The sequence below is a fragment of the Idiotropiscis lumnitzeri genome, unplaced genomic scaffold, assembly GCF_059441095.1.
Source record: "Idiotropiscis lumnitzeri isolate Australia: NSW breed Sydney's pygmy pipehorse unplaced genomic scaffold, RoL_Ilum_1.0 HiC_scaffold_183, whole genome shotgun sequence".
Lineage (NCBI taxonomy): Eukaryota > Metazoa > Chordata > Actinopteri > Syngnathiformes > Syngnathidae > Idiotropiscis > Idiotropiscis lumnitzeri.
This window is the reverse complement of record NW_028283721.1, coordinates 84,147-156,235: the sequence shown is the minus strand read 5'-3', so window position 1 is coordinate 156,235 and position 72,089 is coordinate 84,147. Positions and strand designations below refer to the sequence as shown.

The 72,089-nt window shown below is 40.8% G+C and overlaps 2 long non-coding RNA genes across 2 annotated transcripts in view; both read left to right on the top strand.

The window, feature by feature from the left end:
- Positions 1 to 6,696, top strand: part of LOC148314950 (uncharacterized) — a 7,413-nt gene extending 717 nt beyond the window's left edge. Inside the window, exons 3-5 of the long non-coding RNA XR_015841393.1 lie at positions 651 to 788; positions 904 to 994; positions 6,594 to 6,696. This is a non-coding gene — a long non-coding RNA (uncharacterized LOC148314950). The remainder of the gene's footprint in view (positions 1 to 650; positions 789 to 903; positions 995 to 6,593) is intronic.
- A 36,128-nt stretch (positions 6,697 to 42,824) lies between these two features.
- On the top strand, positions 42,825 to 44,037 carry LOC148314949 (uncharacterized). The gene is made up of 3 exons (XR_015841392.1): positions 42,825 to 43,129; positions 43,696 to 43,749; positions 43,839 to 44,037. It is a non-coding gene; the product is annotated as an uncharacterized LOC148314949 (long non-coding RNA).
- Positions 44,038 to 72,089: the final 28,052 nt, after the last annotated feature.

The window sequence follows — 72,089 nt, the reverse complement described above, 5'->3', positions numbered from 1 at the left end:
CTACTGTATCACTAAATAGCCCCACCTCTAAAACCCTGATTCGGAAGGCCGAGTTGAAAGACTTCAGAGTTCAAGATGGTCAACTGCAACTATGATAAGCCGAATGTGTTCACCCCAAGTCGGAAACTGAGAAAAAGACTCAATTTTCACATGATTTCAGTCCCTTCTATATTTAAAAGAATGTATTGGGGCTCTAAAAATGTGAAATATTTTTACAAGTATTTCTTTTACTACTCATAGGCAGTTTCATAATAATAGTACAATTTGGCATCGTGTATTGTTTTTTGGTTCCATTCAAAATGCACAAGACGTATAGACATATTTTGTTTGTGGATCGCTGCAGCATCACACGAGCGCACAGAGACAAACGTGGCAGCAACTTAAAACAATTAAAATATCGAATCGAAATCGGGAACTGAAAATCAAAAATCGAATCGGGGCTTGAGTGAATCGTTACCTCCCTAATCATAATCATTTTGGTAGAATGTTGGGCTCTTGCCCTTTGAGTGTATATGGCGTTACCGAAGCTGTTCACTTAATCGACAATTCCTTTCCTGTGACGTTTATCATAACCAGTTTAACTGCCAAAATATTTTTAAGTGTGTGATGATTATCTGGATCGAGTGACACCCATGTTATAATGGTTGCAGGTATTGGTGGATTGGACGATAGTGTCAGAACAATGATGGCGTTCATCATGACAAATCCTCTGTCTCTGAAGTACAATCTCTTTGGACATCGTAGCAAGAACAAGCGCCGAGACCTGCCTTTTTCTGATGTTCTATACGGTAATATATTTTTTTTTTAAGGGATTGTGGTGTGAAGACATTTCAGCATGTCCCATAAGGTTTCACAATCATTAAATAGCTTTACTAAGTTGGCTTCTTGTCTTTTTTGTTTTAGGAGCACTGAAAAGGAATGGAGCCACAAAGGACATCAACGAGAAGGACACAGGCAACCCTGTCCAAGTGGTTCATGGGAGCTTGTGATCAAGGTGGGAATAGGGCAGTTCGAGCTCGGAGATCTCAAGGCAACTGTCAGGTTTAAAACGTCCTGACGCCATTTTTAGACTGAAGGTGGCATAAATCCAGACCAAACCAGTTAGAGTTTTGTTTTTGACCATTCGCGAATGGGAGAGGAAGTCAGGAGGTGAAGCAGGCGTCTTGCCAGTTCAATCTCGCGCACTCTCTCTCACTCTCTACCACCCGTTCGGTCTTTTATCAGCAACCTAAGCAGACAATGGAGGTCTGTCTGAAATTCTAGCAGGCAGGCAGGAAGCAATCAACCACAGTAGTCAGTCAGGAATTCGAAACTAAAGTGTGTGCGTGTGTTCCAGTTGTGCGCGTGTGTGCTAAAGCAATAATGTGAGTGTCTGTGTGTGTGCGCAATTATAACTGATACAAATAGTGTATAAAAACATGATTAGAAATACACAAACTATTTACATATCCTCATCCCATCTCACATTCACCCGTTTGTGGGTTTAAATCATGTCCTTACGGCTTTAAGACAGATCATCATAATGAAATCATACAACAGTGTGGTCATCCGTGGAGGGGCGAAAACCCTCAGTAGGGACAAAATTCCCCTCCTCCCTTCCGGCGTGGAACGAGATTCTCATGGTATGTTGGTCACTTGGGAATAAAACATAAAAAAACTTCAATATACCTAGTGAAAAATAACAAAACTGTCTCCACGCAGAGTTTGTCTCCACGCAGAGCTTGTCTCTGCGGCGACTTGATGGAGGCCCTTGCCTCGTTGTAGGAGGGGACAGCCGTCTTTACCTCCCGGATCTTCGTGTGTGGTGTATGTGTGTGCATGTGTGGGGGCAGGGGCAAAAGGGTCCATGTGTTATTTAGGTTTCAGTGTCCAGTTCGAGTTTGTCATTGTCCAGTTCGAATTCGTCATTCTCAACATCAATCAGGTTGTAATGGTACATTTGGGCAACAAACATGCAGTTAATAATCATCTTTGTCATAAGAATAATGCAACATGAACAGACTACACATAACAAAAATGAAAACCATAATTATCCCGATATATTGTCTTTCAAATTCTTCGTAGTGGTCATAACATCAATAATTGTTTCATTTTATTAAAAATGTAAATGCAGTAATGTTCTCCAATCAAGGCTAAAATTCTTTATGTACGTCATTAATTTCCAAACAATATCTAATCTTTTTGTTCTGTGGCTTCAACATTCGTATCTGTGGCTGGTTGTGCGGTTCCGATGTGCGTGTGGTCCGATATTGTGACTCAGGTGGGCTCCTGTTCGAGGGATTCGCGTTGCTCGGCCTTTAGCTGGAAACCGGAGAAGCTTGTACTGCAACTGGTGGATCCAGCTGCCACGCCCCGCGACCTTTGCTGCCGTCGGGGTCACTGCAATCATCTGGCGAGGGCCATCTCAGCATTCACTTGTCCCAACGAAGTCGTTTCAGCACCTTGAAGAAGAGTTGGTCTCCCACACGGACGTGATTTCTCTGTGGATCAGAACACACTGACCAGTAATTGCGTCTTTTTTTTTTTTTTCTTTTTGGTCAAAACATGTTTCCCATGTGGACTGGGACTGATGTGCCAGTCGCTGGTGGTTCTGATGAACCTGAGAGTCGATAGGGGATAGTGTCCTAACTTCGGCTGGCACTATCCTCATTGTTGTGATTGAAACACAGTCTGGTCATTGTCTCCTTTTTTTCCCTCATTGTCTTGATAAGTCTGCCCTTAACAGTCCCATTAGTGCGTTCCACAAGTCCTGCAGACTGTATGCACAATGACGCTTTGAGTCAATTTTGCAACAACTGTCCCACTTGTTACAACATCATTCACAAAATGCATAATTTTCACTTCAAATCACTTCTTGAAATTCCAAATGTCAGGATAATTTGTGTTAGGTTGAAGATGTATTTTATCCCATATTTTACTCTATTAGTATTGCAAAAGAATTGTTCCACAGCGTGACCCATGTTTGACCATATGGATGAGAAGACTTCACAGAGAAGCGGATGCCTGAAGACTGGATCAACGTCTGCAACATCAAAGGAGGTGTGCTGAGACACACCTCTGAAACAAAAGGACTGAGACTTTAGTACCAGAGCACTAAAAGGGCATATCTGCCTTTTCAATCAGTGGATGACTGCCATTGATGTCTGTCTTTCCTCTTGTGTCTGAGATGTTTACATGTTCCTGCTGGTGCTCCCCCCTTCATCCCTTAGTGCAAATACATTGTATTGTTAGGGACTTCCCTAATAAAATAGAGGGCTCGGCGGAGTGTGCTCCAGAACGAATTTGGAGATGTAACTGAGCACACCTCCGTTCGTTCTCCTCGCGAGTAAAAGATCAACTCTTGTCTTCCTTCCATTCATTTAGCCTATGTTCAGTGAATGCTTAGGTGATTGAACCTGACAATTTGATTACACAACACTTTTTCCAACTGTTTTAGCATCAACATATGTTGTCGGAAACAACTTAATCCATTTTGAAAACATATGAATTACAACCAAACAATATTGCATCTCAAACAAATAACACTGTCTAAAAAAAAGTTTTTTGTTGAAAAGTCTGTATGTGGGAACAATTTCATATCATACTACCCCTCTCTTGACACATAGTTATGCTCTTGTGTCACTCTTATTACTTTTCCAATCAATGAATTAGGCAGCCAGGATTTGCCATCTGCCAATTTGCTGATCCTGTCCTCAGCAATGTTTGCACCTTTGTTCTCCCAATGTGTGCGTTCAATTACTGGTACCTTTTTCCCTGGCGTGGGATCAAATTGTCAAGTTGATTTTCTGCGTGTGTGTGCGTGTGGGGGTGTGTTCATTTTCCCTTTTAGCTGCGCTGTGTCGATATAAAGGCGAGGCAGTTTCCAATTGTAATTGTGTCATTTTCTGTTAAGTGAATTTTGCGTTCACAAATAACTATTTTAGACGTGCTTTATGCACAACTTTTCTTTTCCTGTTGTGGTTTTTAAAGCCCAATGTCGACAGAACGCATGAACATTTATCTTGACTGTCAGTCCACATTGTAACCATACAACTCATACAAGATGGGAAACCCCAAATTTTAATTAGCTCACACCCGCCTACGCTCTTCCTGCTTATCCTAACAATCTCTTATCCGTTGGTATCACAATGTTAGTACTCCCATCGCATAAAAGTCAGTTTGATTTCAGGCTGCGACCTTGGTTCTCAAACACTTTTACTTCTTATCAGTCTGGAATGCGCACCTGGTCTGTGTTACAAGTCTGAGTTCCTCCAGTCGGGAGGAAGGTCAAGTCGCGGTTTGGTGATAATTTGGACGGCTCCACAGTCGTGTGGCGCCTCCTAGATGATGCGGGGAAAAAATGACGCTGGGCTGAAATGCACCGCAACTTATCAGTATAATGTGTCCCTGTGACAATTAGGCCGGCGTGCAATGTGAATGTGGTGGGAAAAGAATGTAATTTTTTGATTCCTTAAAGCAGCAGTGAAAGCTCTTAATCACACTCTAAGTGGTTCTCTGCCACGAAATCCAAATTGTTGTGACTAAATATGCAAATGAATTCATTTTGCCCTGGTTCCTGCAGTAACCCAGGCTAATGAAGTCATTTTTTGCAGTCACTGTTTTGCTCAAATGGCTTATAATAATTTGGTAGTGCGTTAAGATGCTTTGTCGATACAATCTTGTAGTGTATCTTCACAAGTTCCAACATACACAACCCATTCCATGGCCATGACGATACTGTTTTAAAGATTACCAAGGCTTGTTGGACCTTTCTCTGCCACATAAATTACAGCCCTGAGAGGCACTGGGCCTCAACTTTATCTATGAAGGGTCAGGGATTTAATGGGGGTCACCGAGGCGTCCCAAGGAAAGTTTTTACAGAAAAGTGGTCTGGCAATATCTTTTCTCTTTCTTATCACTGACAATGCGCCCCTTTAAAGTTTTGACGTTTGTTTGAATTCGCCCGTGCTTATTAATTCTATTGAAGTCCAATTTTGCCAGTGTATCACGGCCTAATGAGTAAAACGCATGTTGATGTAGAACTCCTTCTACACACACTTTTATGTTTGACTTTTTACGTCACGTGATCCTCCATTGCTACCACATCTCGTCCTGAAAAGTTAATGTTTTGTAACAAGACTTACTGCTTCCTCCTTTCTTTCTTTTCTTTTTCCTTCCTTCTGCCCAACACGTTCATGCTTTCTGTGCATAATTTAGAATTTTCTTTTCCATTTTACAAGTTGGCCAATTTAAATTAGGTTGTTTTATTTGAAAAGCCTGTAATTCTCTTTTTTTTCCCCTTTTCACCTAATCACAAATTTCTTATCACAAAAATGAACATGTTAATTCTATTTTATTTCCTATTTTTCCAATCTTGTGACTCATTTCACTTCAACCAGTTCTACCTTAAAGTGGACAAGTACACATCAATGTTTTTTGTAGTTTCTATTTTCTTCTCTGCTTTAATGAAAATTATAGCCCTTCTAGCCAAATTTTTCCTGTGTCATTTCTATCTCTGCATTTCATTCCATTTCTGGCCTACCTTAATACTAAAACAAAAATGCTCTTTCAAAAATTAAAACTATCTAAAACTAGTGATGGCAAAATGAAGCCCCATAAAGCAGCCAAGCCCTGCAGGGAAATACTTCACACACGAATGGGCTTCGAGATGCTTCATTTTTCTTGACTACGCCATCCCATGGACAGAAAAATGTATAACATGCTTGGTGCATGCAATAAAATGGTGAGCTGTAAATCATGCTCTGCCCACCAAACAATATGTATTTGAAGAGTGATTTTAATTGTTCTGTTTTACTTTGTCTTCTAACTTCTCCAATATTCAGACAGCTCCGCCGAGACCAACGTTTCACCCCCACACTGATATAAAATGGACCCAACCGTTTGGGTCTCTTTCCAAATTTGGTACCAAAGCCTCCCCCACAGTGCGGCAGCTATCTTGAATTGGCCCGTTCCCAGAAAGTTTTACTTCATTCAGTGTCATTCAGTATTATTCAAAATCTTTCAGTGTCATTCCAAATCATTCAATGTCATTCACAATCTTTCCACATCCTTCCACCTTCCATCGTTCAGTGTCATTTCACATTCTCTTTCATATATAACATAACATAACAATAACATAATCCTGGGTCAGCAGACACCTAATTAATGTGTTAATACATGATACATTTTTCTATAAGCAACCCTTATGATTGTAACGTATTTTTAATTCTTTCTAGGCGGGAACTGTCCGAACAAAAAATTCATGCAATTTGTAATTAGACACTTTGTCATACAAAAAGTCACTCAGGGCAAGAGAAAAAAAATTGTCACTTGCCCAAGTTGGGCAAGTAATTTGGCCACTCGGGCAAGGCAAATTTTAGTGGCACTTGCCCTATGGGCAAGCAGTTTTTAAAGTTAACTTCGAACCCTGTGATGGTGTCTTGTGACCTGTCTTTATCAGCTGATGTTCCATGAAGGCGTGCCTTACCTGTCACAAGAATGAAGGCAAGTCACGCCCCCCGCTGTCCATTCACTCCGCCAAGACGCTGCTCCAGGTGGTAGAGAGGATGAAGGCTCCCTTGTCTCTGTTCATGGTTTTTATGCCTCGCTTGCAGATCTCAATGGCCTCTCTGATCCAGCGCTGTAGTTTGTTCTCTTCTGTGCGGATGACCCTGCCCTTCTCCCGGTCCATGATGTGGTTTTCCCTTTTGCAGTGGTCAGTGATTGCTGATTTGTAATGTTCATGTTGTGCTTGTTCTTTTACTGCTCTGATTTTTTAATTTTTTTGACAGGTAAGTCACACCCTCATGGAACATCAGCTGATAAAGACTGGTCTCAAGACACCATCATGCGACACTCTGAAGAAGGCGAAAGACTCGCTGAAACATGTCAGGTAAAAAATTAACCTAAAACATAAATGTCTGCTTTTAATGAATCAGTCAAATATCAATAATAAGAAGACAAAATGAACCTAATACAAATAAATGAATGCTTAATAACTCCCCTGCACATGCTCCTAAAAATCCAAACCTTCACCTGTAAATAAAACGTCCCGACCTGAAGACATCTTAATGTTATTATTTTGTTTTACACACAGCGCCGCCAAGTGGAATCAAAAATTTGTTTTTATTTAAATTTTCACGTACTGCACGGTGCCCTTCTGACGAATCCGACTGAAAATTAGTCAGAAAAGACTCAAGACAATGATCTTACTCTCTGCCGAATTTTGTGACGTTTTGGCAAAAGGCGTGGCTATTACGGTGCTGAAAAGTCCGATTGTACTTTGTGACAACAAAAGCTCCGGCAACATGACTCAGATGATCCTATCTTCTCGAAGTTGTACACATTTGAGGATACTTCAGCTCTGAAGACTTCTACCAACTTATTTTTCATCGTAGTAGTAGCGCCACCAACTGGTAAAAGCTAATACAAGTTATTTTCTTGGATGTTTTTCTCCGTGCAACTCAACAAGGTCGCCCTCATATATGCTCGGATTACTGTTTCGGCCATGAGGATGTCACAATACGAAATTCGTCCTTTTTCGTGAAAGGTTGTGGGAGTGGCATTGCACTGTTCGGCAATAAAACAACGCTGATTATGAGGTTGTAAATATGAACGACAACTCGTGAAACTTTACACACACATCAGGCCGAGCAAATTTATCAATATTTTATACGTTAGTTGTGCAGCTTTTTTGAAATGGCTCGCCATGGCCCTCGAGAAATGTTCAAAAAAGCAACCCTGGTTGAGTGTTTCACCTCGCCTTTTGTAAATTTTATGGAGTACAGTGAACCCTCGGTTATCGCGGTTAATGGGGACCGAGACCACCCGCGAAAACTGAAAATCCGCGAAGTAGCGGCACACCTTCAAAAATGCTTAAAAAAAATACAATATATATAATAAATATATAATATATATATATATATATATATATATATATATATATATATATATATATACGGGGAGAGAGAGAGTGAAATTCATGTTATAACAAAAAAAACAAATTATTATTAAAACATATTATTTTTTAATTCCCCAGCCATTCTTTTTGTATTTATTTAATTACTCCGACTTTTACCTGCTGGTACGCCGTCCGGTGTACCCTGTGAAATGAAAGGTGGCATTCTTTATTTATTTATTCATTTATTCATTCATAACTGACAGCCTCGCGCTCCGCTCGTGCCCGGGCGGAAGAGGTGCTCCAATTCGGCTTAACTGTGACACACGCCCGCCCTCCTCCCCCGGAACTTCCATTCGGTTAAACTTAGGGGCCGCTTGGCACCGCCCGTGCCCGGGGAAGGTGCTCCTCTTCGGCTTACTGTGACGCGAGCATGCCCTCCTCCTCCGGAGCTTCCATTCAGTTAAACTTAGGGGCCGCTTGAAACCGCCCGTGCCCGGGGAAGGTGCTCCTCTTCGGCTTACTGTGACGCGAGCATCCCCTCCTCCTCCGGAGCTTCCATTCGGTTAAACTTAGGGGCCGCTTGGAACCGCCCGTGCCCGTGGAAGGTGCTCCTCTTCGGCTTACTGTGACGCGAGCATGCCCTCCTCCTCCGGAGCTTCCATTCGGTTAAACTTAGGGGCCGCTTGGCACCGCCCGTGCCCGGGGAAGGTGTTCCTCTACGGCTTAACTGCCACGCACGCCGGCCGGAGCTCTGGTACGGTCCAAACCGCGCGAAACGTCGCCACCGATCGTGTCCGGGGGAACGTGCTCTTCTTCGTCCACTCTCCTCTTCGCCCACGCTCTTCTTCGGCGCACGCCGGCCGTCTAACCGCTCCAGCGCCCCGTCGTGCCGCTCGGCGAAACTACAATGCCCCCGAATATTTTTTAGACCCGCGAAGCACTGAACCCGCGAAAGGTGAACCGCGAAGTAGCGAGGGTTCACTGTATGTATAAGACCAAGACCTACAAAAAAGTCTCTTGGAGCAATGAGCTAGGTTTTACAGGAAGTCGGCCATTTTTAATTTCCTTAAAAGGGGGCGGGTCACCACAATGGACTTTGTGTAGAAATTATTATTGGGGCCCGAGCAGCGACGGCGGCGAGGTCCCTATTGTTTTTGTAGAAATTATTATTAGGGCCCGAGCAGCGACCGCTACGAGGTCCCCATTGTTTTTGTGGAAATTATTATTATTTTTATTATTATTATTAGGGCCCGAGCAGTGACCGCTGCGAGGTCCCTATTGTTTTTCTAGAAATTGTTATTAGGGCCCGAGCTGCGACGGCTGCGAGGTCCCTATTGTTTTTGTAGAAAATATTATTACTTTTATTATTAATAATATTATTATTATTATTATTAGGGCCTGAGCAGCGACCGCTGCGAAGTCCCTATTGTTTTTGTAGAAATTATTATTATTATTATTTTTCCGATTGTTCGATCGCATTTTTGACCCCCGAAACATGCACAAAAACTCACCAAACTTGGCAGTCTCATCGGGCATGGCGAAAAATTTGATATTTTAACGTCTAATATGAACAGGAAGTGAGTTATGAATTTTTGAAAGTCCGACTTTTGCCCTTTTTTGCATGTTTACAGGGGTCATTCTTTTGCACCCTGATCCTAAAGGCTTCATCTGATTGCCTTAAAGTTCTGTCTGGAGCATCTTAAGACCTGGGACAAACACTGGGGCTAAAATTTTTTGTTTCCGAAATACTATATGACGGGGGCGGGGCTTCAAAGTTTTCACTTAAGATTTCCTTCGCCGCAATGGACAAAATGCTTAATAACTCTCCTGCACGTGCTGCTAAAAATCCAAAACTTCACATGTACATAAAGAGTCGGTACCTGAAGACATCTATATGTTTATATTCAGTTATACACCTTGCGCCAATCAATATAAATTTTTACATTTTGACGTACTGCACGGTGCCCTTTTAACGAATCCGATTGAAAATTGGCTAGAAAAGACTCAAGACATTGATCTTACTCTATCCCTATTTTTATGACTTTCCTTCAAAGGGCGTGGCTATTACGGTGCCGCAGAGTCTGATTATTCTCCGTGGCAACAAAAGTTCCTGCAAAATGATTCAGATGATCCATCTTCTGGAAATCTTTCACATTTGAGGATATTCAGGCCCTGAAGACGGCTGCCAACTTATTTTTGATCGCAGTGGTAGCGCCACCAACTGGTTAAAACAAATACAAATTATTTTCGTTGATGTTTTTCTCCGGGCAGGTTAACAAAATCTACCTTATATTTGCTCGGATGAGTGTTTAGGCCTTGAGCATGTCACAATACGAAAGTCTTTCGCCTTCTTCAGAGTGTCACATGATGGTGTCTTGTGACCCGTCTTTATCAGTTGATGTTCCATGAGGGCGTGACTTACCTGTCACAAGAATGAAGGCAAGTCACGCCCCCCGCTGTCCGTTCACTCCGCCAAGATGCTGGTCCAGGTGGTAGAGAGGATGAAGGCTCCCTTGTCTCTGTTCATGGTTTTTATGCCTCGCTTGCAGATCTCAATGGCCTCTCTGATCCAGCGCTGTTGTTTGTTCTCTTCTGTGCGGATGACCCTGCCCTTCTCCCGGTCCATGATGTGGTTTTCCCTTTTGCAGTGGTCAGTGATTGCTGATTTGTAATGTTCATGTTGTGCTTGTTCTTTTACTGCTCTGATTTTTTCATTTTTTTGACAGGTAAGTCACACCCTCATGGAACATCAGCTCAAGACACCATCATGCGACACTCTGAAGAAGGCGAAAGACTCGCCGAAACATGTCAGGTAAAAAATTAACCTAAAACATAATTGTCTGCTTTTAATGAATCAGTCAAATATCAATAATAAGAAGACAAAATGAACCTAATACAAATAAATGAATGCTTAATAACTCCCCTGCACATGCTCCTAAAAATCCAAACCTTCACCTGTAAATAAAACGTCCCGACCTGAAGACATCTTAATGTTATTATTTTGTTATACACACAGTGCCGCCAAGTGGAATCAAAAATGTGTTTTTATTTTAATTTTCACGTACTGCACGGTGCCCTTTTGACGAATCCGACTGAAAATTAGTCAGAAAAGACTCAAGACAATGATCTTACTCTCTGCCGAATTTTGTGACGTTTTGGCAAAAGGCGTGGCTATTAAGGTGCTGAAAAGTCCGATTGTACTCTGTGGCAACAAAAGCTCCGGCAACATGACTCAGATGATCCTATCTTCTCGAAGTTGTACACATTTGAGGATACTTCAGCCCTGAAGACATCTACCAACTTATTTTACATCGTAGTAGTAGCGCCACCAACTGGTAAAAGCTAATACAAGTTATTTTCTTGGATGTTTTTCTCCGTGCAACTCAACAAGGTCGCCCTCATATATGCTCGGATGACTGTTTCGGCCATGAGGATGTCACAATACGAAATTCGTCCTTTTTCGTGAAAAGTTGTGGGAGTGGCATTGCACTGTTCGGCAATAAAACAAAGCTGATTATGAGGTTCTAAATATGAACGACAACTCGTAAAACTTTACACACACATCAGGCCGAGCAAATTTATCAATATTTTATACGTTAGTTGTGCAGCTTTTTTTAAATGGCTCGCCATGGCCCTCGAGAAATGTTAAAAAAAAGCAGCTCTGGTTGAGTGTTTCACCTCGCTTTTTGTAAATTTTATGGAGTACAGTGAACCCTCGGTTATCGCGGTTAATGGGGACCGAGACCACCCGCGAAAACTGAAAATCCGCGAAGTAGCGGCGCACCTTCAAAAATGCTTAAAAAAAATATACAATATATATAATAAATATATATATATATATATATATATATATATATATATATATATATATATATATATATATATATATATATATATATATATATATATATATATATATATATACGGGGAGAGAGAGAGTGAAATTCATGTTATAACAAAAAAAACAAATTATTATTAAAACGTATTATTTTTTTATTCCCCAGCCATTCTTTTTGTATTTATTTAATTACTCCGACTTTTACCTGCTGGTACGCCGTCCGGTGTGCCCTGTGAAATGAAAGGTAGCATTCTTTATTTATTTATTCATTTATTCATTCATAACTGACAGCCTCGCGCTCCGCTCGTGCCCGGGCAGAAGAGGTGCTCCAATTCGGCTTAACTGTGACACACGCCCGCCCTCCTCCCCCGGAGCTTCCATTCGGTTAAACTTAGGGGCCGCTTGGCACCGCCGTGCCCGGGGAAGGTGCTCCTCTTCGGCTTACTGTGACGCGAGCATGCCCTCCTCCTCCGGAGCTTCCATTCGGTTAAACTTAGGGCCGCTTGGAACCGCCCGTGCCCGGGGAAGGTTGCTCCTCTTCGGCTTACTGTGACGCGAGCATGCCCTCCTCCTCCGGAGCTTCCATTCGGTTAAACTTAGGGGCCGCTTGGAACCGCCCGTGCCCGAGGAAGGTGCTCCTCTTCGGCTTACTGTGACGCGAACATGCCCTCCTCCTCCGGAGCTTCCATTCGGTTAAACTTCGGGGCCGCTTGGCACCGCCCGTGCCCGGGGAAGGTGCTCCTCTACGGCTTAACTGCCACACACGACCGGCCGGAGCTCTGGTACGGTCCGAACCCGCGCGAAACGTCGCCACCGATCGTGTCCGGGGGAACGTGCTCTTCTTCGTCCACTCTCCTCTTCGCCCACGTTCTTCTTCGGCGCACGCCGGCCGTCTAACCGCTCAGCGCCCCGTCGTGCCGACTTGGCGAAACTACAATGCCCCCGAATATTTTTTAGACCCGCGAAGCACTGAACCCGCGAAAGGTGAACCGCGAAGTAGCGAGGGTTCACTGTATGTATAAGACCAAGACCTACAAAAAAGTCTCTTGGAGCAATGAGCTAGGTTTTACAGGAAGTCGGCCATTTTGAATTTACTTAAAAGGGGGCGGGTCACCACAATGGACTTTGTGTAGAAATTATTATTGGGGCCCGAGCAGCGACCGCGGCGAGGTCCCTATTGTTTTTGTAGAAAATATTATTACTTTTATTATTATTATTATTATTATTATTATTATTAGGGCCTGAGCAGCGACCGCTGCGAAGTCCCTATTGTTTTTGTAGAAATTAGTATTATTATTATTTTTCCGATTGTTCGATCGCATTTTTGACCCCCGAAACATGCACAAAAACTCACCAAACTTGGCAGTCTCATCGGGCATGGCGAAAAATTTTATATTTTTTAACGTCTAATATGAACCAGGAAGTGAGTTATGAATTTTTGAAAGTCCGACTTTTGCCCTTTTTTTGCATGTTTACAGGGGTCATTCTTTTGCACCCTGATCCTAAAGGCTTCATCTGATTGCCTTAAAGTTCTGTCTGGAGCATCTTAAGACCTGGGACAAACACTGGGGCTAAAATTTTTGTTTCCGAAATACTATATGACGGGGGCGGGGCTTCAAAGTTTTCACTTAAGATTTCCTTCGCCGCAATGGACAAAATGCTTAATAACTCTCCTGCACATGCTGCTAAAAATCCAAAACTTCACATGTACATAAAGAGTCGGTACCTGAAGACATCTATATGTTTATATTCAGTTATACACCTTGCGCCAATCAATATCAATTTTTACATTTTGACGTACTGCACGGTGCCCTTTTAACGAATCCGATTGAAAATTGGCTAGAAAAGACTCAAGACATTGATCTTACTCTATCCCTATTTTTATGACTTTCCCTCAAAGGGCGTGGCTATTACGGTGCCGCAGATTCTGATTATTCTCCGTGGCAACAAAAGTTCCTGCAAAATGATTCAGATGATCCATCTTCTGGAAATCTTTCACATTTGAGGATATTCAGGCCCTGAAGACGGCTGCCAACTTATTTTGATCGCAGTGGTAGTGCCACCAACTGGTTAAAACAATACAAATTATTTTTGTTGATGTTTTTCTCCGGGCAAGTGAACAAAATCTACCTTATATTTGCTCGGATGAGTGTTTAGGCCTTGAGCATGTCACAATACGAAAGTCTTTCGCCTTCTTCAGAGTGTCACATGATGCTGTCTTGTGACCCGTCTTTATCAGCTGATGTTCCATGAGGGCGTGACTTACCTGTCACAAGAATGAAGGCAAGTCACGCCCCCCGCTGTCCGTTCACTCCGCCAAGATGCTGGTCCAGGTGGTAGAGAGGATGAAGGCTCCCTTGTCTCTGTTCATGGTTTTTATGCCTCGCTTGCAGATCTCAATGGCCTCTCTGATCCAGCGCTGTTGTTTGTTCTCTTCTGTGCGGATGACCCTGCCCTTCTCCAGGTCCATGATGTGGTTTTCCCTTTTGCAGTGGTCAGTGATTGCTGATTTGTAATGTTCATGTTGTGCTTGTTCTTTTACTGCTCTGATTTTTTCATTTTTTTGACAGGTAAGTCACACCCTCATGGAACATCAGCTCAAGACACCATCATGCGACACTCTGAAGAAGGCGAAAGACTCGCCGAAACATGTCAGGTAAAAAATTAACCTAAAACATAATTGTCTGCTTTTAATGAATCAGTCAAATATCAATAATAAGAAGACAAAATGAACCTAATACAAATAAATGAATGCTTAATAACTCCCCTGCACATGCTCCTAAAAATCCAAACCTTCACCTGTAAATAAAACGTCCCGACCTGAAGACATCTTAATGTTATTATTTTGTTATACACACAGTGCCGCCAAGTGGAATCAAAAATTTGTTTTTATTTTAATTTTCACGTACTGCACGGTGCCCTTTTGACGAATCCGACTGAAAATGAGTCAGAAAAGACTCAAGACAATGATCTTACTCTCTGCCGAATTTTGTGACGTTTGGCAAAAGGCGTGGCTATTAAGGTGCTGAAAAGTCCGATTGTACTCTGTGGCAACAAAAGCTCCGGCAACATGACTCAGATGATCCTATCTTCTCGAAGTTGTACACATTGAGGATACTTCAGCCCTGAAGACATCTACCAACTTATTTTACATCGTAGTAGTAGCGACACCAACTGGTAAAAGCTAATACAAGTTATTTTCTTGGATGTTTTTCTCCGTGCAACTCAACAAGGTCGCCCTCATATATGCTCGGATGACTGTTTCGGCCATGAGGATGTCACAATACGAAATTCGTCCTTTTTCATGAAAAGTTGTGGGAGTGGCATTGCACTGTTCGTCAATAAAACAAAGCTGATTATGAGGTTCTAAATATGAACGACAACTCGTAAAACTTTACACACACATCAGGCCGAGCAAATTTATCAATATTTTATACGTTAGTTGTGCAGCTTTTTTGAAATGGCTCGCCATGGCCCTCGAGAAATGTTAAAAAAAGCAGCTCTGGTTGAGTGTTTCACCTCGCTTTTTGTAAATTTTATGGAGTACAGTGAACCCTCGGTTATCGCGGTTAACGGGGACCGAGACCACCCGCGAAAACTGAAAATCCGCGAAGTAGCGGCGCACCTTCAAAAATGCTTAAAAAAATATACAATATATATAATAAATATATATATATATATATATAATATACGGGGAGAGAGAGAGTGAAATTCATGTTATAACAAAAAAACCAAATTATTATTAAAACGTATTATTTTTTTATTCCCCAGCCATTCTTTTTGTATTTATTTAATTACTCCGACTTTTACCTGCTGGTACGCCGTCCGGTGTGCCCTGTGAAATGAAAGGTGGCATTCTTTATTTATTTATTCATTTATTCATTCATAACTGACAGCCTCGCGCTCCGCTCGTGCCCGGGCAGAAGAGGTGCTCCAATTTGGCTTAACTGTGACACACGCCCGCCCTCCTCCCCCGGAGCTTCCATTCGGTTAAACTTAGGGGCCGCTTGGCACCGCCCGTGCCCGGGGAAGGTGCTCCTCTTCGGCTTACTGTGACGCGAGCATGCCCTCCTCCTGCGGAGCTTCCATTCGGTTAAACTTAGGGGCCGCTTGGAACCGCCCGTGCCCGGGGAAGGTGCTCCTCTTCGGCTTACTGTGACGCGAGCATGCCCTCCTCCTCCGGAGCTTCCATTCGGTTAAACTTAGGGGCCGCTTGGCACCGCCCGTGCCCGGGGAAGGTGCTCCTCTACGGCTTAACTGCCACGCACGCCGGCCGGAGCTCTGGTACGGTCCGAACCGCGCGAAACGTCGCCACCGATCGTGTCCGGGGGAACGTGCTCTTCTTCGTCCACTCTCCTCTTCGCCCACGCTCTTCTTCGGCGCACGCCGGCCGTCTAACCGCTCCAGCGCCCCGTCGTGCCGCTCGGCGAAACTACAATGCCCCCGAATATTTTTTAGACCCGCGAAGCACTGAACCCGCGAAAGGTGAACCGCGAAGTAGCGAGGGTTCACTGTATGTATAAGACCAAGACCTACAAAAAAGTCTCTTGGAGCAATGAGCTAGGTTTTACAGGAAGTCGGCCATTTTGAATTTACTTAAAAGGGGGCGGGTCACCACAATGGACTTTGTGTAGAAATTATTATTGGGGCCCGAGCAGCGACCGCGGCGAGGTCCCTATTGTTTTTGTAGAAAATATTATTACTTTTATTATTATTATTATTAGGGCCTGAGCAGCGACCGCTGCGAAGTCCCTATTGTTTTTGTAGAAATTATTATTATTATTATTTTTCCGATTGTTCGATCGCATTTTTGACCCCCGAAACATGCACAAAAACTCACCAAACTTGGCAGTCTCATCGGGCATGGCGAAAAATTTGTTATTTTAACGTCTAATATGAACAGGAAGTGAGTTATGAATTTTTGAAAGTCCGACTTTTGCCCTTTTTTGCATGTTTACAGGGGTCATTCTTTTGCACCCTGATCCTAAAGGCTTCATCTGATTGCCTTAAAATTCTGTCTGTAGCATCTGAAGACCTGGGACAAACACTGGGGCTAAAATTTTTTGTTTCCGAAATACTATATGACGGGGGCGGGGCTTCAAAGTTTTCACTTAAGATTTCCTTCGCCGCAATGGACAAAATGCTTAATAACTCTCCTGCACATGCTGCTAAAAATCCAAAACTTCACATGTACATAAAAAGTCTGTACCTGAAGACATCTATATGTTTATATTCAGTTATACACCTTGCGCCAATCAATATCATTTTTTACATTTTGACTTACTGCACGGTGCCCTTTTAACGAATCTGATTGAAAATTGGCTAGAAAAGACTCAAGACATTGATCTTACTCTATCCCTATTTTTGTGACTTTCCTTCGAAGGGCGTGGCTATTACGGTGCCGCAGAGTCTGATTATTCTCCGTGGCAACAAAAGTTCCTGCAAAATGATTCAGATGATCCATCTTCTCGAAATTTTTCACATTTGAGGATATTCAGGCCCTGAAGACGGCTGCCAACTTATTTTTGATCGCAGTGGTAGCGCCACCAACTGGTTAAAACAAATACAAATTATTTTCGTTGATGTTTTTCTCCGGGCAGGTGAACAAAATCTACCTTATATTTGCTCGGATGAGTGTTTAGGCCTTGAGCATGTCACAATACGAAAGTCTTTCGCCTTCTTCAGAGTGTCACATGATGCTGTCTTGTGACCCGTCTTTATCAGCTGATGTTCCATGAGGGCGTGACTTACCTGTCACAAGAATGAAGGCAAGTCACGCCCCCGCTGTCCGTTCACTCCGCCAAGATGCTGGTCCAGGTGGTAGAGAGGATGAAGGCTCCCTTGTCTCTGTTCATGGTTTTTATGCCTCGCTTGCAGATCTCAATGGCCTCTCTGATCCAGCGCTGTTGTTTGTTCTCTTCTGTGCGGATGACCCTGCCCTTCTCCCGGTCCATGATGTAGTTTTCCCTTTTGCAGTGGTCAGTGATTGCTGATTTGTAATGTTCATGTTGTGCTTGTTCTTTTACTGCTCTGATTTTTTTCATTTTTTTGACAGGTAAGTCACACCCTCATGGAACATCAGCTCAAGACACCATCATGCGACACTCTGAAGAAGGCGAAAGACTCGCCGAAAGATGTCAGGTAAAAAATTAACCTAAAACATAATTGTCTGCTTTTAATGAATCAGTCAAATATCAATAATAAGAAGACAAAATGAACCTAATACAAATAAATGAATGCTTAATAACTCCCCTGCACATGCTCCTAAAAATCCAAACCTTCACCTGTAAATAAAACGTCCCGACCTGAAGACATCGTAATGTTATTATTTTGTTATACACACAGTGCCGCCAAGTGGAATCAAAAATTTGTTTTTATTTTAATTTTCACGTACTGCACGGTGCCCTTTTGACGAATCCGACTGAAAATTAGTCAGAAAAGACTCAAGACAATGATCTTACTCTCTGCCGAATTTTGTGACGTTTTGGCAAAAGGCGTGGCTATTAAGGTGCTGAAAAGTCCGATTGTACTCTGTGGCAACAAAAGCTCCGGCAACATGACTCAGATGATCCTATCTTCTCGAAGTTGTACACATTTGAGGATACTTCAGCCCTGAAGACATCTACCAACTTATTTTACATCGTAGTAGTAGCGCCACCAACTGGTAAAAGCTAATACAAGTTATTTTCTTGGATGTTTTTCTCCGTGCAACTCAACAAGGTCGCCCTCATATATGCTCGGATGACTGTTTCGGCCATGAGGATGTCACAATACGAAATTCGTCCTTTTTCGTGAAAAGTTGTGGGAGTGGCATTGCACTGTTCGGCAATAAAACAAAGCTGATTATGAGGTTCTAAATATGAACGACAACTCGTAAAACTTTACACACACATCAGGCCGAGCAAATTTATCAATATTTTATACGTTAGTTGTGCAGCTTTTTTGAAATGGCTCGCCATGGCCCTCGAGAAATGTTAAAAAAAGCAGCTCTGGTTGAGTGTTTCACCTCGCTTTTTGTAAATTTTATGGAGTACAGTGAACCCTCGGTTATCGCGGTTAATGGGGACCGAGACCACCCGCGAAAACTGAAAATCCGCGAAGTAGCGGCGCACCTTCAAAAATGCTTAAAAAAAATATACAATATATATAATAATATATATATATATATATATATATATATATATATATATATATATATATATATATATATATATATATATATATATACGGGGAGAGAGAGAGTGAAATTCATGTTATAACAAAAAAACCAAATTATTATTAAAACGTATTATTTTTTTATTCCCCAGCCATTCTTTTTGTATTTATTTAATTACTCCGACTTTTACCTGCTGGTACGCCGTCCGGTGTGCCCTGTGAAATGAAAGGTGGCATTCTTTATTTATTTATTCATTTATTCATTCATAACTGACAGCCTCGCGCTCCGCTCGTGCCCGGGCAGAAGAGGTGCTCCAATTTGGCTTAACTGTGACACACGCCCGCCCTCCTCCCCCGGAGCTTCCATTCGGTTAAACTTAGGGGCCGCTTGGCACCGCCCGTGCCCGGGGAAGGTGCTCCTCTTCGGCTTACTGTGACGCGAGCATGCCCTCCTCCTCCGGAGCTTCCATTCGGTTAAACTTAGGGGCCGCTTGGAACCGCCCGTGCCCGGGGAAGGTGCTCCTCTACGGCTTAACTGCCACGCACGCTGGCCGGAGCTCTGGTACGGTCCGAACCGCGCGAAACGTCGCCACCGATCGTGTCCGGGGGAACGTGCTCTTCTTCGTCCACTCTCCTCTTCGCCCACGCTCTTCTTCGGCGCACGCCGGCCGTCTAACCGCTCCAGCGCCCCGTTGTGTCGCTCGGCGAAACTACAATGCCCCCGAATATTTTTTAGACCCGCGAAGCACTGAACCCGCGAAAGGTGAACCGCGAAGTAGCGAGGGTTCACTGTATGTATAAGACCAAGACCTACAAAATAGTCTCTTGGAGCAATGAGCTAGGTTTTACAGGAAGTCGGCCATTTTGAATTTACTTAAAAGGGGGCGGGTCACCACAATGGACTTTGTGTAGAAATTATTATTGGGGCCCGAGCAGCGACCGCGGCGAGGTCCCTATTGTTTTTGTAGAAATTGTTATTAGGGCCCGAGCTGCGACGGCTGCGAGGTCCCTATTGTTTTTGTAGAAAATATTATTACTTTTATTATTATTATTATTATTATTATTATTAGGGCCTGAGCAGCGACCACCTTGCACCACCCAGTGGTGACAAAAATTATAATTTTTTACATTTTGACGTACTGCACGGTGCCCTTTTAACGAATCTGATTGAAAATTGGCCAAAAATGACTTTAGACATTGATCTTGTTGAATCCTTTTGGGCAATTTATCGATACTCATAGTGGTGTCTTTGAAAAAGGTACCGATGACGCGCTGGTCCAATGATCAGCATCTCGGTTTTATCTGAGTTAAGACGCAAAAAATTGAAAGACATTCATAGTTTAATTTCGGCAAGGCATGCCTCTAATTTATAGCAATCACACGGATTCGTTATATCCAACGGCATGTATAATTGCGTATCATCAGCATAACAATGAAAACTAATGTTATATTTCCGTATAATATCACCAAGCGGTAGCATCTAGTACCAATCCCTGCGGAACTCCGCGTGTGATCTTACAAAGATCAGAAGTCGCATTGCCATGAATTACACGGTGCCTCCTCTCCGACAGATACGAATTAAACCAAGAAAGCGCTGAACCTGAAATGCCAACACAAGTTTCAAGGCGTTTTAATAATATGTTATGATCAAGTGTCAAAAGCGGCGCCAAGATCGAGTAAGAGTAATACAGTGAACCCTCGGTTATCGCGGTTAATGGGGACCGAGACCACCCGCGAAAACTGAAAATCCGCGAAGTAGCGGCGCACCTTCAAAAATGCTTAAATTATATATATATATATATATATATATATATATATACGGGTAGAGAGAGAGAGAGTGAAATTCATGTTATAACAAAAAAAAATTATTATTAAAACTTCTTATTTTTTTATTCCCCAGCCATTATTTTTGTATTTATTCAATTACTTATTTTTGTATTTATTTAATTACTTCGACTTTTAACTTCTGGTACGCCGTCCGGTGTGCCCTGTGAATGTTATGATCCTCCAGCAGAGCTGGAGGATTGAGCAGGACTCTCCAAACGCAGACACAAGTAGGATAACAATCCGACGCCAGGTAGTCAGTGTAGGTGGTAGTGAGTGTAATCAGTGAGTGAATGGGAATCCGGTGCGGGGCTGGTGGGCGCGTCTCGCAGCAGCTGACCGCATGGCGCGAGACGATCGCTGGAGGAACGCCCACACAGCTGAAAAAACAAAAACACACGCGGCATGACAGGCACGGATCATGCCAGTGAAATGAAAGGTGGCATTCTTCATTTATTTATTTATTCATTTATTCATTCATAACTGACAGCCTCGCGCTCCGCTCGTGCCCGGGGGGAAGAGGTGCTCCTCTTCGGCTTAACTGTGACGCGAGCATGCCCTCCTCCTCCGGAGCTTCCATTCGGTTAAACTTAGGGGCCGCTTGACACCGCCCGTGCCCGGGGAAGGTGCTCCTCTTCGGCTTAACTGTGACGCGAGCATGCCCTCCTCCTCCGTAGCTTCCATTCGGTAAAACCTGATTGGAAAGGTTCAAATTGATTATTACTAGTCATATATTCATTAAGTTTTTCAAGATTTTTGCAATAAACGGAAGATTTGAAACCGGTCTATAGTTGTTGAGACTCTCTGGGTCGAGGTTTGGTTGCTTAAGTAGCGGTCGCATAATGGCGGTCCTAAAGCTGCTGGTACTATACCCGTGGTAAGTGATAGATTAATAATATTTAAGACAGACGGTCCTAGGGTCATAAACAGTTCTTTAATTAGTTTGCCAGGAAGCGGATCGAGCACACAAGTTGTCGGTTTTGCCCCACTAACCAATTTTGTTTGGCTTTCAAGAGATACTTTTTTAAATTGAGATAAGGTTATCGGACAGTTATCAGCCCTAATGTCCCTATTAACACCATTTATGACGGAATTCAACGGAATTGTAAGAACAGTGTCTTTAATCTCATCACGAATACACTCAATCTTCTGAGTAAAGAATTGCATGAAATCGTGAGCTGAATAGGAAGAGCTATCCGAGGTTGGTTGCTGTTGCGTTAGCATTGCTACAGTAGCAAATAAATATTTAGGGTTGTTTTTATGTAAAACAATTAATCTAGAGTAATAATTAGTTTTGGCTAGATTGAGCGCTTCCTTGTATAAACTAGCGCACCATGCCTGACGGAAGACCTCCAGTTTGGTCGCACGCCATTTGCGCTCAAGCTTCCTACAAGAATCGTTTCAGTATGCGTGTTTCCTCATAAAACCACGGAGTCAGCCTCTTTGGACAAGTTTTAGTTTTTAAAGGTGCGACGGAGTCAGGCGCATTTAACAGAGCGACATTAAAGTTGTTTGTAAGATCATCAATCGTACCAATATAATTAGGAAACGAATCGGTTACTAAAGGGAGTAGCTCAGAGAGCGCAGCGGTGGTTAAGGAGCTAATGTTGCGGCTGCTATAGCTTTGATCATGGTCAGAACGATGGCAATGCGCCAAGACTTCAAATTTGATTAAGTAATGGTCAGCTATAGCACTAGTATATGGTAATACAATTATTTTTGAGGATGCTAAGCCCCGGGTTAATACCAAATCTAACGTGTTACCATTTATATGCGTTGCTTCATCTATTATTTGCATGAAACCAAACATATCAATTATTGTCCGAAACGCCACGGTAAGTGGTTCCGACGGGAGATTCATATGAATGTTGAAGTCGCCCATGATATATTATCCGCATGAGTTACCAAATCAGCCACAAATTCAGAAAATTCATCTAAAAAGCCTGAGTAAGAGCCAGGGGGACGGTAAAAAACGGCAAGATAAAACGGCAGTGCGGCCGTGGATCGCATAATGAGAACTTCAAATGTTTTGAAGGAATTGCTAGGACGAGGACTAAGTTTTAGATTAAATTCGGAAATGAGGGCTACACCCCCATCTTTCTCATCATTGCCTCTCGCAGGCAAGGGGCCAGAGACAATTACTCGACTCAGACTCATCTTTCTGGCGAGATCACAAGTCCTTGCTATGTTTTTTCTTTGTGATCTCTGATTGCTTCATCCTAGTTGTTGGAGCAGTTTTCTTTTGAGTAATGCAGTATGGCAACACCACCACTAGGGCAATTGATGACGTCAGCACTGGTTGCGTTCATCCATAAATAACAAATGCAGGACAGGTGGGGGAACGCTGGTCGGATACCGTTTTTCAACCGCACTTACTCAAGACGCATTATTTATGTACAAACTGGAAGATAGAAGATAGTATATTGTATTGATTACCGCATATGCGCGGATGTTTTTGATTTGAAGTTTGGAAGACCGTAGCCATTGATTTATTTATTTGATTTACTTGACTTCACGGCATGACATCTGGACTGAAATGACTACGATTAAGACTAACCCTTGACTGTTTGACGTGACATACATAACTACACATCAACATCAAGACCAGTGAAGCCGAGCGAACGTCATCGCAACTTCAACCCATGGTGAGTGAGTGCGCGTTAAAACTTTCTTTAGCCAGCGTATCATTGAAACGGCAGTAACACTAGTGTCATTGGAGCCGACGTGTATTACTATATCTGAATAGCTAGCGTTGTTTGCACTGCGCTGGTGTCTAGGTCTCTTGCGTGCTAGCTCCATAAGATTAGCTTCAATGTCGGGTGCTCTGGCCCCAGCAATACACATTCTGTGGTTGGATTTTCAAGCTTAATGTATCGAGTAATGGAGTCACCTTTCACTAAAGTGCGGGAGCCAGGAGACCGAGGTGGAATGGAACTGCTCTGTGTCTTAACAGGCTCAACGCGATTAGCAAGCCGTTTACGGCCAATGCTAACCGGTGCTGTCCGCCACATTTACGCTTACCACATTACTCTGCTCTAGCTGGCGGACACGTCCCTCCAGCAGGGAGAGTCTTTCCATGAGAATGGTGCAAGTGTTGCATGTGGTGGTGCACGAAACCCCATAGTTGCGTTTTCACTTACTTTTGATACATTGTATCTGATAGTCCCTTGCAGACTAACCATGTGTTGCACGTCATCGCCCAAACAGACTCTATTGTGAGCTACTTCTAATAATTTATTGACGTCCTATTTTGTTCTTCCAAATGTAGCAACCGATAATAATGTGCCCTTTTAAAGTTTTGACGTTTGTTTGAATTCGCCCTTGCTTATTGACTCTGATATTAAGGTCCAATTGTGTCAGTGTATCACGGCCTAATAAGTAAAACGCACGTTCATGTAGAACTGCTTCTCCACTTGCTTTTTTTGTTTGTTTTTTACGTCACGTGATCCTCCGTTGCTTTCACGACTGGTCCTGACAAATCACAAATTTCTTATCAAACTTGATTCTGTCTGTGTAAATTGTAATCGGTTTTCCTGGGTGGTTGACGGCAGTTTCGAGCAAAGTGGCCATGTTTCCTACAGTTGTAGCAGACGTCGTCTTTTGTTGGCAGGTGTCCTCTTCCTCTTCCACGTCCTTGGTAGAAGATCGGTGCTGACGGGGTGGTCGTGAGGCCCGCAGCCCATTTACGCATATTATCTTGGATTGGTGTGATTGTTTGGCAGGCCGCTTTGCATTCATCTCTTGTGGCAGGCTTCCCAGGGCGCTGTTGTCCACTTGTTGAGGCAATCCCGGCTCCTTTTCTCGCTGGCCCTCCTCCTCAGCTCTCTCACCCTGACTTCCTTTTTCACTGTCACTGTCTCTTTGATCCTCGGCTGGTGCATTTCCTCCTTTTTTTCTCGCTCCTGTTTCTTCGTCTTTCTTTATCTCCATATTAAGTACTTTCTGCTTCTTCTCTTAAACGTCTTTCACTCTCTTTCTAAATCAGCACACATCTTTCTTGGAGATGATAACCACCGGACTGCACCACTCCGACTTGGAAGGCTCAATGACTCCAAGCTTCAGCATTTCCTGGAGCTCCTTGGTTAGTCTCTCCACCAAGTGTTGCGGAACTCGGTAGGGGCGCTGACGAATTGGTAATCCTTCTTTGAGACGAATGACGTGTTCTACCACCGTCGTCTTCCCTGGGCTGGCGGAAAAAAGAGAAGGCACCGTCTTGAAAATTAAGCACATCTCTGTGACTTGCTTGGGTTTCCGACGTGCCAGTGCAGGCGCATCTGTCGTCGTCGAGGACTCCAGCTCTGCCTCGTCATCATCATCATCATCATCATCATTGTCGTCGTCCTCGTCCTTGTCGTCGTCGTCGTCCTCCTCCACCTTCCGCGCGAGTATGACCTCCTTTGGAGCCTGGTTTGAACGCTCCTTCCACTCTTTGAGGAGGTTCACATGATAAGTTTGTTTATTTTTTTTCTTCTCCGGATGGAAAATCTCATAGGTCACTGGACCCATCTTCCGGGTGACCTCATATGGCCCCTGCCACTTTACTAAAAGCTTGTTGTTGCATGTGGGGAGAAGCCGCAATACTTTTTGGCCGGGTTTAAACTCCCGGTGGCGAGCTTGCTGGTCATACCAGGTCTTCTGGCTTTTCTGGGCCTCCCGCAGGTTGACCTCTGCCTCCTACTGGTACCTGGCCAGTCTCTCCCTCATTTCCAGCACAAATTTCACCACCCCCCGATCACTTCACGTGGTGGAAGGTGCCTCCTAGGCCTTTCGGAGCAAGTCCAATGGCCCCTGAACCTCCCAAGCATGCAAGAGTTCAAAGGGAGAGAAACCTGTTGACGCCTGAGGAACTTCGCGATAGGCAAACAGCAAAAAGGGCAGCCACCGGTCCCAGTCTTTTCCAGTATCATCCACAAATTTCTGGAGCATCTTCTTTAAGGTCTGATTGAACCTTTCCACTAGTCCATCAGTCTATGGGTGGTATGGAGTGGTTTTGATGGCGGAGATGCCCAGTTGTTTGTTGAACAGTTGCATTAACCTTGAAGTGAAATTGGTTCCCTGGTCTGTTAGAATCTCATCTGGTATGCCAACTCTGGAAAGGAGTTGCACCAAGGCACAAAGTACTGCCGGAGCAGTGATTGTGCGCAATGGAAATGCCTCTGGGAAACGTGTGGCGTTGTCACACACTACACCACTGCTTTTTGTCAAAGGACCCACAATGTCCATAGCAATCCTGCGGAATGGAATGTGCAGCTTTTTTAAAATGGCTTGCCATGGCCCTCTAGAAATATTCAAAAACTTCAGCCCTGGTTGAGTGATTCACCTACTTTTTGTAAATTCGATGGAGTATGTATAAGGCCAAGACCTACAAAAAAGTCTCTTGGAGCCATGCGCTAGGTTTTACAGGAAGTCGGCCATTTTGAATTTACTTAAATGGGGGCGGTTCACCACAATGGACTAAATGCTTAAAAACTCCCCTGCTCATGCTCTAAAAAAATCCCAAACTTACCCTGTACATAAGGTGCTAACTTTGATAGGTAAGCTAAACTTTAGCCACAGTAGACGCGTCAGCGACTATGCAATCGGTGGGTGGCATTCATGAGAATCGGGATCGCTCAACATACAGATAATAAATAAAATCACTGTAACTGGAGGGATTGTAAACTGCTAAAGCAGGTACAACAAGCGGATCCAAAAAATTTCTGAGAGTTACCGGTGAGCAGTGGCAGCCAAACGTGCCAGCGTCCACCCAACCGGGAGTTGATTCAATATTCACAATATTTTATTATTTTGTCGTACAGTTGTTTAAAAATGGCTCGCTATCGCCCCCTAGAAAAAAAAAACAACAAAAAAAAACAGCCCCATATCTCTGTTTCACCAAACTGAAAATTTGATGAAGTGTGTACAAAGCCAAGACCTAATAAAAAGTCTCATGGAGCCGTATGCTAAATTGAACAGGAAGTCGGCCATTCTAAATTTATCAGAATCCGAAATCCTTTTATTGTCATTGTACAGTGTGCAACAAGATTAGGGAGCTCCCCTCTCCAGTGCAATACAACAATAATTTAATCAAATATATAAATTAGATAAATAAGAGAATAAATATTGTGATGGAAAATAGTATGAAATTGGAGAAATACAACACAATACGTCGCTGTTCAGCAAGGTAAGGGTGGTCGTGTGTGTGTGCATGTGTGTGAGAGTTCAGAATGGTGATGGCGCTCGGAAAGAAAATGTTTTTCAGTCTATTAGTCTTTGATTTGATGCACCTGTAGTGCCTGCCAACAAATTTACTTCAAACATTGACGAGGCTTTGAAAACAAAAGCTGCTCTAACTTTAACTACAAGCAAATTCCTCTTGAAGATTCCTCACGTTATTTCTCGGAAATATTTCACATTTCCAACGTGCCAGTACCCCAACGTTGTCCGGGTGGCGAGGGCCCTTTATAGCTGCTCGCAGCTCTAGTTTTTAATTAATTTTTTAAAATCAATGGTGATGACAGTGAAATATGTCTGGTCTGGTATCATGATAGCTGGAGGATATTTTGTCATGATATTTTAGTCAGGCCTGATAACAGTGATGTATGCTGATTTCAGGCTACTTTTATTTTGAAATGCCGTATCACATTTTGGTGGGACCGCAATTGATGGACAACTGGGGTTGTCTAGTGTCCCCCAAAATGGGTCTGATATCACGATAGCTCGAGGGTATTTTGAAATGATTATTTTAAAATCAGTGTTGATGACAATGAAATGTGCATATTTCAGGTGTTTTTTTTTTTATTGTGAAATTACACCAGATTTTGATGGGACCACTTTTGATGAACAGCTGGGGTCGTCGAGTGTCCAACAAAACTAGTCTGGTATTACGACAGCTCCAGCTCTTTTATTTTAAAATGCCTCCTTACATTTTGATGGGACTACTTTTGGTGGAAAGCTGTGTTGTCTAGTGTCCTCCAAACCTGGTTTGGTATTACCATAGCTAGAGGATATTTTTTAATGAAATTTTAAAGTCAGGCATGATGACAGTGAAATGTGCAGATTTCAGGCAACTTTTAGTTTGAAATTACAAATTAGATTTCAATGGGACCACTTTTTATGGACAGCTGGGGTAGTCTCGTGTCCCACAAAACTGGTCTGGTATCACGAAAGCTCGAGCTATGTTTTTTTTTAACTCAGTGGTGATGACCGTGAAATAAGCGAATTTCAGGCTACTTTTATTTTGAAGTGCCACATCACATTTTGATGTGACCACTTTTGGTGGACAGCTGGTGTGGTCTAGTATCCCCAGTCCTGGTTTGGTATCACGATAGTTTGAGGATATTTTTTAAAGATTTTTCTTTTAAATCAGTGTTGATCACAGTGCATATTTCAGGTGATTTTTTTATTTTGAAATGCCACATCAAATTTTGAAGTGACCACTTTTTGTGGACAACTGGGGTGGTCTGGTGTCCCGCAGAACTCGTCTGGTATCACGATAGCTTGAGGATTTTGTAATGATTTTAATTTTTTTAATCATTGGTGACGACAGACAAATAAGCAAATTTTCACGCTTTTATTTTTAAATATCCAATCAGATTTTGATGGGACCACATTTGTTTTTCCGGTTCCGTCGCCACGCGAGTGGCTACCTGCTAGAGCAGCACGGCTCACTATTTGAGCCTTTTTCGCGTGTTTTTCCCTTTACCCAGTTTTATTTATTTTACCTCATCGCAGCAATGGACATCCAAATTGCGGTGGTTTTATTGCTGCTGAGGGCTGTTTTTTGCGTGATCGTGTCCGGAGATGTCACTGGGAGCTACGGATCAATCGTTTACACAAGAGATCAGCTGTTAGCACTTCGTGCTAACCCCGTGCCGACTCCCGGAGCGAGACCCGATATCCCCCACGAGTTGAGGAGGAAGAGACGGGGGATGTCGCGCGGGGGCGAAACGCCAGGCAAAGAGGAGGCGTGACCACCCCGTCCTCCCGTCCGTTTTTATGGGAAATGTTAGATACCTTCCCAAGAAAATGGACGAGCTAACAGCGCTAACGCGGCACGAGAGGAACTTCCAATGAGCTAGCTTGCTGATGTTCACGGATTCATGGCTAACAGAGCTAACGCCGGACACCGTTGTGGAATTTGACGGCTTCCAAATACTACTTGCGGACAGGACACTGGAAAGCGGTAAGAGGAAAGAGGAGGGCTGGCTGTGTTTGTTAATGATAGATAGTGTAACCCGAGGCACATCACAGCTAAGGAGCAACTTTCCAGTCGGGACAATGAGCTGCTAGCTGTTAGCATGCGTCCATACTTGACAAGCATCGCGAGTTAACAAGGACGCGCACGTAACAGGTGCGTGAGTAAACTGCTTAAAACTTTGATCGTCATTCGGCTGACCTACAAATTGAGACGCTACAGTCAGTTTGACGTTTTTGTTTGCTTCATTGTGGATTGACATGGAGGAACAAGACAGTGGAAAGCGGACATTAAAAATGACGGAGAAAAGCTGTAGAAGATCACAAGCCTAAACGGATGCAGGCACGCAGCTGCAAATTTGCTCAATTGACCTCCATGCAACGTCAAATTGAACAATTGATGGAGGATGATGCAAATGTTGACGCTGTAAAAAACTGAGGTTCGTGTTTGCTTTAGCGGCATGGAGCAAGAATTTGTGGACCTCAATTCCGGTCTGCAAAATTTAAAGACTGAAGAGGATTTTGCCGATGACCAAAATAACTGGTTTGATCCAAAAAATGTAATTAATGGAAATGTGAGCAATGGAAGAAGGACGTTTTGAAACGTGCAGAGGAAGGATGCAATAAACAAATATCACCTGCTGATAGTAGATCTGCATCAACTAACTACACCCATAGAAGTAGAAGTAAAGAATCTAACAGACAGAAGCTCACTTCTGTCAACGTCTTCAATTAAATTAAAGGCTCAAATGGAACGAGCATGTTTAAAGGCAAAGGCTGCTGATTTACAACAAAGGTTGGCACTTGAGCAAGAAGAAGCTGCAATTAAAGCAAAGAAGGAAATGCATGCAATGCAAACGGCACTCCCTGAGTCTGATGCTAAATTGGATGTCTTGAGAAGATATGAAAATACCCAGGAGGATGGTATCCACATTCCTGATGAGTGTGTTACAATTTAAACAAGGAAAAACATTCAATTACCATCACAGCCTATCAGAGCAACAAGCAGTGTTGACCTGAAATGCTCCCACTTCGACTATTCCAATGGCTAGATTTCCACATCAGACAGAAAGTAGAGAACAACAGGGACATGTGCTTGATGGCCTTTGCCACGCAATCTCACAGCAAGCCAGTGTCGCAGAATACTTAGCAAAGAGTCAAAAAGCATCGCTTCTTCCCGAACTTTCCATTCCTACGTTTTACAGGCGACCCTCTGCATTATAAAACCTGTATAGGTGCCATTGAACATGGGATTGAAGGCCGTACAAGTGATAACCGTGATCATCTTCAATTTTAGCTGCAGTATACTAGTGAACAACCACATGAGTTGGTGAAGAGCTGCATCCATATGGAACCTCTGACAGGATATACCAAAGCAAAACAAATCTTGAAGGAGTTTTATGGTGATGACTTCATGATAGCAGAAGCATATTTAAAGGAAGCCATGGATTGGCCAACAATCAAGTCTGAAGATGGTGTTGCACTTCAGTCTTTCACATTATTCCTTATGGGCTGTTCGAACATAATGGCAGATGTTAATTACATGGAGGACTTGGACAACATGGCTAATATAAAGGCATTGGCAAACAAACTTCCATACAGACTTATAGAATCTTGGAGAAAATTTGCCTGCAATCTCCAAGAAAGAACAAATAGAAGAGTGAAGTTTAAGGATTTTGTTGACAAGCACGAAAGATTTCTATAAAACAGAAAACAAAATCACAACACACAGAAACAACAAAATCAAAGAAAGTCTTCACAACAGTCATTGTGCCCGCCAAGATGGAAAACAACAAAACCACCACGCCAAAGGCAGAACCTGTTTCAGTGGATGCTATTGCCAAACCATGTGCTAATTGTAATGGAGAGCAACACAGTCTCACAATTGGTAAGGAATTTAGGAGAAAGCATCACAAGGATAAGATTGACTTCTTGAGGAGCAAGGGTCTGTGTTTTGCATGTTTGATGCACGGTCGCATTAGCAGTTGCTGGAAACAAAAGCTTCAATGTCAAGAATGCTCTAGACTGCATCCTACAGCACTACACATTGTCCATAAACTTCTGCAAAGAAACAGCCTAAGACGATTGTGAATAGCAGTACCTATTAAGCGCCCTCGTACAAACAACAGAAACCTGGGGTGTCACTGGGGCCTGTAAATAGGACTGCATCCTTTCAATAATTCCGGTATGGGTCAAGGCACAAAAAGGAACCAAGACAGTGGCGACTTACTGTCCGGTTTAAAAATGCCCTGACGCCTTTTTTAGACTGAAATAACTTACTAAAGTTTTCGTTTTGTGCCATTCAGAATGGGAGAGGGAGCCAGGAGGTGAAACAGCCGTCTTGCCAGTTCAATCCCGCACACCCTCTGACTCTCACCCTCCGTTCTGCCTTTTTATTGAAACTAACTCATCAATAACTAATCACCAGAAGACAGAAAAGCATCAACAACTAATCACCAAGAGACAGAAAACATCAATAACTCACGGTATAAAGGTCAGTTTAACTAAAGCATCAATAACTAATCACCAGGGACTCCAGCAGGCAGAAAATCATAACCCAAGGTCAGTTTAACTAAACACATCTTCAGGATACAGTGTCTGTGTGTGTGTGTGTTAAAATAACAAGTAAGTGTCTCTGTGTGTGTTCAACATTAATGAGTGTATAAAAACATGATTATGAATACACAAACTGATTACCTATCCTCAGCCCATCTTACATTTCCCCCCTGTTGTGGATTTAAAAATCATGTCCTTACGGCTTTAAGACAGATCATCATAATGAAATCATACAACAGTGTGATCATCAGTGGAGGAGCGAAAACCTCACATTAGGGAAAAATTCCCCTCCTCCCTTCCGGCGTAGAATGAGATCCTCATAATTTGATGACCATCAGGGAATAAAACTTGTCCCTGGGGTGACTTGGTGGAGGCCCTTGCCTCGTTGTAGGAGAGATAAGATAAGATAAGATAAGATAAGATGTCCTTTATTAGTCCCACAATGGGGAAATTTGAGGTGTTACAGCAGCAAAGATATAGATCACACAGAGTCGGCGGCGTAATGTAGCCGTTAATGTATAACATTAGCAGCAGACATTCAGAAAAAGCATGCAAATATACACAGTATAAACGTATCTAAGTGTAAGGAAACACTCCTAATGTTTGTCCATTATACGGAGGGGGAAACGCTGTAATGATAAAAACTACTGAATGATTGAAAATACTGCAATCATAAAAATATTCCAATGATAAAAGTACTGTAATGGTAAGAGTACTGAAATGATAGAAAAGTACTGCATGATAGAAAATACTGCAATGGTAAAAGTACTGTAATAGTAAAAGTATTGCAACGATAGAAAAATACTGCAATGATGAAAGTACTGCAATGGTAAAAGTACTGCAATGGTAAAAGTACTGTAATAGTAAAAGTACCGCAATGATAGAAAAATACTGCAATGATAAAAGTACTGCAATGATAAAAGTACTGTAATAGTGAACATCCTGCAGTGGTAGAAATACTACAGTGATAGAAGTATTGTAATAAGAATACTGTAATGGTAAACAAAATACATCATTGGTCAATATTTAAGTACACCCTTGGCTGAAAGTACAGTAGTAGTTAATATTGCATCCTAGGACTGCACAATTGCACTAATGCCCTCCCGTTTGTAGGCCTGACCCAATGTTCTTGTTAAAAAGTCTGACAGCAGTTGGCAGGAAGGAGCGGCGAAATCTCTCTTTGGTACAGCGAGGGTGTAAAAGTCTGTCACTGAAGGAGCTGTAAAGTGTTCTCAGAGTGTCATTGAATGGGTGGGCTGGTTTGTCCAGCATTGATGACAGTTTTGCCGTCATCCTTCTGCCCCCCACTGAGTCCACAGAGTCCAGGGAGCAGCCCAGGACAGAGCTGGCCCTCCTCACCAGTTTGTCCAGTCTCTTTTTGTCTCGGCCCGAGATGCCTCCTGCCCAGGAGACCACTCCATAGAAGATGACTGATGAAACCACCGAGTCATAGAAGTTCCTGAGGAGTGTTCCCCGAACGCCAAAGGACCTCAGCCGCCTGAGTAGGAAGAGTCTGCTCTGACCCTTCCTATAGAGAGCGTCTGTGTTGTCGCTCCAGTCCAGTTTATTGTTCAGATGAACACCCAGGTACTTGTAAGTTGAGACCCTCTCAACGTCTGTTCCCTGGATATTCACTGGTGCAGGTGGAGAGTGCCGACGCTTGCGGAAATCCACCACCAGCTCTTTGGATTTCCCAGCGTTGATTTGGAGGCGGTTCTGCTGACACCAGTCCACGAACCCCTGCGTAACCCCTCTGTACTCCCGATCGTCATCGTCAGTGATGAGGCCGACAATCGCAGAGTCATCAGAGAACTTCTGCAGGTGACAGGTTGTGGAATTGTATTTGTAGTCCGAGGTGTAGAGGGTGAACAGGAAGGGAGCCAGCACAGTTCCCTGCGGCGCTCCCGTGCTGCAGAGGAGCACGTCAGACACACAGTCCTGTGTTCTCACGTACTGTGGCCGGTTTGTGAGGTAGTTGTGAATCCATGTGATGAGGTGGTGGGCCACTCCCGCCTGCTCCAGCTTGTCTCCCAATAAGGCGGGCTGGATGGTGTTGAAAGCACTTGAGAAATCAAAGAACATGATCCTCACCGTGCCCCCCGCCTTCTCCAGGTGGAAGAGTGAAGTGTGGAGCAGGTAGATGATGGCATCATCCACATTGATGCCAGGCTGGTATGCAAATTGGAGTGGGTCCATTGAGGAGCTGACCAGGGGGCGCAGATGGACGAGGACCAGTCTCTCCAGGGTCTTCATCAGATGAGACGTCAGCGCCACTGGTCTGAAGTTGTTGAGCTCCTTCGGATGGGGTGTCTTTGGAACCGGAACCAGGCAGGATGTTTTCCACAGCTGGGGGACTCTGCCCAGCTTCAAGCTCAGGTTGAACATGTGCTGGACGATTCCACACAGCTGGTCTGCGCAGGATTTGAGGAGCTGGGAGCTGGTCCCATCTGGGCCTGCCGCCTTCCTCGCCTTCATCTTCCTCAGCTGGTTCTTCACCTGAGATGTTGTGAGGAACAAGGCTGAGCAGGAGGAAGTGGTGGTTGTCTGATGAGGCTGGGAACTGGAGCCTGTGGAGAGAGAGAGGGGCGAGAGAGGGGGAGAGAGGGTCTTGTTCGCAGTGGCAGGAGGGGTGGGTGGGGGCTGCATCAGGGAAGCCTGAGCGGGGTCAGACATTTGATCAAACCTATTGAAAAATAGGTTCAACTCATTTGCCCACTGAAGCCCCCCCCCCCCCTTCTGGGTCTTACCTGCTTGTCCGTGGCCTGAGATGGTCTTCAGGCCCCTCCAGACATCCCTGGCATTGTTCCGCTGCAGTTGTTCTTCCATCCGCATCCTGTAGGACAGCCGTCCTTACCTCCCGGATCTTCGTGTATGGTGTGTGTGTGTGTGCACGTGTGAGGACAGGGGCAAGAAGTCCATGTGTTTTTACGTTTCAGTGTCCAGTTTGAGTTCGTCATTCTCAACATTAATCAGGTTGTAATGGTACATTTGGGCAACAAACCTACGATTAACCATCGTCTTTGTCATAAAAATAATGCAACATGAACAGACTACACATAACAAAATGAAAACTATAATTATCCCTATATATTGTTTTTTAAATTCTTCATAGTGGTCATAACATCAATAATTGTTTCATTTTTATTAAAAATTTAAATGCAGTAATGTACTCCAATCAAGGCTGATATTCCTTTATGTACGTCATTAATTTCCAAACAATATCTAATCTTTTTGTTCTGTGGCTTCAACATATTTATCATCTCATCAATATTAGCACCACAGAGTACTGAGTTTCGAGATCCTCACAATAGTCGTTCTCAAAATGATATTTTATTTTTATCAATTTAGCTTTGTTAAGGTAAGATATTTTATTGACAATCTAACATTAATATGCAAAGAACATGTACATTAGTACGAAATGTAAAAGAAAATTGTGGTGGGGGGGTGCGAATTGTTTTCTTCTTGGTAGGGGGGGCATGACAGGAAATAATTGAGAACCACTGGTCTAGTCACACACCAGCTCGGGTTCATTCCCTACCAGAGAAATGACATTCCATGTCCCCAGAGCTAGGCGCTTTATGTTGCCGGGGATTGGACTGCCTTTGACTGCCTCCTAGCTCAAAGGAAACCCAAATTCTTTGGTCCCGCCCACTGGTAGTGAGCCGAAGCCCTTGTATTAAATAATAAATAAATACATAAAATAAAAAAATTAATAAATTTAAAAAACGGACCGATCCACTGCTTGGGTTAGTTTGACCCACCTTGAGATCCGTTCCCACTCAGTGACAGTGTCTACAAGCCACTGCCACCAGGCCAGTGAACCCAACGTCCAGGCAGTGACAAAAAACGTGATCAAATTACATTGCTCATCATAAGGTGTTTGTGAGACGCTCTTTGTATGTTTCCTCAATTAAGACCTGTTTTCCATTGGTGTATTTGAAAAAAGTGGTGAACCTGTTAAATTCACTACAAAACGTTAAGAAGATGAAAGTAATGTTTGAAGGAATATTATTTTTCTATCGACGTGCCGGCGGGCGGGCACAGATAGAGAGTGATAAATCAGCACCACCCGCGCGGGGCGTGCTGACGAAAAGGCAAGCGCTCCTCCTCTCATCGCGTCCTTATTAAGACAGAAAAAAGACGCTGTTGAATTTGACCTATTCGCAGTTCGAGCAGGTGCTTAACGCTGGAGAATATCACCACTTCGAAGTTCGAACTGCTGTTGAAACGGAGAGGTAAGTGTTTTTCGTTGGGTTTTTTTCAAAACATGCGTCGAGTGCATTTGTTCATAGTTAGAGATAGTTGTGTGGAAAACACTATACAAAGTAGCACCATGGATGTGGGCCTACAACACTGGCCTAGCAAACATGTGCTCCTACATCGACATAATTGACGAGCTCCAGTTAAGCATTGAATAATTATAAAACGTCATGGTGCTTTTACTCATTTAAAGAACTAAACCGACGCGTATTGTCATCCGGTGGTCAGGTTTGCATTGAATGTGAGCACGAGGGACGCTAGCTTGTTGCGTTAGCTTTGCGGAGCTAACAGCTTGCACTTTTGTTATAGAACCACAGAATGCAAGTACCATGATAATTTCTGTCATTAATTTTTGTGTAAGACACGATGTTCACTGGTTAATTACATGATTCTTAAAGCAAAGGTTACTGTGAATGCAATTTTGGTAAGATTTTTGTAGTCACACTGCATAAATCTGTCTGTGTCTGTTGTTTAAACTTCAATATAAACTATTATGGTTGAAATCGTTAATTGGGATGGAGGAATTGATATTTTTTTAATTTATAATTTATTTTTCTTACACTGATATTGTTAAAACTCCATTTAGCCCATAGTATTAATAATTCTCAACACAATACTGTCTTTTTTCTTTATAGAATAAACAATGCCTTCCCTGAGATGCAGGAAGTCCCCAAAGCAGGATACTATTGAACATGCAGTCAAGGGTCTGGACAAGACTGCAGAGTTAGAAGCGAAGTATATAAACTAATTTAAAGGTATGATGTTAACGCTTTTGCTAAGATATATTATTGTTTTCTGATAACCAAGCTGACATCGTTTTTTAAGTGGTTATTTTACATTAAGAGTGTCTTGACCTTTTCTTTTGCCACTTTTGTCAGTTTCAAGTTATTTCAGTGAGTGTGAAACCTGATGGTAGGAGTTCTATCTAAATTAAGGCTGTACTTGATGACGCCCTCCGGCATTTTTATACCACAATAGACCGGTGAACAAGTCCGATATTGATAGTCTAGTGTAAAGCACGTAATACGTCACAGAGATCACGTGACGCGATCCAATATGACTGTGTACAGTGTATGTCATTGTTTTGAAACTAAATAATCTTAAAGTTTTTTTTTTTACGTAACCAGGTGCAATTGACATTTGTACTTTCAGTCCTAATACATACTGGCTAATGCAATGCTGGAAAATGAATTTTGGCTGGTCTGTTCCTTTAAAATCATAAAGAAGGGCTCTGCTCTATCCCTCACAAGAAGCAATGTTTCAAACCACCCTACATTAGTATAGTGGCCCAAATGAATATGATGACTCCTTATTTGTGTGCTTAAAAATATGACGAAGCTAACTTGATTTCCCTGTTAACTAGGTCAAGGAGTATTTACCAAGGCCCCTTTCAGGAAAGACGACTTTATTCTTTATTATGGAGTACAGAGGAAAATTGATAGATTCTGATGAATCTCAACGCAGGAAGATGGATGGAAGAGGCACTGTCTTTTTGTTTGACTTCCGCCGGCAAGAAAAAACTTGGAGGTGAGGCAAAGATTGAGATGTTATCTTATTTTTGTTTTTATTTAAAAAAATAAACACATACTCATCCCATAAGTGTTAGGGGAAAAATCATTCTCTAAGCAAAAATGTATAATTACTTTTATTCATGCGTTGAATCTGTACAAATGAAAATATAGATCATGAAGTCTCAAAGACAAGCTGTTAATAGGGTCTGATTCCAATAGAAATTTCTTGTATGATTTGATTTAGATTTAAAAATTGTGGATTTCCTATTTTTATGTTTTGTGTACACAAGATTGTCTCAAAGATTAATTTCTGACATTGATTGAATAATTGTTTTTTTTTTTTTTAATCTATTTTAAGTGTTGATGCAGCTCAAGAAGATGGCAGTCTGGGAAGACTGGTTAATGATGACCACATGCACCCCAACTGTAAAATGAAGAAGATGACAACAGAGGACAGACCACACCTCTGTCTGTTTGCGCTCCGAGACATTGATGTTGGCGAAGAAATAACTTAAGACTATGGACCAGCTGGCCTTGGAGAACACAGGTTTGTAAGATGCATCTTTAAGTACAATAACAGAGCCCACTTGTGGTGTTCTGGTGATGTAGTTTCCAATTAGTTTGGCAATCTAATAAATGTATGTGAAGTTTCTATGGAAGTTGAACATGATGACTGACTGGGGGAGTTCTCCATTGTCCACTATCTGTAATTCAAATTTGTGGGTCTGAGTCAAAGTTTGGCTCTGCAGGAACAACGAACTGGTCAGGGAGTGACAGTATTACAAAGTTCTGCGTTACTCCTTTCTGGGCGGTGGCCCTGTTAGGCCATCATATGCCATATTGCAAATATCCCCATTGTGGGACTAATTAAGGACATCTTTATGTTGTGGTTTCCCTACCAGAACCAGCACCAACCCTGTATATTCATGATATAAAACACTGTTTCAATTTGATATTTAGCCTTTCTATACTGTAAAAATAGAAGACCCCAGGCTTTCCTGCGCGCCCTTGCCCAATTGGTGGTGTTCAGGAGTCAACCTGGGACTGAAATATCAGTCACAACCAGTGTTGTTTTCGTCACTGATGACTATGACGAAAATACTTCGTTAACGCCCCTTTTTTAATGACGATGACAAGCTATACGAGGTTCTTTTATGACGAAAACATGACGTGATGTACATGAATTTTTTTCGTTGACTAGACAAAATTGTTAGCATGTGGTTCATAAATTATTTTATGTTGCTTTTAGTGAAATAAAGCCACAACAGTTGCCCAACAAAATGTTTTGCTTCTCTGCTTATTTTGGAGCAGTGAGTATTGATTCCACTGTTGCCACTTTTTTCTGTTTGTAATGAAGAATCCTTAGTAGTCCATCCAAAAGTCTTTGTTATTGGGTGGAAACCTTGAATGCCTTGTTTTAACTCAAATGGACTTAAACCCATCCATCCATCCATCCATCCGTTATCTGAACCGCTTCTCCTCACTAGGGTCGCGGGGGGTGTTGGAGCCTATCCCAGCTGTCTTCGGCAGTAGGCGAGGTACACCCTGAATTGGTGTCCAGCCAATCGCAGGACATGCATAGACGAACAACCATCCACGCTCACACTCATGCCTCGGGGCAATTAGAGTGTCCAAGCAACTTGCCATGCATGTTTTAAGAATATGGGAGGAAACCGGATTACCCAGAGGAAACCCACGCAGGAAGGCCGGAGCCAGAATCGTACCTACGACCTCAATATTGTGAGGCCATCATGCTAACCAGTTGGGCCACCGTGCCGCTTGGACTAAAACCTTTGTGAATAAATTGACGAAAACTAGGGTAAAACTTTTTTTGCGTTTCCGTCGATTAAAACTGGACTAAAACCCTTTTTTTAGTTTTCGTTGACTAAAACTGGACTAAAACTATAACGAATTGGGATGACTAAATGTGATGTAAACAAATCAGCACTTTGTCCAAATGACTTGGACAAAATCTAAAATGCCTGCCAAAAACAACACTGGTCACAACACGTGTCTACAGAAGATTAATTGGCATGGGCGAAATTAATTAGTTTTATTTCATTCATGAGCTTATGTTTTGTTTTGGGTGGCTAAGGCTTAAAATGTGTAAAAATCTAATCCAACCTCAAATATAATTAATTCAATAAATTTATGATGCTACTAAAACATCGAAGCAGCCTCCTCCAGGCTTTACAGACTCAGAAATGGAGGTATGCGTATCGTGTGCTCATCCTGTCGTGTCTCGAGATGTTAAAATTGCAGTTAGATAGACGTGTGCTGATTAGACAAGACTTCTAATATATCTGGTGTCACAGGATATTTGTCAGTGAATGTGTATGTCTGGTTTGAGGCTCACTCAGCTTTTTCTTGTGTTGTGGGGTCCAGTTGAGTTGAATTGCGAGTCAGGTATGTTGGCCATCTGACACCCAACTGTCAGGTTTGCGTTCGTGGGGACCCCGTAGAGCCATTTTTATTGTTGACATAAATCATAGCTAATCATCTTTTCCTTCATTATCATATGAAATACAGTTAGGAGTTGTATGTGCCTTTACTATGTTATAATCTTAGAACCTACCAGCCACTACAGCTGTCCGACAAGAAGACTTTTGGCTGTCCTGTGCTCCATTGCGGCCCTGGTGGCGTTCAAAAGACAACCTGTGACTGAAATATCAGTCACAACATATCTCTACTGAAGATTAATTGTCATGCGCTAAAGTAATTGGTTTTGTTTCATTCGTGAACTTGTTCGTTAAAATGTGTAAAATTCTGATCCATTTTCTTTTTTTTAATTCATTAAATTAATATTCAACTTGTTCATTAGGATGGAGGACAACCGACAATGACTGAATCGGCTGAGGTTGATGCCACCAGAACATCGAAGCAGCCTTCTCAAGGTTTGACAGACTCTGAAAAGGAGGTATGCGTATCATGTGGTCATCCTGTCGTGTCTTGAGATGTTAAAATTACAGTTAGATAGACCTGTGCTGGTTGGACAAGTTTTCTAATATATCTGGACATAAATCGTAGCTAATAATATTTTCCCTCATCATCATATGATATACAGTTATGCGTAGTGTATGTCTTTACTATGTTACAATCTAAGAACCTACCAGCCACTACAGTTCTCTCATTGGGAGACTTAAGCTTTCGTCAGGCTGTCGACTGCTGCATTGCCCTCTTATTGGCTTTAAGTACACAACCTGTAACTGAATTATCTGTCAGAACAGAACCTATGTGTCCACAGCAGGTGATTTGGCATGTGGATTCTTCAGATTTTTAGAAAATAGGTAAAATTGTGATCAAAAGTTTAAAATGTATAAAATTCTGGTATAGTTTGCAATAGTATATCTATTAAATCATTTCAAAACTTCTTAACAAGGATGGAGAACATTGGCTGTGACCGAATTGGTTGAGGTTTACATTACCAGGACCATTGAGCAGCCTCCTCGGGATCTACAAATTTAGGAATGAAGATATGCATTCCATGTTACAATCCTGTTATGGCCCGAGGTTTTGAAGTTGCAGTTACATATTGGGCTGGGCGATATGGCTGATAAGTACATAGCGATATAAGTATTTCATATGGGTCCATCGATACACATTGAATTCTTTTTTCATATTATTTTATTCATTATTTTTTTTATTTTCCAATATTTTCACTGCCCTGTTAAAAAAACATTTAATGTAGTTTTCCTCCCGGGAGCTTTTTGTTACGGTCAATTAAGTGTTTTTGTTAAATATAGCTGCGTAGAATAATTATATGCATTATTATCGTACCACAATGTTTTGGTTTTGCAAATAATTTCCTAAAATCATTCTAATTTTGTTATTACATTATTTTGTCATAATATCATTCATCAATATTTTAGTTTTTTTTTTTTTCAAATAGAATTAAGACCTTTTTCTGTGCAGATTCCTCTGGGGATTAAGTATTTAATGGGTTCTCAATTTTCTCTTGGACTCTGATGCAACCCAGTCTCCTCCCTTGGACAAAAAATATGGGCTGAATCTTCCTTGGAATAACGACACAGATTCTGACGAATCATTGTCAAATCCTGCCCCTGAACTTTGTGCCTCAGACCCAGACCATATTACTATCCCAAGGCTCAGGAGGACCAAAAGTATACAGGTAAACAACCCATATAGATTTCAGGGAATCTTACAAGCAAATTGCATATATTTTATTGGTCTCCTGCCTTCTATCCTTTATATTTCGTTGTTGTTGTTGTTTTTTAGATTAAAAAAACAGGCTGACTTTGGAATGGATAAGCATTATTACTCCAACTCAGATGACAGTGGAGATGAATATATTCCGGATACAAGTGAGGCCTCTGATTCAGACGGAAGTGAATCTTTGAAAATTGTGGACCCTCTCTTGAAGTCTAAGAATGCCTTCAGAGATTTTTCTCCCACACCACGAATCTCAAAAGCCACCTCAACGCAGGTTGTTAATCAAGGGCGTTCACCCGTTCGGAGGAGTAGCAGCACTGGTGTGATTCTTGAATTCTATGGCTCTTCAAATATTTGTGCAGTTTAACACAAATCATCCAAAATAGAATTCAAGCACATCTGTGACAGAAATTCAAATTCAGAAGTCAAAGAGAGAGAACAAAAAAAAAAATCTAATGCTGCGCTTCTTCCGAAGACATATACTGTAAACATTAAATGTATGTTAGGACAATCTTGAAAAAAGTATTAGAACACCCTTTACTTTTATTTCTTGTTAATTTTATTAACCAAAATATGTCCATTTTTATTACAGATTAATGAATACAAAATTAAAACTCTAATCAGCTACTTTTTAATCGTTATATTTGTATAAACAAATGTTATACATCTGTGTGTTAACTTATACAAGAAATGACGGAAAAGCAAGGGTGGTTTAGTATTTTTTTATCGTATATAGTCTGTATAATATCTTTAACCTATGCTGATGCTGTTTAATACTGATTTAAATAATAATAATAATGTCATAATCTGTTGGTTTTACATGAACAAAACCTTTCAAGCACTTTTTAAAATTCTAAATACTACCTCTTGTCAGTAAGTTGGTTCACAGCACTGCCTTGGAGTGAAAGTGTGTAGTGCTGAGACAGTCGGTATGTGCTGAGTCGTCTGACGTTTGTGTGACTGGTACCCAGGAAGGTAGCAAAACCAGGCAGTGTGTATGTCGTACCCAGGAAGGCAGAGAAACCAAGCAATATGTATGTGGTACCCACGAAGGCAGAGAAACTAAGCAGTGTGTATGTGGTACCCGGGAAGGTAGCAAAACCAGGGAGTGTGCATAGATACAGACCCCAAAAGTGATTAAAACCAAATAAAGTCCCCAGAAGATCATCTGTAGTCAGGTGAAGGACCCTGTACTTTGTTCAACTCATTTACTCCCTTAGACGTACAAAGACGTCTTTTAATGCAATGGCGCCCTCTACCAAAGACGTATAAGTACGTTTCCTGTCTTTTTTACGTCATAGTGTACATAAGGGTCTGATGCAACCTCTGACTGAGAATCAGCCTTGTCCGCATTGTGAATCATGTAAAAATCACCCAGCAGGGGGCAGAGGTGCAAAAGATCCGCCTTGAATCTGCGCCAGAGGTACAAATGGGGGGGCGGGATCCTGGGGTAGACTTATAAGTGTGGAGAGCAGCGTGGGTAGCAGCAGCATCGGCAGCACTAGCAGCAGTCGCATTAGTAGCGTTAGCAATGAAATCCTCCAAGCAAATGACGATCGAGGAATGCTTTTTTGTAAAAAAAAAGCTTCCTAAAAGCATCAAGGCGATGGAGACGCTTTGGTTGAGAGGATGACGCTTCGTCGTCGTCACAACAAAACGGCGTCTAAAGAGGGTGCGCGTGCCTTGCGGCCTGCATCGCCTGCCTTCGGACAATAGCCAAAGCAGCTGAGAGTCCTCACCAGATCCCCCCCGAACGAGGAGGTAAGCGCTCGCAAGTTACCATTGAACATGTGGTTTTACCCCTCATGCTTTTATTGTACATATCATGCATCTTGCGGGCAGAAAATGTCGCGTAAATGTGCAGTTAGACGCGAGCTTGCTCGCTGACTTCCTCATCCGGCCGCCTCTATTGCACAATTACACGCGAGCGTAAGTCCTCGCCGACGAGGAAGTAAACGCTCGCAAGTTACCATTAAACATGTGGTTTTAGCCCTCATGCTTTTATTGTACATATCATGCATCTTGCGGGCAGAAAATGTCGCGTAAATGTGCAGTTAGACGCAAGCTTGCTCGCTGACTTTCTCGTCCGGGCGCCTATTGCACAATTACACGCGAGCGTAAGTCCTCGCCGACGAGGAAGTAAACGCTCGCAAGTTACCATTGAACATGTGGTTTTAGCCCTCATGCTTTTATTGTACATATCATGCATCTTGCGGGCAGAAAATGTCGCGTAAATGTGCAGTTACGCGCGAGCGCATCTCCTCCCCGACGAGGAAACAACAATACTGAATGGTGTGGTAATCATGCATACTTTCTAAAATTCACAGATTGTGCATCCCGCGGCAAGAAAGTTCCTCCTCGTCTTGTTGGTGTAAAGAAAGGTAAATTATAATATGAAACTTCACACGCCAGCAATAAAATGCAGCAATAAATATATATTTCCAATTGTTTGTATTTCTGTAATTTACAGGTTGTGCATCAGGAAGCAGTGGTTCCGGATGGCGTCACACTGGATGGCAACCGAGGAAAATCGACTTTACAGCAACCCCTGGACCACTGAATGCCGCTGCCCATTTGGAGTCTGAGGAGCCAGCTGATTTCCTGCAGCTGTTTCTCACGGATGAGCTTCTGCAGCACATCGCGGATGCCAGCAATCACTTCCCAGACAATTATTTTCACACAAACCCCAGTGGACAAACACAAGCTCGCCTATTTTCCACGGACCAGCAAAGCCAGACCACAACGAAAGTGTCGGGTCTGTTTGTGCAAAGGCAAACGGAGTGAAACAAGAATGTGGTGTGAACTATGTTGTGTGCCCTTGCATCAAGGCAACTGTTTTATTTTATATCACACAAAAAAAAAGTATGTATGACACTGATGTATTTCATTTTTGTACATAGTTCAACAGTTCAGTCGTTTAGTGTTATGTGCAAATAAATTTATTTTATCAAAAACATTTTTTGTGCTTTTTTTTGTTATTTTATAGAAGGCATGCATTATTTAGATGTTAGAGGTGTCATAAAAGCCATAAATAATAGTGTCAAAATTCAAATTATGGTCAAAATGCATCAGTTTACAAAAAGCTCATTTTCTCAGTTTTTTCCCCAGGGATTGGAGTTTTCATGAAATTTAGCTATTTTCAAATGCCGATTGCTCAAGAATGGAAAAAGATAGGAACAAACATTTTTTTCTGTTGAAAGAAGAGAGTCTCATCTTTCTTCGGGTGTGCTCCATGTCTATATAGCATTAGAATACTATATTCTGTGGGCCTTGCAATATTAGTCAAAACCCAGGAAAACGCTGGGATTGAGCGGGTTGCTCCAGTGAAAATGGCTGGTATTTAATGAGTTAAGACTGGTTAGGACATCCGGCTCGCAGTCCCAAGGTGCAGGGTTCGATCCCGGGACCCAGCTTTCCTGTGTGGAGGTTGCATTTGTGAGTGAGTTTGAGCGCAGATGGTTGTTCGTCTTTGCGTGCCCTGCGATTGGCTGGCAACCACTTCAGGGTGTGCCCCGCCTACTGTCCGTTGACAGCTGGGTAGGCTCCAGCACGCTATCCTTGTGAGAATAAGCGGATTGGATATTACATGTATGTGTTTATGCCCTAGGCCAGGCGAGGGCAAACTACGGCCCGGGGGCCACATGCGGCCCGTTAAGTTTTAATCCGGGCCGCCGAACTTGAAAAAAATTTAATGAATAAACCTTGTTAATGTTTTATTTTCTAAACACTGTGGTTTTCAAAGACAAATATTATTGTTGGAATGCTTTTATTCACTTTCATTTAAAATTAAATGTATTTTTTTTCTCAGATGAGGTGAGGTTTCCAAAACACTCCATCCATCTGCTCCTGGTCCGGCCCCTCTGTCATATTTTAGAACCCATTGTGGTCCTCCAATCAAAAAGTTTGCCCGCCCCTGCCCTAGGCTTTGTGTCTTTGCTTGGTTGACTGTGTAATGAGTGTATGAATGCATTTCTTTCTACCAGACACCTTGGACTTCCCATGGCAGATTAATAATCTATTTTATCTATCCATCAGGGTCACGAATGTCATTTGATGAGTAGAGAATTTAGAGTCTCCAATTAACCTAATATACATGGATTTGCGCATGGAAACCTGAGAAAAAGCCCTTAGTCCTACTTTTCCATCTGAACCACTTTATCCTCACGAGGGTCACAGCCGTGACATCCCAGCTGACTTCAGAAAGTAAGTGGGCGACGACTCATGATCTCTTGGTTGAATAATATTGTTAGGGGCTCAAAATGGCCCTCTACAATAAAATGGCAGAAGAATATTACATACTCTCTGGCAGAAGAATATTGCGTTTTTTTTGTTTTGTCCAATTAACTTAAATAAAACTTGGGAAAATTTAATGATTACATGTAAACCAGCTGGTCTTCCCCATACCAAGCCCTGGCTAAAACTGACTGAAAAATGCATGATGTGTGCCTTTTAAACTCCTCGGCCCATCCACTATGCCAGGGATGGGCAAACTTTTGGATTGGGAGGGGGGGGGCACAATGAGTCCTAAAATACATTTAATTTTAAACGAAAGTGAACAAAAGCATTACAACAATATATATGTCTTTGAAAAACCACAGTATTTAGAAAATAAACCATTAACAAGGCTTATTCATTTAATTTTTTTCAAGTTTGGGGGGCTGGATTGAAACGTTTAACGGGCCACAAGTGGCCCCCGGGCCGTAGTTTGCCCAAGTGCCCTAAGCCAATTGATTCTAAAAAATAACAGTTTTCTTCATCAAAACAACATTTTATGATCAACATAAATGTTAGTGAGTACATAAAGGTATACTCATTCGATCTATCATAACCCCATGCACTTAGACTGTACAAAAAAAAGAAAATTTTTATTTTAAAACCTAGTATTTCGCCATGACGTCACACGCTAGCGTCAAGTGCTTGGCGCTAAAAACCCGGAAGTAACAGCGGCGCTCGGTTTGAAAGTGGAGAGTTGTGCATGGTAGGCGAATTCGGGAGAAATGTTTGTTGAACACGAGGACTGTGGCGTAGAAGATGGTTTAACAGCGATCTAGTGCGCACCCAACCGTGATGGCTGACCAACGAAATAAATGCGGACCGACGGAGTGGACTGACAGGACGTGGAAAACAGGTGTGTGGCATGTGTGCGTGTGCACGAATGTGGGAGCGCGTTCACTATGGTGGCAGCGATCGCAAAGCAGCAGCACCACTCCTTGACAAAAGTATTGTACTTTCTCTGATGTTTTGGGTTTGCTCTGCTTTGGGGTTTGTAGTTCTGGCCACGCAAAAGTAACAAAGCAAGTTCTTGGATGTCTGCTTTTTTCTTGAACTGTTAATTGGTTAACATCGTGGCTCTTATTTTTATCTAATGTATGGAGTTTGGTGGCTATCTATATGCACAACTATATTAGTTGCACTTGAAATTGCATACAGAAAATTAGTATAAATAGGTTACGCTATAAAGTATAACAATATTAACAATCGTTATTGTTGTTACTGTTTATTTATTTTATTTTGCAATAACTGTGCTCCAAGCTTAGCTGTTGTGCCAGCTGCCAAGTAAAAATATGTAATCTCACTCAATAATAGGAATAAATACTTAACTAACATCTCAATTTTTCGGGTTGGGCTGTGGGGGAGGGGAGGGTGGCTGCCTGACATAAAGCAGACTGTCCTGCACATGCGCAGACCAGCCGAGTGTGTGAAGTGTGCGTAAGTGCAGTACCGGGACCGACCACTAGACAGCGATCCTGAGTAATTTTTCCGCACACACATTTCTAGCACACTCGTCTTGTTTTTGTGACCTTCCTGGGAAGCCCTGAAACTTTGACAGGACCTCCCCCTGAGCTTCTTATCACTGAATTCAATGCTCTTTTTTGTGGGGCCCAGATTTTTGGTCCCCACAAAAATTTTGGTCCCCTACAGTGGGTGTGCTGTCCGATGTTGGTCCCCAACATGTAGCTTATACAAACACACACACACACCCCTACTTGTTTTTGTGACATTGTTGGGCCACCTGAGCAAAACTCACATTGTGGGAACCACCCTTTCTAGTGGTTGTACAGCTCTGAAAAAAATCAGGCAGTGTCCAGGAATTTAGTTAAACACAAAAACCACTTCAAATTACCAATTAATGACCTGGAGGTCAAATGAGTGACTCAAGTGCATGTAATTCAGTCACTGTAGCCCAAAGATTCTCTGGGCCAGTGGATGAACCATTATTCGTCTTGGACAGCATTGAAGCAGGCCGTAGCCTGGTTTCTAAAGCTGAAAGACTTACTGACAGAGTAAAGGAAAATAGAAAGGAGTTAATCACATTAGGTGAAGAAGGCAAGATGAATTTATTCAAGAGAACTGTCAAAGGAAAGTATTTGACCTGCGACGACTTGGATAAAGCAGAAAGAGAACTTGTGAAATACTGTCAAAGGCGAAGTTTCAAAAAAGATTTAGCCATATTTGAAAAACAAAAAAGGGTGAAGAAAAGTAGCCCACTTTACAAGTTCAATATAGTACTTCAAGATGGTGTCATGAGGGTTGGTGGACAGTTGAGCCACGCAGCCATGCCTGAAACAGCAAAACAGCAAGCCATCTTGCCAAGGATTCACATAACACAAAGCTAGTCCTGAGATACATTCATGAGATTACAGCTCACGCTGGAAGGAACCACATGATGGCTAATCTGCATCAACAGTTTTGGATACCTCGAGCTGCTAGAGTCATCAGAAGAGTGCTACCTGACGATCCGCCTTTCAAGAGAATTGGCGTTGATTATTTTGGTCCATTCTAAGTAAGTAGGGTTAGAGGACAAGTAAAGAGATACGGCGTGATTTTTACATGTCTCGCTGTACGAGCCGTACATCTGGAAATTGCATCTTCACGTGACACAGATGCTTGTCTCAACGCAATCCGAAGATTTCTTGTCAGAAGAGGACAAGTGAGAGAGATGTATTCTGATAACGGAACCAACTTTAGATCAGCTGACAGTGAAATGAAGAAATCAATCAAAGAATGGAACACTAAGTAAATCGAGAAACACTTGCTGCAAAAAGGTATTCAGTGGCATAGCAATCCCCCAGCAGGTTCCCACCACGGAGGAAGCTGTGAGCGACTTATTTGGTCTGTGAGAAAAATCCTGAATGTCACTGTAAAAGAACAAATTTCGGGTGAAGAAAGTCAATATACCTTGCTTGGTGAGGCTGAAGCAGTTATAAACAGCAGGCCTATCACAAGGACATCTTCCGACCTCAACGACTTGGAAGCACTCACACCCAACACTCTGTTGTGGCTGAAGGTCAAACCTGAGTTACCTCCTGGAGTCTTCTGTAAAGACGACCAATACGCCCCAATACGTACCTCTGGGAATGAGCTGGTCAGCTCTTTAAAGAGTATTATGTAAGTTGAAATACATTAATCCATTTTTCTTTTTTGGACCATCTTTAACTGTGTAGTGTGTAATGTCTAAAATACAAAATGATCAGATTTTAGGGTGCAGTTGACGACTGTGGCACAGGTCCTCGCTCTACAAGTGCTAATAGTCTTCGGCAAAGAGAAAAATCTGCCATAAGGTACAGAAAACATTGGCATCAGAGTAAATGGATGCATGTTTTTGCAATGTGCGAGGAAACTGGCGAACTCAGAGAAAACTACGCAGGCTTGGGAGAACATGCAAACTCTACACAGGAAGGCCGGAGCCGGAATCGATCCCACAACCTCTGCATTGTGAGACCATCGTGCTCACAAGTCGCCCACCGTGGCGGCCGTCCATTATGAATGCCATCCCACCATCCATTATCTGTACGGCTTCTCCTCACAAGGGTTGCGGGGGGTGCTGGAGCCTATCCCAGCTATCTTGGGGCAGTAGGTGGGGTACACCCTAAACTGGTTGCCAGCCAATCGCAGGTCACACAAAGACAAACAACCATCCGCGCTCACACTCACACCAATTTAGGGTGTCCAAACAACCTGCCATGCATGTGTTTGGAATGTGGGAGGAAACCGGAGAACCCACGCAGGCGTGTGGGAAACATGCAAACTCCAAACAGGAAAGCCGGAATCAATCCCGCGACCTCTGCATTGTGAGACCATCGTGCTAACAAGTCGCCCACCATGCATCCCTGCTAAATAAATGATTAATTTTTACATTTTAGTATTTGTGCGATCTTGTGTTCATGACAGCATTTTCAACAGTGTGGGTGTTTGTATGAAAGCATTTCACTCGTGTATGGGCATGAGCATGTTTCAGTTGTATTTATGAATAACAATAATTTCACAATTGTGCCTGAGCGCCTTTCACTGGTGTGTATGAGAATGTTTCACCTATGTGTATGAGCGCATTTGACGAGTGTATGAGCAACAACTATTTCACTAGTGTGTATGAGAGCGTTTCACTCGTATGTATGATAGCGTTTCATAAGTATGCATGAGCAACAACAATTTCACTGGTGTGTAAGAGTGCATTTCAGAAGTGTGAAGCGATTCCTGACTTTTGTCCCCAACGGCACCTCATACTCCCCATCTCCCGCTCACTTCTCCTGACCCCATGAGCCATCCCCGTTGCTACTACATGGAGATTTGATGTGTTTTTTTGTTTTTTTTGTTATTAGCTTCTTCAACATCTCTTCTGATTCTCATCTCTTCTCTGGCGCTCGTCTCCGCCTGTCTGATTTGAAGTCGACCTCAGAATTTGCACTATTTTGACATGACTTCTGTGGTAATCACTACTGACATATTGTGTCATTTGCTCAATAATACATTAAAATTATAATAAATAATTAAAATGGGTCCGGTGCCGAGCTCTGGCTTCATATCTTTAAAAGTGGTCTTCTCAAATCTGTTACTAATGGCCTCTAAATCAGTTGTGGTAGAGAAGGGGCAAATTAGACCTTATGGCATCTTAATTTGGTCAAGTCTTGTACCCATTTTCAAGGCCAGCGACTATTGCTTTAGCTATATACAAGAAAAGGATTACTCTGAATATACACAACAACAAATCCCAGATGTCCAACCCAAATGTTGTTTCAAAATAATCCAGTTCAGATGATAAACAAATGTATTGGTATGTTGAGGTCATTATTTCAAATCAAAATATACACTTCTTTTTCAGACAATGGGGAGGATCGAAGAAGTGGAAAAGTTGCAGGAGTAACTTCAAAACAATGCAAAGAGACAGAATCTGGAAGAATGTCAAGTTTGTCCATGTTTATATTTCTGGAATTTAGTGGGCGTGCATCTCGAAATGTTTGGGGATGGTTCGGGCTGCCAGACAAGACTTTCACTGCGAGCGCTGGACCACTGGATGCTGCGGCAAACAGCGGACTTCTTGCAGCTATTTATTACCAACAAGCTACTCCTGCACATCAATGATGCGGATGGCACAGACTGCTTTGCAGACAATTATTTTGAGGCAAAACCAAGAGGTCTGTAAGCACTCTGAAAACAAAGTAAAATATTTGACACCCACGGCAAAAAAAGCCATGCTACAGCATAGGGCTGGGCGATAAACCGAAAATTTACCGTTACCGAAATTTATTACAATGACCGAAATCATTTTGCCCATGTCGGTAAATTCGATGAATAAAAAAAGAAAAGCCTTTTGTCTGCGGCAATGTTCATGCCCCTTTAAGACCGCTACAGCGCCTCTAGTCATGTGACTCCACCCGTCTGTCGCTCTCGTTGCTGGCGATTCAAATCCAGAAGCTTTCTCACCACCCACAACACAACCATGCTGTGCTGAAAGTTCAAAGTGAGAAGCAAGGTTCGACAAGTGACAACAGCCCATGAACGGAGGCGACACCATACGAGAGAACGTCTCAGAGGTGGACGCGATAGCTTAGCACATAGCTAAAGATAAAGCTCCTCTAGCTACGTGGCGCGCACAGGATTTAAACGCTTCATGAAAGCCGTATTTCCCGATATGGACTACATCGGGCCGGGAGCTTAGACATGTCAAGCATTTTGCATCTACATCCGACTTGTGGTCGGGTCGCAACATGGATCCCTGATTGAGCCTAACTGTGCATTACATAGATGACAAGTGGCGACTGCGCAGCAGAGTACTCGAGACGGCACATTTTCCCCGATAATACCCACTTGTTTATTTGGCTTGCATTGACATTTTCTTTCATTTTATTTAGCGTTTTTTTATTTGCCATTATTTACATCATGAGAGCATCTTGGCGCAATCTATTTGCAGAAAAAGATTTCGCAAGAGGTACCCTTTTTCTTTGTGACATTGTTCAAGTCATGCAAAGCAAGCTCAGGGTTCGCGGTTAACCGCTTCCCGATTGCCCGGGGCAAGTGAAATTTGGCCACGGGCAAGGTAAAATTATGGGCAACTTGCCCGACCGGGCAAGCATTTTTTAAAGCAGCCAAATATCTTTAATTTTGACGAAAACGGTGGTGTGATCTGTTTGTGTGCACTGTATGGTGATGGTTTAACCCAGACAACCCCTTATGTTTTGGTATGGTCCATTGGCCTTATCGGGGGCAATGGGCGGGCGCTACGGGGATCAGTTAGTTCAGTGAATGTCGAGTTAAAGTGGACGTCAATAAATCCCGCAGTATTGGAACTCGCTGTCGTAGCATCCTCATTTGAAGTTTGAAAAACACAACAAAAACCTACGATATTTTGGCCGAAAATTGGCGACGAGTTCGTTCAAATCCGAACATTTCGGATTCCTCTGACATGACTAAAATAGCTCGAATATTTTTAAGTAGACAATTCAGTTGTGAGTAAGGAAGGGAGTAATATTTGATTATTGGCTGTTAATTCATTAGCTCCATGATGTGACCTGACATAGTGTCAGTGACTGTGTTCTGTTTATGCTATGAAACTTATGGAGGCAGCACCACAGGCACTGGTCTTAAAGGAATACACAAATTTGCCACACTCATAATTTACTCATGTGATTCCTCAATTAATACGCTCTCCTGGACTTAAAATTGATCATCTGGATTGCTGTAATATCATTTTCCCAATTTAACATGCAGATTTGTTAATTATTAAAACTACAATTAACATTTTCAATAACTGCACAGGATGATACATTTGCTCTTGTGAGTAGGGTTTCATGGTTGACGATGAAAACAAGATTAATTTATGCTTATCAGATTATATGTTTATTTACATTTGTGGCGCACATTTTACAACCATAAACATTTTATTCTTAGAGAAAAAAAATTGTCACTTGCCCAAGTCGGGCAAGTAATTTGGCCACTCGGGCAAGGCAAATTTTAGTGGCACTTGCCCTATGGGCAAGCAGTTTTTAAAGTTAACCGCGAACCCTGCAAGCTATTTGGAATGTTCATACAAATGATTTTTGTACTTTTATTTTTCATTGAAAGTAAAGTGTACCAGTTGGTCAATAAAAAAAACAGTCAATATGCAATTCCTGCATTTATTTTGATTTTAGTCCACGTGGGAATTTATTGTGCATTTATCGTTATCGAGGTAAAATTGCTCGATTTCTCGCGATATTGATTTGAGGTCATATCGCCCAGCCCTTCTACAGCATGTATACAGTGTGAGACGTGTTGTGTTCACTTGCTCCAAGGCAATTGTTTTTAAGTGTATACCACATACCCAACGAATTGTGTAATTTGTATGGCGGGGTGTACACATGCGTTGCAAAAACACATGCACACACTGTCACTCACGCACTTCCGTATATAGTTTATTTCAGCACCTTTTGTCATGCTGTTTTTATTTTATAGAAGGAAAGCATTATTTTGATGTCTGAGCTGTCACAAAAGAAAAAATAGAACTGTTGAAGTCAAGTCAAGCTTGTGCTTGAAATGTTTGTTCTTAGTTTCTCAGTTTTTCGTGAGCAATGGGAATTCAGTTATATTCAAACGCTGTCAGATAAAGGCTCCATATTTTTATAGCATTATAGCACACTATTCTGTGGGCGCTAGAATTGAAGGGTTTGCGTTAGTAAAAATAGGTGGGATTAAATGAGCTGAAGTGTATCTCTTGAGTGCTCCTTAAATATTTGCCTGTGTTGGTATATTTTATTTTGGTCGTGTCATGTTTATTCTTACGCTGAAAGAGACATGAGGTGTTCGAAAAAAATAAATGATTTTTTTTCCCGGTCAAAACTACCAATGGTGTCTGTTTTTTTTCCCTCCGTGAAATGTACGAGTTATCACTTTGACGCGCATGATGTCACGTGGCTGGAGGACTGGAAACTTGCACGAACAACATTTACGTTGAAATGTAACAATGACACATATATCGACATCTAACAAACATGCATGGGCATCTAACATTGACACTTACATTGACGTCTATAACATAAACCATTACAATCACATCTAACAAACACGGACATCTAACAGACACATCGACATCCATCATAAACATTTACATAGACATCGACATCTAACCAACCTTTACATAGACATCTTACACACATCGACATCTAACAAACATTTACATAGACATCTAACATAAACACATCTAATATAGACACATAGATTGACATCTAACATCGACACATTGAGATCTAACATAGACATACATTGACATCTAACAAAGACTGTTACATCGACAACTAACATCGACACAAGGCTTTGTCAAATGACACGTCATGACGACATATACAGAGACACAAGGCACAACAGCATATTTTTGGTACAAATTGAACCCGATATGTTAGCTACCTCGTTCGACTTAAAGGGTTAGCGAACTTGTTATGGTGGTTGAGGCGTGGTGGCTACCCAGCTCGTGTAGTGTATATTAAACTTAAGTTAATAATTTATGACCAGTAAACACGGATGTTGTAACGCAAAACAATGTTCAAATGTTAGTTTTTTTTCAACACATTTCATGAGAAAAAGCTCTACTTGTCTGTGAGAAATGTATGTTGTAGACCCATTATATAACACAATATTACACAATTTTACATTGGAATTTCATTTAATAAAACATTGACAATTATCTTTACAAACACTGTGTATGATTCATCTTTTCATTTGTTGTTCAATGAGCAAAACAGTGGCGATCAAAACAGTGCAAATTAAATGACATTTTATAGGTATCTGGCTGCAATACAGTGAACCCTCGCTACTTCGCGGTTCACCTTTCGCGGGTTCAGTGCTTCGCGGGTCTAAAAAATATTCGGGGGCATTGTAGTTTCGCCGAGCGGCACGACGGGGCGCTGGAGTGGTTAGACGGCCGGCGTGCGCCGAAGAAGAACGTGGGCGAAGAGGAGAGTGGACAAAGAAGAGCACGTTCCCCCGGGCACGATTTGGGGCGACGTTTCGCGCGGTTCGGACCGTACCAGAGCTCCGGCCAGCGTGCGTGGCAGTTAAGCCGAAGAGGAACAACTTCCGCCCGGGCACTAGCGGGGCGACATTTCGCTCCGTTCGGGACCGTGCGAGAGCTCCGGAGGAGACCGGCCGGCGTGCGTGGTTGTTAAGCCGAAGAGGAACACCTTCCGCCCGGGCATGAGCGGAGCGCGAGGCTGTCAGTTATGAATGAATAAATGAATAAATAAATGAAGAATGCCAGGGCACACCGGACGGCGTACCAGCAGGTAAAAGTCGAAGTAATTAAATAAATACAAAAAGAAGTAATTGAATAAATACAAAAATAATGGCTGGGGAATAAAAAAATGTTTTAATAATTTTTTTTTTTGTTATAACATGAATTTCACCCTCTCTCTCTCTACCCGTATATATATATATATATATATATATATATATATATATATATATATATTATTTTATTTATTTATTTTTTTAAGCATTTTTGAAGGTGCGCCGCTACTTCGCACTTTTTTTTTTTAAGCATTTTTGAAGGTGCGCCGCTACTTCGCGGATTTTCAGTTTTCGCGGGTGGTCTCGGTCCCCATTAACCGCGATAACCGAGGGTTCACTGTAGTAAGTTACATTCTAATTTACATTTACAGGTAATGGAAATGACTACTGGTAACCTCAATTTAACTGTATTTCAGTCAGAATGCCTCAAACATCATAAAAAAATAAAACGTTGAGTATTATTTCTCCTTCAAAATGTCAGAAGAAATACTCTATAATGGCCTGACGACATCAACATAGTTTATAGTATATAGCAGGGGTGGGAAAACTTTTTTATTGGCGGGCCACAATGGGTTCTAAAATTTGACAGAGGGGCTGGACCAGGAGCAGATGGATGGAGTGTTTTGGTAACCTCATCTCATCTGAGAAAAAAAATACATTTAATTTTAAATGAAAGTGAACAAAAGCTTGTCTTTGAAAAACCACACTATTTTGAAAATAAAACATTAACAAGGTTTATTTTTTTTTTTTTCAAATTCGGCGGGCCGGATTAAAACGTTTAACGGGCCGCATGTGGCCCCCAGGCCGTAGTTTTCTCACGACGGTATATAGCATAGCGGCATAGGTTCCCTCGTCAACATCAAGTGAGTTACCCTCTTACCAAGACCAAAATACGGGGCTCCCCATCTCCCGGTCACTTCTCCAGACCCCAACAGTCACCCTCGTTGCGAGAACTTTAAGATTCGATGTTTATTTTTTTTCGCTTCTTCAACTTCGTGTCTGATTCTTTTCTCTTCTCTGGCTCCAGGATTCCGCTGTCAATCAGATGACGATTGAGGCGGGACTTCCGGTTCAAAGTCACCCTCAGAGTTTGCAACCATTTGAGATGGCTTCTGTGGTAATAACAACTGTCATAGGTGCAATTTGCTCTATAAAGCATTAAAAAAAAATAATAATAATAAATTACAAAAAATAGTCAAGTACAGCACTCGTCTCATAAACTAGGTAAGAATTTAGCGTTACTAACGTTGCTACACTATAAAGAGTGTTTTACTGACTAGCTAAACCCAGTTTTGGTTTAGCTGTTATAAAAGTTTGGTTTTTTAGTGCTGTAAATGCATTTTCAGCTCGCGCTGTACACATTTGCTATGAGAGGCATTATCTCATAAGGGAAATATTGGACAATCAAATTAATGACTGCCCAGGCTTCAGGATGTCTTTTTACACTATATAAAGGTGGAAATTTACATTGGAAACGTTTAGTTTAGCTGTTAATGAAGTTTCGGTTTTTTAGTGCTGAAAATTCATTGTCTGCTGGCGCTGTACACTTTTTCTAAGTGTTGCAATATCTCATGAAGGAAATACTGGACAATCAAATTAATCACTTTCCAGGCTTCAGGATGCCTTTCTACACTATATAAAGGTGGAAATTTACATTGGAAACGTTTGGTTTAGCTGTTATAAAAGTTTGGTTTTTTAGTGCTGTAAATGCATTTTCAGCTCGCGCTGTACACATTTGCTATGTGAGGCATTATCTCATAAGGGAAATACTGGACAATCAAATTAATGACTTCCCAGGCTTCAGGATGCCTTTTTACACTCTATAAATGTGGAAATTTACATTGGAAACGTTTGGTTTAGCTGTTAATGAAGTTTCGTTTTTTTAGTGCTGAAAATTCATTGTCTGCTGGCGCTGTACACTTTTTCTAAGTTTTGCAATATCTCATGTAGGAAATACTGGACAATCAAATTAATGACTTTCCAGGCTTCAAGGATGCCTTTCTACACTATATAAAGGTGGAAATTTACATTGGAAACGTTTGGTTTAGCTGTTATAAAAGTTTGTTTTTTTAGTGCTGTAAATGCATTTTCAGCTCGCGCTGTACACATTTGCTATGTGAGGCATTATCTCATAAGGGAAATACTGGACAATCAAATTAATGACTGCCCAGGCTTCAGGATGTCTTTTTACACTATATAAAGGTGGAAATTTACATTGGAAACGTTTGGTTTAGCTGTTATAAAAGTTTGGTTTTTTTAGTGCTGAAAATTCATTGTCTGCTGGCGCTGTACACTTTTTCTAAGTGTTGCAATATCTCATGAAGGAAATACTGGACAATCAAATTAATGACTTTCCAGGCTCCAGGATGCCTTTCTACACTATATAAAGGTGGAAATTTACATTGGAAACGTTTGGTTTAGCTGTTATAAAAGTTTGGTTTTTTAGTGCTGTAAATGCATTTTCAGCTCGCGCTGTACACATTTGCTATGAGAGGCATTATCTCATAAGGGAAATATTGGACAATCAAATTAATGACTGCCCAGGCTTCAGGATGTCTTTTTACACTATATAAAGGTGGAAATTTACATTGGAAACGTTTAGTTTAGCTGTTAATGAAGTTTCGTTTTTTTAGTGCTGAAAATTCATTGTCTACTGGCGCTGTACACTTTTTCTAAGTGTTGCAATATCTCATGAAGGAAATACTGGACAATCAAATTAATGACTTTCCAGGCTTCAGGATGCCTTTCTACACTATATAAAGGTGGAAATTTACATTGGAAACGTTTGGTTTAGCTGTTATAAAAGTTTGGTTTTTTAGTGCTGTAAATGCATTTTCAGCTCGCGCTGTACACATTTGCTATGAGAGGCATTATCTCATAAGGGAAATATTGGACAATCAAATTAATGACTGCCCAGGCTTCAGGATGTCTTTTTACACTATATAAAGGTGGAAATTTACATTGGAAACGTTTGGTTTAGCTGTTATAAAAGTTTGGTTTTTTAGTGCTGAAAATGCATTTTCAGCTTGCACTGTACACATTTGCTATGTGAGGCATTATCTCATAAGGGAAATACTGGACAATCAAATTAATGACTTCCCAGGCTTCAGGATGCATTTTTACACTCTATAAATGTGGAAATTTACATTGGAAACGTTTGGTTTAGCTGTTAATGAAGTTTCGTTTTTTTAGTGCTGAAAATTCATTGTCTGCTGGCGCTGTACACCTTTTCTAAGTGTTGCAATATCTCATGAAGGAAATACTGGACAATCAAATTAATGACTTTCCAGGCTTCAGGATGCCTTTCTACACTATATAAAGGTGGAAATTTACATTGGAAACGTTTGGTTTAGCTGTTATAAAAGTTTGGGTTTTTAGTGCTGTAAATGCATTTTCAGCTCGCGCTGTACACATTTGCTATGAGAGGCATTATCTCATAAGGGAAATATTGGACAATCAAATTAATGACTGCCCAGGCTTCAGGATGTCTTTTTACACTATATAAAGGTGGAAATTTACATTGGAAACGTTTAGTTTAGCTGTTATAAAAGTTTGTTTTTTTAGTGCTGTAAATGCATTTTCAGCTCGCGCTGTACACATTTGCTATGAGAGGCATTATCTCATAAGGGAAATATTGGACAATCAAATTAATGACTGCCCAGGCTTCAGGATGTCTTTTTACACTATATAAAGGTGGAAATTTACATTGGAAACGTTTAGTTTAGCTGTTATAAAAGTTTGTTTTTTTAGTGCTGAAAATGCATTTTCAGCTCGCACTGTACACATTTGCTATGTGAGGCATTATCTCATAAGGGAAATACTGGACAATCAAATTAATGACTTCCCAGGCTTCAGGATGCCTTTTTACACTCTATAAATGTGGAAATTTACATTGGAAACGTTTGGTTTAGCTGTTAATGAAGTTTCGTTTTTTTAGTGCTGAAAATTCATTGTCTGCTGGCGCTGTACACTTTTTCTAAGTGTTGCAATATCTCATGAAGGAAATACTGGACAATCAAATTAATGACTTTCCAGGCTTCAGGATGCCTTTCTACACTATATAAAGGTGGAAATTTACATTGGAAACGTTTGGTTTAGCTGTTATAAAAGTTTGGTTTTTTAGTGCTGTAAATGCATTTTCAGCTCGCGCTGTACACATTTGCTATGAGAGGCATTATCTCATAAGGGAAATATTGGACAATCAAATTAATGACTGCCCAGGCTTCAGGATGTCTTTTTACACTATATAAAGGTGGAAATTTACATTGGAAACGTTTAGTTTAGCTGTTATAAAAGTTTGTTTTTTTAGTGCTGTAAATGCATTTTCAGCTCGCGCTGTACACATTTGCTATGTGAGGCATTATCTCATAAGGGAAATACTGGACAATCAAATTAATGACTGCCCAGGCTTCAGGATGTCTTTTTACACTATATAAAGGTGGAAATTTACATTGGAAACGTTTGGTTTAGCTGTTATAAAAGTTTGGTTTTTTAGTGCTGAAAATGCATTTTCAGCTCGCACTGTACACATTTGCTATGTGAGGCATTATCTCATAAGGGAAATACTGGACAATCAAATTAATGACTTCCCAGGCTTCAGGATGCCTTTTTACACTCTATAAATGTGGAAATTTACATTGGAAACGTTTGGTTTAGCTGTTAATGAAGTTTCGTTTTTTTAGTGCTGAAAATTCATTGTCTGCTGGCGCTGTACACTTTTTCTAAGTGTTGCAATATCTCATGAAGGAAATACTGGACAATCAAATTAATGACTTTCCAGGCTTCAGGATGCCTTTCTACACTATATAAAGGTGGAAATTTACATTGGAAACGTTTGGTTTAGCTGTTATAAAAGTTTGGTTTTTTAGTGCTGTAAATGCATTTTCAGCTCGCGCTGTACACATTTGCTATGAGAGGCATTATCTCATAAGGGAAATATTGGACAATCAAATTAATGACTGCCCAGGCTTCAGGATGTCTTTTTACACTATATAAAGGTGGAAATTTACATTGGAAACGTTTAGTTTAGCTGTTAATGAAGTTTCGTTTTTTTAGTGCTGGAAATTCATTGTCTGCTGGCGCTGTACACTTTTTCTAAGTGTTGCAATATCTCATGAAGGAAATACTGGACAATCAAATTAATGACTTTCCAGGCTTCAGGATGCCTTTCTACACTATATAAAGGTGGAAATTTACATTGGAAACGTTTGGTTTAGCTGTTATAAAAGTTTGGTTTTTTAGTGCTGTAAATGCATTTTCAGCTCGCGCTGTACACATTTGCTATGAGAGGCATTATCTCATAAGGGAAATATTGGACAATCAAATTAATGACTGCCCAGGCTTCAGGATGTCTTTTTACACTATATAAAGGTGGAAATTTACATTGGAAACGTTTAGTTTAGCTGTTAATGAAGTTTCGGTTCTTTAGTGCTGAAAATTCATTGTCTGCTGGCGCTGTACACTTTTTCTAAGTGTTGCAATATCTCATGAAGGAAATACTGGACAATCAAATTAATCACTTTCCAGGCTTCAGGATGCCTTTCTACACTATATAAAGGTGGAAATTTACATTGGAAACGTTTGGTTTAGCTGTTATAAAAGTTTGGTTTTTTAGTGCTGTAAATGCATTTTCAGCTCGCGCTGTACACATTTGCTATGTGAGGCATTATCTCATAAGGGAAATACTGGACAATCAAATTAATGACTTCCCAGGCTTCAGGATGCCTTTTTACACTCTATAAATGTGGAAATTTACATTGGAAACGTTTGGTTTAGCTGTTAATGAAGTTTCGTTTTTTTAGTGCTGAAAATTCATTGTCTGCTGGCGCTGTACACTTTTTCTAAGTTTTGCAATATCTCATGTAGGAAATACTGGACAATCAAATTAATGACTTTCCAGGCTTCAGGATGCCTTTCTACACTATATAAAGGTGGAAATTTACATTGGAAACGTTTGGTTTAGCTGTTATAAAAGTTTGTTTTTTTAGTGCTGTAAATGCATTTTCAGCTCGCGCTGTACACATTTGCTATGTGAGGCATTATCTCATAAGGGAAATACTGGACAATCAAATTAATGACTGCCCAGGCTTCAGGATGTCTTTTTACACTATATAAAGGTGGAAATTTACATTGGAAACGTTTGGTTTAGCTGTTATAAAAGTTTGGTTTTTTTAGTGCTGAAAATTCATTGTCTGCTGGCGCTGTACACTTTTTCTAAGTGTTGCAATATCTCATGAAGGAAATACTGGACAATCAAATTAATGACTTTCCAGGCTCCAGGATGCCTTTCTACACTATATAAAGGTGGAAATTTACATTGGAAACGTTTGGTTTAGCTGTTATAAAAGTTTGGTTTTTTAGTGCTGTAAATGCATTTTCAGCTCGCGCTGTACACATTTGCTATGAGAGGCATTATCTCATAAGGGAAATATTGGACAATCAAATTAATGACTGCCCAGGCTTCAGGATGTCTTTTTACACTATATAAAGGTGGAAATTTACATTGGAAACGTTTAGTTTAGCTGTTAATGAAGTTTCGTTTTTTTAGTGCTGAAAATTCATTGTCTACTGGCGCTGTACACTTTTTCTAAGTGTTGCAATATCTCATGAAGGAAATACTGGACAATCAAATTAATGACTTTCCAGGCTTCAGGATGCCTTTCTACACTATATAAAGGTGGAAATTTACATTGGAAACGTTTGGTTTAGCTGTTATAAAAGTTTGGTTTTTTAGTGCTGTAAATGCATTTTCAGCTCGCGCTGTACACATTTGCTATGAGAGGCATTATCTCATAAGGGAAATATTGGACAATCAAATTAATGACTGCCCAGGCTTCAGGATGTCTTTTTACACTATATAAAGGTGGAAATTTACATTGGAAACGTTTGGTTTAGCTGTTATAAAAGTTTGGTTTTTTAGTGCTGAAAATGCATTTTCAGCTTGCACTGTACACATTTGCTATGTGAGGCATTATCTCATAAGGGAAATACTGGACAATCAAATTAATGACTTCCCAGGCTTCAGGATGCATTTTTACACTCTATAAATGTGGAAATTTACATTGGAAACGTTTGGTTTAGCTGTTAATGAAGTTTCGTTTTTTTAGTGCTGAAAATTCATTGTCTGCTGGCGCTGTACACCTTTTCTAAGTGTTGCAATATCTCATGAAGGAAATACTGGACAATCAAATTAATGACTTTCCAGGCTTCAGGATGCCTTTCTACACTATATAAAGGTGGAAATTTACACTGGAAACGTTTGGTTTAGCTGATATAAAAGTTTGGGTTTTTAGTGCTGTAAATGCATTTTCAGCTCGCGCTGTACACATTTGCTATGAGAGGCATTATCTCATAAGGGAAATATTGGACAATCAAATTAATGACTGCCCAGGCTTCAGGATGTCTTTTTACACTATATAAAGGTGGAAATTTACATTGGAAACGTTTAGTTTAGCTGTTATAAAAGTTTGTTTTTTTAGTGCTGTAAATGCATTTTCAGCTCGCGCTGTACACATTTGCTATGAGAGGCATTATCTCAAAAGGGAAATATTGGACAATCAAATTAATGACTGCCCAGGTTTCAGGATGTCTTTTTACACTATATAAAGGTGGAAATTTACATTGGAAACGTTTAGTTTAGCTGTTATAAAAGTTTGTTTTTTTAGTGCTGAAAATGCATTTTCAGCTCGCACTGTACACATTTGCTATGTGAGGCATTATCTCATAAGGGAAATACTGGACAATCAAATTAATGACTTCCCAGGCTTCAGGATGCCTTTTTACACTCTATAAATGTGGAAATTTACATTGGAAACGTTTGGTTTAGCTGTTAATGAAGTTTCGTTTTTTTAGTGCTGAAAATTCATTGTCTGCTGGCGCTGTACACTTTTTCTAAGTGTTGCAATATCTCATGAACGAAATACTGGACAATCAAATTAATGACTTTCCAGGCTTCAGGATGCCTTTCTACACTATATAAAGGTGGAAATTTACATTGGAAACGTTTGGTTTAGCTGTTATAAAAGTTTGGTTTTTTAGTGCTGTAAATGCATTTTCAGCTCGCGCTGTACACATTTGCTATGAGAGGCATTATCTCATAAGGGAAATATTGGACAATCAAATTAATGACTGCCCAGGCTTCAGGATGTCTTTTTACACTATATAAAGGTGGAAATTTACATTGGAAACGTTTAGTTTAGCTGTTATAAAAGTTTGTTTTTTTAGTGCTGTAAATGCATTTTCAGCTCGCGCTGTACACATTTGCTATGTGAGGCATTATCTCATAAGGGAAATACTGGACAATCAAATTAATGACTGCCCAGGCTTCAGGATGTCTTTTTACACTATATAAAGGTGGAAATTTACATTGGAAACGTTTGGTTTAGCTGTTATAAAAGTTTGGTTTTTTAGTGCTGAAAATGCATTTTCAGCTCGCACTGTACACATTTGCTATGTGAGGCATTATCTCATAAGGGAAATACTGGACAATCAAATTAATGACTTCCCAGGCTTCAGGATGCCTTTTTACACTCTATAAATGTGGAAATTTACATTGGAAACGTTTGGTTTAGCTGTTAATGAAGTTTCGTTTTTTTAGTGCTGAAAATTCATTGTCTGCTGGCGCTGTACACTTTTTCTAAGTGTTGCAATATCTCATGAAGGAAATACTGGACAATCAAATTAATGACTTTCCAGGCTTCAGGATGCCTTTCTACACTATATAAAGGTGGAAATTTACATTGGAAACGTTTGGTTTAGCTGTTATAAAAGTTTGGTTTTTTAGTGCTGTAAATGCATTTTCAGCTCGCGCTGTACACATTTGCTATGAGAGGCATTATCTCATAAGGGAAATATTGGACAATCAAATTAATGACTGCCCAGGCTTCAGGATGTCTTTTTACACTATATAAAGGTGGAAATTTACATTGGAAACGTTTAGTTTAGCTGTTAATGAAGTTTCGTTTTTTTAGTGCTGGAAATTCATTGTCTGCTGGCGCTGTACACTTTTTCTAAGTGTTGCAATATCTCATGAAGGAAATACTGGACAATCAAATTAATGACTTTCCAGGCTTCAGGATGCCTTTCTACACTATATAAAGGTGGAAATTTACATTGGAAACGTTTGGTTTAGCTGTTATAAAAGTTTGGTTTTTTAGTGCTGTAAATGCATTTTCAGCTCGCGCTGTACACATTTGCTATGAGAGGCATTATCTCATAAGGGAAATATTGGACAATCAAATTAATGACTGCCCAGGCTTCAGGATGTCTTTTTACACTATATAAAGGTGGAAATTTACATTGGAAACGTTTAGTTTAGCTGTTAATGAAGTTTCGGTTTTTTAGTGCTGAAAATTCATTGTCTGCTGGCGCTGTACACTTTTTCTAAGTGTTGCAATATCTCATGAAGGAAATACTGGACAATCAAATTAATCACTTTCCAGGCTTCAGGATGCCTTTCTACACTATATAAAGGTGGAAATTTACATTGGAAACGTTTGGTTTAGCTGTTATAAAAGTTTGGTTTTTTAGTGCTGTAAATGCATTTTCAGCTCGCGCTGTACACATTTGCTATGTGAGGCATTATCTCATAAGGGAAATACTGGACAATCAAATTAATGACTTCCCAGGCTTCAGGATGCCTTTTTACACTCTATAAATGTGGAAATTTACATTGGAAACGTTTGGTTTAGCTGTTATCAAAGTTTGGTTTTTTAGTGCTGTAAATGCATTTTCAGCTCGCGCTGTACACATTTGCTATGAGAGGCATTATCTCATAAGGGAAATATTGGACAATCAAATTAATGGCTGCCCAGGCTTCAGGATGTCTTTTTACTCTATATAAAGGTGGAAATTTACATTGGAAACGTTTAGTTTAGCTGTTAATGAAGTTTCGTTTTTTTAGTGCTGAAAATTCATTGTCTGCTGGCGCTGTACACTTTTTCTAAGTGTTGCAATATCTCATGAAGGAAATACTGGACAATCAAATCAATGACTTTCCAGGCTTCAGGATGCCTTTCTACACTATATAAAGGTGGAAATTTACATTGGAAACGTTTGGTTTAGCTGTTATAAAAGTTTGGTTTTTTAATGCTGTAAATGCATTTTCAGCTCGAACTGTACACATTTGCTATGTGAGGCATTATCTCATAAGGGAAATACTGGACAATCAAATTAATGACTTCCCAGGCTTCAGGATGCCTTTTTACACTCTATAAATGTGGAAATTTACATTGGAAACGTTTGGTTTAGCTGTTAATGAAGTTTCGTTTTTTTAGTGCTGAAAATTCATTGTCTGCTGGCGCTGTACACCTTTTCTAAGTGTTGCAATATCTCATGAAGGAAATACTGGACAATCAAATTAATGACTTTCCAGGCTTCAGGATGCCTTTCTACACTATATAAAGGTGGAAATTTACATTGGAAACGTTTGGTTTAGCTGTTAATGAAGTTTCGATTTTTTAGTGCTGAAAATTCATTGTCTGCTGGCGCTGTACACCTTTTCTAAGTGTTGCAATATCTCATGAAGGAAATACTGGACAATCAAATTAATGACCTTCCAGGCTTCAGGATGCCTTTCTACACTATATAAAGGTGGAAATTTACATTGGAAACGTTTGGTTTAGCTGTTATAAAAGTTTGGGTTTTTAGTGCTGTAAATGCATTTTCAGCTCGCGCTGTACACATTTGCTATGTGAGGCATTATCGCATAAGGGAAATACTGGACAATCAAATTAATGACTGCCCAGGCTTCAGGATGTCTTTTTACACTATATAAAGGTGGAAATTTACATTGGAAACGTTTGGTTTAGCTGTTATAAAAGTTTGTTTTTTTAGTGCTGTAAATGCATTTTCAGCTCGCGCTGTACACATTTGCTATGAGAGGCATTATCTCATAAGGGAAATATTGGACAATCAAATTAATGACTGCCCAGGCTTCAGGATGTCTTTTTACACTATATAAAGGTGGAAATTTACATTGGAAACGTTTAGTTTAGCTGTTATAAAAGTTTGTTTTTTTAGTGCTGAAAATGCATTTTCAGCTCGCACTGTACACATTTGCTATGTGAGGCATTATCTCATAAGGGAAATACTGGACAATCAAATTAATGACTTCCCAGGCTTCAGGATGCCTTTTTACACTCTATAAATGTGGAAATTTACATTGGAAACGTTTGGTTTAGCTGTTAATGAAGTTTCGTTTTTTTAGTGCTGAAAATTCATTGTCTGCTGGCGCTGTACACTTTTTCTAAGTGTTGCAATATCTCATGAAGGAAATACTGGACAATCAAATTAATGACTTTCCAGGCTTCAGGATGCCTTTCTACACTATATAAAGGTGGAAATTTACATTGGAAACGTTTGGTTTAGCTGTTATAAAAGTTTGGTTTTTTAGTGCTGTAAATGCATTTTCAGCTCGCGCTGTACACATTTGCTATGAGAGGTATTATCTCATAAGGGAAATACTGGACAATCAAATTAATGACTGCCCAGGCTTCAGAATGTCTTTTTACACTATATAAAGGTGGAAATTTACATTGGAAACGTTTAGTTTAGCTGTTATAAAAGTTTGTTTTTTTAGTGCTGTAAATGCATTTTCAGCTCGCGCTGTACACATTTGCTATGTGAGGCATTATCTCATAAGGGAAATACTGGACAATCAAATTAATGACTGCCCAGGCTTCAGGATGTCTTTTTACACTATATAAAGGTGGAAATTTACATTGGAAACGTTTGGTTTAGCTGTTATAAAAGTTTGGTTTTTTAGTGCTGAAAATGCATTTTCAGCTCGCACTGTACACATTTGCTATGTGAGGCATTATCTCATAAGGGAAATACTGGACAATCAAATTAATGACTTCCCAGGCTTCAGGATGCCTTTTTACACTCTATAAATGTGGAAATTTACATTGGAAACGTTTGGTTTAGCTGTTAATGAAGTTTCGTTTTTTTAGTGCTGAAAATTCATTGTCTGCTGGCGCTGTACACTTTTTCTAAGTGTTGCAATATCTCATGAAGGAAATACTGGACAATCAAATTAATGACTTTCCAGGCTTCAGGATGCCTTTCTACACTATATAAAGGTGGAAATTTACATTGGAAACGTTTGGTTTAGGTGTTATAAAAGTTTGGTTTTTTAGTGCTGAAAATGCATTTTCAGCTCGCACTGTACACATTTGCTATGTGAGGCATTATCTCATAAGGGAAATACTGGACAATCAAATTAATGACTTCCCAGGCTTCAGGATGCCTTTTTACACTCTATAAATGTGGAAATTTACATTGGAAACGTTTGGTTTAGCTGTTAATGAAGTTTCGTTTTTTTAGTGCTGAAAATTCATTGTCTGCTGGCGCTGTACACTTTTTCTAAGTGTTGCAATATCTCATGAAGGAAATACTGGACAATCAAATTAATGACTTTCCAGGCTTCAGGATGCCTTTCTACACTATATAAAGGTGGAAATTTACATTGGAAACGTTTGGTTTAGCTGTTATAAAAGTTTGGTTTTTTAGTGCTGTAAATGCATTTTCAGCTCGCGCTGTACACATTTGCTATGTGAGGCATTATCTCATAAGGGAAATACTGGACAATCAAATTAATGACTTCCCAGGCTTCAGGATGCCTTTTTACACTCTATAAATGTGGAAATTTACATTGGAAACGTTTGGTTTAGCTGTTAATGAAGTTTCGTTTTTTTAGTGCTGAAAAAACATTGTCTGCTGGCGCTGTACACTTTTTCTAAGTTTTGCAATATCTCATGTAGGAAATACTGGACAATCAAATTAATGACTTTCCAGGCTTCAGGATGCCTTTCTACACTATATAAAGGTGGAAATTTACATTGGAAACGTTTGGTTTAGCTGTTATAAAAGTTTGTTTTTTTAGTGCTGTAAATGCATTTTCAGCTCGCGCTGTACACATTTGCTATGTGAGGCATTATCTCATAAGGGAAATACTGGACAATCAAATTAATGACTGCCCAGGCTTCAGGATGTCTTTTTACACTATATAAAGGTGGAAATTTACATTGGAAACGTTTGGTTTAGCTGTTATAAAAGTTTGGTTTTTTTAGTGCTGAAAATTCATTGTCTGCTGGCGCTGTACACTTTTTCTAAGTGTTGCAATATCTCATGAAGGAAATACTGGACAATCAAATTAATGACTTTCCAGGCTCCAGGATGCCTTTCTACACGATATAAAGGTGGAAATTTACATTGGAAACGTTTGGTTTAGCTGTTATAAAAGTTTGGTTTTTTAGTGCTGTAAATGCATTTTCAGCTCGCGCTGTACACATTTGCTATGAGAGGCATTATCTCATAAGGGAAATATTGGACAATCAAATTAATGACTGCCCAGGCTTCAGGATGTCTTTTTACACTATATAAAGGTGGAAATTTACATTGGAAACGTTTAGTTTAGCTGTTAATGAAGTTTCGTTTTTTTAGTGCTGAAAATTCATTGTCTACTGGCGCTGTACACTTTTTCTAAGTGTTGCAATATCTCATGAAGGAAATACTGGACAATCAAATTAATGACTTTCCAGGCTTCAGGATGCCTTTTTACACTATATAAAGGTGGAAATTTACATTGGAAACGTTTGGTTTAGCTGTTATAAAAGTTTGGTTTTTTAGTGCTGAAAATGCATTTTCAGCTCGCACTGTACACATTTGCTATGTGAGGCATTATCTCATAAGGGAAATACTGCACAATCAAATTAATGACTTCCCAGGCTTCAGGATGCATTTTTACACTCTATAAATGTGGAAATTTACATTGGAAACGTTTGGTTTAGCTGTTAATGAAGTTTCGTTTTTTTAGTGCTGAAAATTCATTGTCTGCTGGCGCTGGACACCTTTTCTAAGTGTTGCAATATCTCATGAAGGAAATACTGGACAATCAAATTAATGACTTTCCAGGCTTCAGGATGCCTTTCTACACTATATAAAGGTGGACATTTACATTGGAAACGTTTGGTTTAGCTGTTATAAAAGTTTGGGTTTTTAGTGCTGTAAATGCATTTTCAGCTCGCGCTGTACACATTTGCTATGAGAGGCATTATCTCATAAGGGAAATATTGGACAATCAAATTAATGACTGCCCAGGCTTCAGGATGTCTTTTTACACTATATAAAGGTGGAAATTTACATTGGAAACGTTTAGTTTAGCTGTTATAAAAGTTTGTTTTTTTAGTGCTGTAAATGCATTTTCAGCTCGCGCTGTACACATTTGCTATGAGAGGCATTATCTCATAAGGGAAATATTGGACAATCAAATTAATGACTGCCCAGGCTTCAGGATGTCTTTTTACACTATATAAAGGTGGAAATTTACATTGGAAACGTTTAGTTTAGCTGTTATAAAAGTTTGTTTTTTTAGTGCTGAAAATGCATTTTCAGCTCGCACTGTACACATTTGCTACGTGAGGCATTATCTAAGAAGGGAAATACTGGACAATCAAATTAATGACTTCCCAGGCTTCAGGATGCCTTTTTACACTCTATAAATGTGGAAATTTACATTGGAAACGTTTGGTTTAGCTGTTAATGAAGTTTCGTTTTTTTAGTGCTGAAAATTCATTGTCTGCTGGCGCTGTACACTTTTTCTAAGTGTTGCAATATCTCATGAAGGAAATACTGGACAATCAAATTAATGACTTTCCAGGCTTCAGGATGCCTTTCTACACTATATAAAGGTGGAAATTTACATTGGAAACGTTTGGTTTAGCTGTTATAAAAGTTTGGTTTTTTAGTTCTGTAAATGCATTTTCAGCTCGCGCTGTACACATTTGCTATGAGAGGCATTATCTCATAAGGGAAATATTGGACAATCAAATTAATGACTGCCCAGGCTTCAGAATGTCTTTTTACACTATATAAAGGTGGAAATTTACATTGGAAACGTTTAGTTTAGCTGTTAATGAAGTTTCGTTTTTTTAGTGCTGAAAATTCATTGTCTGCTGGCGCTGTACACTTTTTCTAAGTGTTGCAATATCTCATGAAGGAAATACTGGACAATCAAATTAATGACTTTCCAGGCTTCAGGATGCCTTTCTACACTATATAAAGGTAGAAATTTACATTGGAAACGTTTGGTTTAGCTGTTATAAAAGTTTGGTTTTTTAGTGCTGTAAATGCATTTTCAGCTCGCGCTGTACACATTTGCTATGAGAGGCATTATCTCATAAGGGAAATATTGGACAATCAAATTAATGACTGCGCAGGCTTCAGGATGTCTTTTTACACTATATAAAGGTGGAAATTTACATTGGAAACGTTTGGTTTAGCTGTTATAAAAGTTTGGTTTTTTAGTGCTGTAAATGCATTTTCAGCTCGCGCTGTACACATTTGCTATGAGAGGCATTATCTCATAAGGGAAATATTGGACAATCAAATTAATGGCTGCCCGGGCTTCAGGATGTCTTTTTACACTATATAAAGGTGGAAATTTACATTGGAAACGTTTAGTTTAGCTGTTAATGAAGTTTCGTTTTTTTAGTGCTGAAAATTCATTGTCTGCTGGCGCTGTACACTTTTTCTAAATGTTGCAATATCTCATGAAGGAAATACTGGACAATCAAATTAATGACTTTCCAGGCTTCAGGATGCCTTTCTACACTATATAAAGGTGGAAATTTACATTGGAAACGTTTGGTTTAGCTGTTATAAAAGTTTGGTTTTTTTAGTGCTGTAAATGCATTTTCAGCTCGCGCTGTACACATTTGCTATGAGAGGCATTATCTCATCAGGGAAATATTGGACAATCAAATTAATGACTGCCCAGGCTTCAGGATGTCTTTTTACACTATATAAAGGTGGAAACTTACATTGGAAACGTTTGGTTTAGGTGTTATATAAGTTTGGTTTTTTAGTGCTGAAAATGCATTTTCAGCTCGCACTGTACACATTTGCTATGTGAGGCATTATCTCATAAGGGAAATACTGGACAATCAAATTAATGACTTCCCAGGCTTCAGGATGCCTTTTTACACTCTATAAATGTGGAAATTTACATTGGAAACGTTTGGTTTAGCTGTTAATGAAGTTTCGTTTTTTTAGTGCTGAAAATTCATTGTCTGCTGGCGCTGTACACTTTTTCTAAGTGTTGCAATATCTCATGAAGGAAATACTGGACAATCAAATTAATGACTTTCCAGGCTTCAGGATGCCTTTCTACACTATATAATGGTGGAAATTTAAATTGGAAACGTTTGGTTTAGCTGTTATAAAAGTTTGGTTTTTTAGAGCTGTAAATGCATTTTCAGCTCGCGCTGTACACATTTGCTATGAGAGGCATTATCTCATAAGGGAAATATTGGACAATCAAATTAATGACTGCCCAGGCTTCAGGATGTCTTTTTACACTATATAAAGGTGGAAATTTACATTGGAAACGTTTGGTTTAGCTGTTATAAAAGTTTGTTTTTTTAGTGCTGTAAATGCATTTTCAGCTCGCACTGTACACATTTGCTATGAGAGGCATTATCTCATAAGGGAAATATTGGACAATCAAATTAATGACTGCCCAGGCTTCAGGATGTCTTTTTACACTATATAAAGGTGGAAATTTACATTGGAAACGTTTACTTTAGCTGTTAATGAAGTTTCGTTTATTTAGTGCTGAAAATTCATTGTCTGCTGGCGCTGTACACTTTTTCTAAGTGTTGCGATATCTCATGAAGGAAATACTGGACAATCAAATTAATGACTTTCCAGGCTTCAGGATGCCTTTCTACACTATATAAAGGTGGAAATTTACATTGGAAACGTTTGGTTTAGCTGTTATAAAAGTTTGTTTTTTTAGTGCTGTAAATGCATTTTCAGCTCGCACTGTACACATTTGCTATGTGAGGCATTATCTCATAAGGGAAATACTGGACAATCAAATTAATGACTTCCCAGGCTTCAGGATGCCTTTTTACACTCTATAAATGTGGAAATTTACATTGGAAACGTTTGGTTTAGCTGTTAATGAAGTTTCGTTTTTTTAGTGCTGAAAATTCATTGTCTGCTGGCGCTGTACACTTTTTCTAAGTGTTGCAATATCTCATGAAGGAAATACTGGACAATCAAATTAATGACTTTCCAGGCTTCAGGATGCCTTTCTACACTATATAAAGGTGGAAATTTACATTGGAAACGTTTGGTTTAGCTGTTATAAAAGTTTGGTTTTTTAGTGCTGTAAATGCAT